Source organism: Capra hircus, chromosome 18, assembly GCF_001704415.2.
Source record: "Capra hircus breed San Clemente chromosome 18, ASM170441v1, whole genome shotgun sequence".
NCBI classification, from domain to species: Eukaryota; Metazoa; Chordata; class Mammalia; order Artiodactyla; family Bovidae; genus Capra; species Capra hircus.
This window is the reverse complement of record NC_030825.1, coordinates 63427217-63494417: the sequence shown is the minus strand read 5'-3', so window position 1 is coordinate 63494417 and position 67201 is coordinate 63427217. Positions and strand designations below refer to the sequence as shown.

The 67201-nt window shown below is 47.2% G+C and overlaps 1 protein-coding gene and 1 pseudogene across 1 annotated transcript; one reads left to right on the top strand and one right to left on the bottom strand.

The window, feature by feature from the left end:
- LOC102171003 (V-set and transmembrane domain-containing protein 1) lies at positions 39756-62098 on the top strand. Its single transcript, XM_005692929.3, has 8 exons — positions 39756-39982; positions 48709-48744; positions 51896-51934; positions 56771-56863; positions 56968-56995; positions 57142-57179; positions 57285-57316; positions 59997-62098. Exons 1-8 carry the CDS (start codon positions 39949-39951, stop codon positions 60114-60116), a joined length of 420 nt encoding a protein of 139 aa, XP_005692986.1. The 5' UTR covers positions 39756-39948; the 3' UTR covers positions 60117-62098.
- LOC106503155 lies at positions 42598-48527 on the bottom strand (annotated as a pseudogene).

Sequence of the window (67201 nt, the reverse complement as noted above, 5' to 3'; positions counted from 1 at the left end):
GAACCAATGACAAGGTCCTTGCAGAGTCACGTGGACGTGAGGGAGACCTGAGGATTCTGAGGAGGGAAACTCTGGCTTTAAAGGGGGCGTTTTCCAGATTAAACAAACCTGAGGCCATAAATAGAAAGGGCTGTGGAACTTCAACTCAGGAGAAAGCCCAGCCTCCAGATCCCATGCTGATGATCAGTGAGAACACACTTTGGGACAGTTTGGAAGAGTGAGGCCATGAAGGAAAATGCCCCCCGGGAGACAGTGAAGGGAGCCCGGGTGCTCTGTGAGTGTCCCTCCCCCGGCTATGACTGTCACTGTGAACTTGGGCTCTCCCACAGGGAACACAGAAAACGCTCCTGCCCTCTGCTCAGCTGCTCGCGTGGACCTTCTCAGTAATTGCCAGGAGTTGTCCCTAGTCCCCAGGCGTGGGTGAGGGTGACGAGCACTGGGGGTAAGATCTGGCCCTCCCTGGAGACGCCCCAGACTCTCCATGCAGACATGTCACCTCCCCTCCAGACGACATGATAATGGCTCCTCTGTGGGGAGAGCGGGCCCAGGGGCCCTGTCCCTATAACTGGGGCCCATCCCGACTGCCACTTCCCTGCACAGAGTGTGGCGCCGAGTGCAGGCAGGTGAGTGCAGTGTTCAGTCTTGGCAGGAAATGGGAGAACAGGCTCTCCAGAATGAGGAGCTCAGAGCTGGGCAGGTGGAAGGGGCGAATGTGCTGGGGTGTGTGTCTGAGTGGGACCAGAGCCGTGAGTTCACTGTACATCTCCCTCTGAGATTACTTGCACATCAGCATCTGATTCACTAGGAAGCCCATCAAAGTCAGTCTTGAATTTCTGGGACAGTGTTTGATCTCCAGCATTTCTTCCTAATTTAGAACTCCCCTCTCCTGCTCTCGTTGCCCAGCTGTTCCCACACACGTCTGCTTTATCCACTAGAGCCCTCAGCACAGTGATCGTCGCTGATTTTCGTTCCTGGTGTGACCAGTCCAACTTCCCTGCCATGTCTGTATCTGATGCTCGCTCTGTGTCTTCAGACTGTTTGTGTTTGGGGGGTCTTCTGTTTTTGACTTTCAATGCACCTAAGAGTTTTTTCTTGTTATCTGGACGCATTGTAGTGGGTAAAAAGAGTGCCTGTTAATAAACCTTTGGTGATGTGGTGGTGAGCTGTGGGGATGACCTCAGAGAGACGGCAGTGAGGGGTTCTGAAAAGAGATCTTTGTTCCCTGCCCAGGAATTGAACCTAAAGAGCCTGAATGAAAACCAGGAGTCCTACCTATCAGAACACCAGGAGCCTGGGGCTAGAAGCAAAGTGGCCTTAGTTCTTTCCCCCATTAGAAAGCAAGAATGTCTCAAGAAGGCAAAAACTGTTTAAAAAAAAAAAAACAGGTATAAAGTTCATTATTAGAGACACAGCAAAGCGTGTGGCGAGCACACGGAGAAGAATTTGTTTAAGACAGAAGTGGGGCAGAGATACACCTAGAGAGAGAAAGGGTGTGGGTGTCCTGAGTGAGGAGCACAGAAGAGGTGACGGAAACCCCTCATTTAGGACCATCCTTCCAGGTCTTTGTTTGAGCTTTAGCTTTAGTCCATCAGTCATGTCCAACTCTTTGTGACCCCATGCACTGCAGCCCGCCAGGCTCCTCGGTCCATGCAGTTCTCCAGGCAAGGATACAATGGAGTGGTTGCCATTTCCTTCTCCAAGGGATCTTCCCAACCCAGGGATCGAACCCAGGTCTCCTGCATTGCAGGCAGACCCTTTACCATCTGAGCCACCAGGAAGCCCGTGTATAACTATTACCACCATCTATTTCCAAAACTTCATCATCCCAGCAGACACTGGCTACTCATGAAACAACAACCTCTCTTCCCCTCAGTCAGTGGTAACCTCTGTTCTGCTTTCTGGTTTAACGAATTTGCCTACTCCAGGTAACTTTTATAAGTGGAATCATATACTATTTTTCCACCTGTGCCTGACTGGCTTCGTTAAGCATGTTTTCAAGGTCCATTTGTGTTGTAGCGTATATCAAGTATGCTACACATTTCCTTTTCACAGCTGAATACTATTCCTGTGCAATATAGGATGGCATTTTGCCTATCCACTCATCTACTGATGGACCTGGGGCTGTTTCCGCTTACTTGTTACTGTGAACGATGCTGCTGTGAATGGTGGTGTGCACAGACGCCATCTGTTTTCAGAAAGACAGTTTCATTGTGAACACAGCTATGCTCACCTGTTAACATACTGGCCATGGCTGCCTTCCCAGCTGCTTAAACACATGGAGTTGCAGTTGCATCTGGACCTACAAAACCTAAAATACCACTATCTATCCCTTTACAGAAAAAGTCTGCTGATCTTTGGTCTATACGATGGGATTTCACTCAGAGAAAGTGGGATTAAGCTATAGTGGACCTTTTCTCTTTGAAACAAGGAATGTTTTCTGAGATTACCAAATGATGATATTTACTAGGAAAAAGGACACTTGTCAGTGGGTCTTTAAAAACTCGCCAGAAACAAACCAACCAAACTTCTGTTGGTCTAAATCTAAATAATTGCTGTGGTTACTGTACAATTTCATAGTATATACTTAAAACATTGTCCTTGTTTACCTTTGGCCAATTACCTTGTCTCTTTCTTGACGCCTGACTGATCCCTGAACCCTCCCCGACATGCATGGGCAATGTTCTGCTAAGACGGACCCCACCGCAGAGGCCTGTGGGTGCATGTCCACCCTCCTCCCTTTTCGGCCCCTGGGAAGCCTTCGTGCTCTTGTACGGACAGGGAAGTCTTCTTGGCCTTAGGCCTGGGCACAGTTTCTCTTTACCCCAGCAGAACTCAGCCTCTGCCACTAGCTTTGTCCTTGGAGTGTGTGCGTGAGAATAAACCTTCCGATTTACTCCACTTGACGAACACCAGCTGTCCAGCCTGGGGGCCCCTCTATCTCCTTCCTCGGGGAAAGGGGAGGTTCCACCTGTAGGAGGTGCCTGTGAGCCTGTGCCTCTGGTGTGAACTCCTGTTTCTCCATGTTTTTCTGCCTCTTGGACAGGACAGCACAGCTAAAGTGGGTGGGAGCTGGGGATTTCCCTTCCCAGGTGAGTCCGGCTCTATGTGATTCCAGCTGGTTGGGCTCTAGTTAACTACCTTCCCAGGAAAGCAGATTTAGGTAAGAAGAACCCAGGGCTCTGGAGTATTTGAAAATGTTTGCTTTCCTCTCGTGGGAACGGAGGCAGAAGGGGATGGATTTCTCTCTGATATCAGCTGAGGCAAATATCACCAGACTCACAGGACTGTGGGATGAGTGGTCCTCCTGGAGATTCTAACTGTCAGACTCCTACACACGGAGGCCCCACCGATCCATCATTATGATGCAGGATTTCCTACCCAGGGCTTCTTCCCAAGGGCTTTCTGCTCAGGAATCTCTGCTCCAGCATGTCTTGATTCCTTCTCTTCCCCCGCTGTCTCTTCCCTAGTGGAGGCAGTGATTGCCCTGTCTCTCACCTCGCTTACTGATCTAAGAATTTTCCGTCTATTCGGTGTTTTCCCTGTTTTCAGGACAGAGAGGTGACTCCCAAGCTCCTCACATGAGGAGCTAGAAAGTGCAGGTCCACAACTGATTTTTTAAGTTATACTGTGTGTGGTAATTCTGATGAAATGTGAGTTTCAAGTGTGAATAACTGACTCTCCTGCAACTGTGTTTAAATTAGTTGTGCGGTCTTAAAGCTCGCCGGCATTGTGCGCTTTCCGTTTCTTTCTTAACACACGCTTACAATACGCAGGAATGTCTCTAAGGGGTTAGTGTATCTGCTAGTCTGTCTCCTGTCGCATTGTCCTACACTTAGGACAGATTTTGTAACATCTGTTATGCATCACACCATGTTACTGAACAAGTGATGTGGTTCTTAACTTCAAGGACCTTCCCTGCTGGTGGAGAATAAGGAAATGCCAAATCAATAGGATTAAATATAATCAGAGTGAAAAGTGTAACCGGTATCATGCATGTGTGCTCCAGGTTGAGCCCCTCCTGTGGAGCATGACCGTGTCTCCCTTCTCAGAAGAGGAGAAAGGAATTCTTTCCCAGTGTTGGTTCTGTGAGACGCCTCCTGATGTCGACACCAGCTCAGCCGCCTTTCCGCTCCGGGCCACTCTGACGTCCTCTCCATGTCTTTTCACAAAGATGCCCTGAGAGACGCAGGGGAGGCGGCTGTGAAAACCATCTTTCTGTTCCAGGTGGTGGTTGGCACTCTGGGCAATGCCATCCTTTTCTCCCGCAGCATCTCTCCAGTCTTGCAGGGCCACAAGCAGAGATCCACACTGATGGTTCTGCCACATTTGGCCCTGGCCAACCTCCTGGCTCTCCTCTCTCCTGGCATTCCCCACATAATGGCAGCTTTCGTGTCAAGGAAGCCCCTCTCCAGCCTCGGGTGTAAATTTGTGTATTACATACAGAGGGTGGCTCTCAGCACCGCCCTGTGCTCCACCTGCGTCCTGAGCACCTATCAGTCCTTCATGCTCACCCCCAGGAGGGTGGAGTGGGTGATGCTCAGACGAAGGGCCCCCAAGGTCACTGGTCCTTCCTGCTGCACCTGCTGGATGCTCAGTCTCTTAATGTACATCCCTGTTCCTCTGAAAATCACTGGTCCTCAGGACACACACAACTATACTGATTCCCAAGGCAATTGGTTCTGCTCAATCTCAGGTACTGTCACAAGTGTTGGCTACTTGTGGTTCATCTCTGATGCTGTGTTTCTTACCCTCATGGTCTGGTCCAGTGGCTCCATGGTGCTTTTCCTGCACAGGCACCGCCAGAGGGTGCAGTATATCCACACCCCCACTGGGCACCACAGAAGCCCCCCGGAGACCAGAGCCACGCACACCATCCTGATGCTGATGGTCACCTTCATCATTGTTTACATACTGAATTCCACTTTTTCTTTTTATCTGACTGTTCTTGTAGAGTTTCGTCTGTGGTTGATGCAGACTTCTGATGCCTTGGCCTCATGTTTTCCCACTGTTTCCCCCTTTCTGCTGCTCCTGAGGGATCCTAAAACTCCTAGGATCTGCTCTGGAGTCAATAGAAATGATGCTTAATGTGATAAATATCTAGTAGATGCCTTCAATAATAACTAATTCTCTTCTTTAAGTATTGAGTGGCTATTTTTATTAAAGTATAATAAGTGTGACATTATATCACTTCAGGACTTACAACATTATGATTGAATATTTGCACACGTTACAGGTGATGAGTTCAATAAGTCTAGTTAACATCTACCCACCTCCACACTGTACTGTACTGACGGAGCTTTTTTCTTGTGAAACTTTAAAGATTGATTCTCTTACCGCTTTTCGTCATGTGACACAGTATGCTTAACTACTGAACCATGTTGTACATTATATGTCCGTGACTTACTTACTTTATAACTAAAAGTTGGTACCATTGAAGTCAGCGCTGTGCTATGCTTAGCCGCTCAGTCATGTCCAACTCTGCGACCTCATGGGCTGCAGCTCGTCAGGCTCCTCTGTCCATGGGGATTCTTCAAGCAAGAATACTGGAGTGGGTTTCCATTTCCTCCTCCAGCGATGGAATATTACATAGCCTCAAAAAAGAATGAAATAATGCCGTTTGCAGCATGATGGATAGACCTCCAGAGCACCATGCTAACTGAGACACACTGCGCAGAGAAAGAAAAGTGCTGTGTGCCAGCTTCTGTGCGTGGAATCTGAAGAAGCTGAACTCAGGAACAGAGAGTGAGATGGTGGTTTCCAGGGGCCAGGAGGTCAGGGGAATGCGGAGATGCTGGTCCAAGGGCACTGAGTTCCAGTTAGAGAATGAGTAAGTTCTGAGGATCTGATGCGCCGCCTGGGGCCGGCCCCCAACAGTGCTGCACTATACACTCGCCATCTCCTAGAAAGTCAGTGAGAGGGTACATCTTCCCTGCTGTCACCACCGGCTGCGAGAAAAGTTAATTCTCTGAGGCGACGGAGGTGTCAACCTCCCTGTGGTAATAATTTCACAGTATATTCCTGTATCAGAGTACCATGCTATACACCTCACACTCACATACTTTCCATGTCAGTTTTCATCCATTGCTTGTCCTGTGTCCTCTGGGGTGGATTACCGCAGCCCACACTGAGCCTCCTGGGGGCCTAGCCAGCACCCAACCAGCCTCTGTAGGACTGGGTTGAATTAAGCAAGATGGCAGTGGGTTTCGTCCCCAAGTCACGTAGCAGAGTCGCCACTTTTCTATCTCGATTTACACAAACGTTATGATGGTCGACAACTTGTTACTGGGCTTCCCTGGTGGCTCAGTGGTAAAGAACCTGCCCAACAATGCAGGAGACACAGGTTCAATCCCTGGGCCGGGAAGATCCCCTGGAGAAGGAAACGGCAACCCACTCCAGTGTTCCTGCCTGGGAAATCCCATGGACAGAGGGGCTTGAGGGGCTACAGTCCATGTGGTCACAAAAGAGTCAAATGCAACTGACCAACTGGACAACAGAAACGTGAGTTAGTCATGATTCCTCCAGTAAAAACTGAACCCTAGGGCTTCTCCTATGCTTCCCCTCTTCTGTGCTTATAAATATCCCACCAACAGTGGGAAACCCGGGCCCTATCCACCTCAGTCTATGTATCCTCTGCTCAAAGGTGGCTTAGACGCTTATTAACCCAGTGCCTAACCACCCTGCCGATCTTTTGTCTATATTGTTGGATTAGCTGAAAAGGTCATTCGTGTTTTTCCATACATCTTCCGGAAAAAGCCAAACGGACTTTTAACCAACCCAAGACATAACTGAAGAGAAAAAATGAATACTTTCATGTAAGGAGAATAGCTACTGTGAACAGGAAGATTTTGTTCCAGTTATAGCCATTCGTTCTGTATATAAAAAGTTTCCCCTACTCAGGATCCAAGTAAGTTTCCCCAAGAAAATTCTGGTTTGGGGAAGAAGTGGAATCACAGAAGTAAAGTGAGCGAGCTATTTGCCCCTTTGCAGTAAATGTGAAGAAGATGCCTACCGTGTGGGCTCTGGGGTCCTTGACCTGAAAAGTCAGGACCCAACTCCCAAGGACAGGACCTTGGGAGATGACAGTTCATCATCCTAAATGGTGCCTTGAGAAGACTCTGAATTAGCCCTAAAAGAAGAATGAAGATGTGAACACAGTCCCAGTAGGAAGCAAAAGACAGCAAAAAAGAGCAACTTCTCGGTGGAAAGCCTGTCGGAAGCCCATGGGGATGTGTGGTTGACCCAGGGCCGGGGCGCTTTGGACCATCACGTGGGGTGGGTGTTGGCCCAGGGCCGGGGCGCTTTGGACCATCACATGGGGTGGGTGTTGGCCCAGGGCCGGGGTGTTTCAGACCATCAAGTGGGGTGGGTGTGGGGCAGTAGGAGCTCTGTATACCAGGAGGCGCTTGAGGCAAATCTCTTTAAATGTATGTTTATTTTTTTAATTATGAAAGTGTGATGACACATTTACAGGAGACCTGGAAAATACAGAACAAGGTTACATATAGTTCCACTATATATTACGATTATTTTTAAGTGGATAAATTAAGATTCTTTTATTTGGACTTTCAATATCAAAAATTAATAGAATGAATATACAAAGAAGTAGAAAGATAGAGTAGATCCAAAGAGCACTGTGAACCAACTCAACATAATTAAGATTTACATAATTTTCACACAGCAACAGGGTACAGATTCGATTCAAGTTTCCATAGACTGTAAACTAGGAGACACTGGAATATATCCTGGCACATAAAAGAAGGTGGCAAAATCTCATGGTCTAAAGGTACTTACATCATACAGAGTCTGTTCTCTTACCACTTGGAATTATGTTAGAAATCAATGTCAAAAGGTAAGGAAACAACCCACATATTTGCTGGGGGAAATTGAGGGCAGGAGGAGAAGGGGGTGACAGAGGATGAGGTGGTTGAATGGCATCAGTGGCTCAGCGGGCATGGGTTTGAGCAAATTCCAGGAGATGGTGAAGGACAGGAATGCCTGCTGTGCTGCAGTCCTGGGGTCACAGAGAGTCAGAGACGCCTGAGTGACGGACGACAGCACGTGTTTTCGAGGGCAGTGTGACACTCACCCAGAGAGATCTTCAGCTTGGCCATCAAAAGCCCCGTGAGGCAGATTTTTATGAAGCCTCAGCGAGTAGATGTTTTAGAGTCACGGGCTGTGCGGTCTCTGCCACACCTATTAAGGCCACCTTTGCAGGTAGACGCTGCCCACAGACATGTGAAAACAGGCGTAACTGCGTCCCTATGAAGCGCTCGAGTAACTGTCCCCATAAAAGGCATCGTCCTCCCGTGGAGGCCTGGGGGCATTAGGGATCCCCAGCATTTTGAGGTGGGAAAGAGGGCTTCAAAATGGGCTGCTTTCCAGATTAGAAAAAGAGCTCTGGCCGTACAGAGCAGGAACCATGGGGCGTGAAGTCACTGGAGCCAGACTCCTGACCGGGATGGAGCTCAGAGCTGTGACGAGATGACGCCGCCCCAGGAGCACGCCCAGGAGAAAGCGCAGGAAGGAAGTGACTGGTGCACCTTTAATGCCCGAGTATGCTTCCTCAGCGTTGGTTTCCCACAGAGGACACAGAAGTGTTTTCACCTGTGGTCTGGCTGTTGCGTTAGGATCTTTAATTGCTTAATCACCCGAGAGGGGGATGAGCAGCACTGGGGATAAAACCGGCTCCTCACGGGACACGCGCCACGCTCTCCGTGCAGACAGCGGGGCCGACAAAGCCGCTGCGGGGGTGGTGGCGTCTGTGGGGACAGCGGGTCTGGGGGCCCTGCCCCTGTAACTGTAGACTCACCAGCCCCTGGCCCACCCTGGCCGACAGGTCCCTGCCCAGAGCTCTGGAGCCAGGTCCCGGCAGGTGTGCGCTGCCTCGTGTTCAGTCTCAGGGCAGGAAACAGACAGGATAGAGGAAGTCTTGGGGAGAGAACCGTGGAGCTGTGTCTGGGCACTGACCTTGGGCAGGACACGTGCTGAGCCTGCCTCACCCTGCGTGTCCACACCGGGGCTCCGGCTGGACGAGGGGGCGGCTTAGGGAGCAGAGAGGGGGTTTTAAAGCTCAACATTCAGAAAACTAAGATCATGTCATCTGGTCCCATCACTTAGTGGCAAATAGATGGGGAAACAGTGGTAACAGTGGCAGACTATATTTTTTTGAGGGCCGAAATCACTTCTGATGGTGACTGGAGCCTGAAATTAAAAAATGTTTACGCCTTGGAAAGAAAGTTATGACCAATCTAGACAGCAAATAAAAAGCAGAGACATTACTTTGCCAACAAAGGTCTGTCTAGTCAAGGCTATGGTTTTTCCAGTGGTCATATATGGATTTGAGAGTTGGACTATAAAGAAAACTTAGCACCAAATAGTTGATGCTTTTGAACTGTGGTGTTGGAGAAGACTCTTGAGAGTCCCTTGGACTGCAAGGAGATCCAACCAGTCCATTCTAAAGGAAATCAGTCCTGAATGTTCACTGAAAGGACTGATGTTGAAGCTGAAACTCCAATACTTTGGCCACCTAATACGAAGAGCTCAATCATTTGAAAAGACCCTGATGCTGGGAAGGACTTGGGGGCAGGAGGAGAAAGGGATGACAGAGGATGAGATGGTTGGATGGCATCACCGACTTGATGGACGTGAGTTTGAGTAAGTTTCGAGAGTTGGCGATGGACAGGGAGGCCTGGTGTGCTGCAGTCCATGGGGTCGCAGAGTCGAACACAACTGAGCGACTGACCTGAACTGAACAGCATAGAGTTTTCAGTTGCCGTTGCCAAAAGTGGCCACGAGGCAGTAACATGTCTTCTTGCTCCATTGGTTTTTGGAATGTTTTTTTAATTTGGTAATTTTTCAATTTTCTATAGAAGTGGAGTTTATTTCTGATGGTGTGTTTATTTTAGGTGAACAAGAGCTTGACTGAATTATACATAGATGTTTATCTATTCTTCAGGGATTTTTTTCTATACGTTATCACGATGTGTTCAATAGACTTCCTGTGCTATTCAGTAGGTCTTTTAAAATTATCTCTGATATCAAGTAGTGTGTATATGTTAATTGTAATCTCTAACTGTATGTCTCCCTATAACTTAAAAAAAAATCATACACTGGTTTTCTAAGTCTGAAATTCAGTTACTCTTTAGAATTTAGTTCGTTTCTGTGAATTTATAGATTCCACCTGTAAGTGATATCTTTAACCATTTTCTTTCTCTCTCTGACTCCACTTAGTATGATCATCTTTTGGTCCAGCCATGCTGCTGCCAATGGTAATTTTTTTCTTTTTACCTTTTTTTTGATGGCCAAATATATTCCAGTGTATAGATGAACCAGTTACTGTTCATTTTTGTGATAGAAAATATCAATGGACATTTAGTTGAAGCCGTGTGTTGGCTATTGTGAACAGTGCCGCCCTAAAAATAGGGGTGTGCCGTGTTTCAAATCAGGATATTTTTCAGTTCTAGGCCAAGAAGTTCGATGGCCAGAAAGTGTGGCTTCTCTGTATTTAATGTTTTAAGGAACCTCTAGATGCTTCCCACGGTGGCTGACCCACCCGCTTCCCTCCCCGCCCACAGTGTAGGAGGATTCCCTGTTCCCCGCGGCCTTGGCAGCGTTTTATCTTCGAAGATCTTTTGGAGGATGGCCATTCTGAGTGGTGCAAGGTGACACCTCCATGTAGTTTTAACTTGCAGGGCAGTTCCTTAACAATTAGGAAGGGCTTCCCAGGTGGTGCAGTGGTAAAGAAAATCCGTCTGATAATGAGGAGTCGGAAAAGACCCGGGTTTGATCCCTGGGTTGGGACGATCCCTTGGAGGAGGAAATCGCAGCCCACTCCAGTATTCTTGCCTGGAACATCGCATGAACAGAGGAGCCTGGCAGGCTACCGTCCACGGGGTCACAAAGACTGGGACACAAATGAGCCACTGTGAACATGCACACCGCAATTAGTGACGCGGAGTATCTTTCCTCGGACTTTGTTTCTTACCTTGTGAGTACAATTTACGTCTTCAAATAGACTTCTTGAACATTGGCCCTGCGTTGAATTCTCTTCCGGTGATTTACCCCAGGGTAGAGGGCATTTTGTTGAGGGCTGGTGTTTTTTTTCCCTTACGTCCCTGAAGACTTCAGTTCAGTTTAGTCACTAAGTCATATCCGACTCTGCGACCTCATGGACTGCAGCATGCCAGGCCTCCCTGTTCATTATCAACACCCGGAGCCTGCTCAAACTCGTGTTCATCGACTCTGTGAAGCCAGCCAACCATTGTGAATATTAAATACCCATCAGCACAGGTTTTTCTGTTGTTACCAAAAGTGGCCATAAGGTGGCAGCATTTCTTCATGCTCCACTTTTTTTTTTTTTGGTTATTTAGTTTTTATTGTCTAATGGGATTAGATTTAGACTTCCCTGTGCTATTCAGTAGGTCCTTTTGGATTATCTACCAGATAACAGTGTATATATGTTAACCCTAACCTCTTAGTGTCTCCCTTCCCCTCCTTTTTTTTTTTTAATAATCAGAAGTTGCTTTTCTAAGTCTGTGAGTCTGTTTACAAATTAGCTCATTTGCATGAGTTTATAGCTTCCGCCTGTACGTGATGAATTCCTCTTTCCCTGACTTCACTCAGTATGTAAATCTCTCGGCCCACTGACGCTGACCATGGCATGTTTCGGCTGTTTTTGCTGGCTGAGTGTACTCCAGTGTCTCGAATGGACCAGTGACTCTTCATTTCTCTGTGGATGAACATTTTGGCTGATGCTGTCTTGGACGTTGTCAGTAGCGCTGCCCTGAAAAGAGGGGGTGGACCTGTGATTTTAAATCATGATTTCCTCCGGATCTCAGGCAAGGAGTGGGCTTGCCGGATCACGTGGGGACTGGACAAGTGCCGTTTTAAGGGCTCTCCACGCTGTTGTCCTTCTCTGCACCCACCCATTTACATCCGGCCCCAGCAGCACTGAATCTTTGCAGATCTTCGGCGTGATGGCCATTTTCAGTGGGATACCGCGGTGCAGTTCTGAACTGCGTTTTTCCTGTAATAGTGATGCTGAGCCAGTCTTCACGGGCTTTATGTCTATCTGGAGGCCTTCTTGGGAGAAGTTTCCATGCAGATCTTTGACTCCCTTGCCTATTCGGTTGTTTGCTCTCTTTAAATTGAGCTGAAAGAGCAGTTTGCATATTTTGGAGATGGCTTCCTTGTGGACACCCGTATTTGCACTCTCTCCCCTGTGCTGGTGGCTTTCTTTTTCTTGTGCATGCATGTTGCGGAGGGCTTAGGGGCCAGTCGGGTGTGAAGAAAGAGACAAGGTAATTGGCAAAGGAAACAGCCGGCAGGACGGTCCTGCCTGAGGGATTTCCACCTCCTCCTGTGCTCCTCATTCAGGACGCTCACAGCCTTTCTCCCTGGGCGTATCTCTGCCCCGCTTCTGTCTTAAACAAACTCTCCTCTGCGTGCTTGCCCACGTGCTATGCCGTGTCTCCAAAAGTGAACTCCGTACCTGTTTTAACAGGTTTCTGTTTCTTTGAAACACTCATCGTTTCAGCGGGGTCACTTGGCTTCTCGCCCCTGCTGGTCCGGCGGCGAGGACTCCTGGTTCTCATCCGGCTCTGCAGGTCCAGTGCCTGACAGGGAACCACGACTGTCTTCAGGACCGCTCACTGCTCTCTCTCTCCGAGATCACGGTCATCGTTTTCGTCACCGAGGCTGGAAAAGGCAATTTTGATCATATTTTATGGCAGAATAATCCTGCCTTTCGTGTCTGTACCCCATCTTTATGCATCGTCTCTCCTTCGCACGCAGGTTGCAGCTCTGACTTGTCTAAACTTCCCGGTGCAGTGATCCACGGCGCGCAGTTGTCGCCTAATGTCAGCTTTCCTAGACCTCTGCACAGGCATGGAGCAGATGAAGTCATAATACTTCCTATGTCTGTATTTTTAAAAATGTGTTTATATTTTGCTTCTGTTTGGCAATATTGTATCAGTTTCTGAATTACCTACAGTCCACACTTAATTTATATTCGGCAGAGCGGATTTCCTATTACGAGGCCTCACTGAGGACGCGAGCGAGGCCTAGTGAAGACCAGATTCATGCCTTATGAGGACGAGAGTCACAGCTTAGAGAAAGAATATTCAGGCCGCACGTGGACGAGAGTCAGTCCTCGGTGTGGACCACAGTGAGACTGCAGTGTGCGCGGAGTCGGAACTTACGTGTGGACTGGAGTCAGGCTTCAGTGTGTGGAGTCAGGTTTACTATGGACCAGAATCAGGCCTGAGGCAGGACCACTGTCGGCCTCAGTGTGGCCCAGAGCCAGGCGTTAGTGTGCAGAGTCAGGCCTCAGCGTGGCCCAGGGCCAGGCGTTAGTGTGCAGAGTCAGGCCTCAGCATGGCCTGGAGTCAGGCCTGAATGTGGACCAGAGTCAGGCCTAAGTGTGACCAGAGTCGGGCCTGAGTGTGACCAGAGTCGGGCGTGAGTGTGACCAGAATCGGGCCTGAGTGTGACCAGAGTCAGGTGTGAGTGTGGACAAGAGTCAGGCCTGAGTGTGGACCAGAGTCAGGCCTGAGTGTGACCAGAGTCGGGCCTGATTGTGACCCAGAGTCGGGCCTGAGTGTGAACGGAGTCGGGCCTGAGTGTGACCAGAGTCAGGCCTGAGTGTGGACCGGAGTCGGGCCTGAGTGTGACCCGGAGTCGGGCCTGAGTGTGACCCGGAGTCGGGCCTGAGTGTGACCAGAGTCAGGTGTGAGTGTGGACAAGAGTCAGGCCTGAGTGTGGACCAGAGTCGGGCCAGAGTGTGGACCGGAGTCGGGCCTGAGCGTGACCGGAGTCGGGCCTGAGTGTGGACTGGAGTCGGGCCTGAGTGTGACCAGAGTCGGGCCTGAGTGTGGACCAGAGTCGGGCGTGAGTGTGGACCAGAGTTGGGCCTGAGTGTGACCAGAGTCAGGTGTGAGTGTGGACCAGAGTCGGGCCTGAGTGTGGACCAGAGTTGGGCCTGAGTGTGACCAGAGTCGGGCCTGAGTGTGGACCAGAGTCGGGCCTGAGTGTGACCAGAGTCGGGCCTGAGTGTGGACCAGAGTCGGGCCTGAGTGTGACCGGAGTCGGGCCTGAGTGTGAACGGAGTCGGGCCTGAGTGTGACCGGAGTCAGGTGTGAGTGTGGACAAGAGTCAGGCCTGAGTGTGGACCAGAGTCAGGCCTGAGTGTGACCGGAGTCGGGCCTGAGTGTGGACCAGTCAGGCCTGAGTGTGACCAGAGTCGGGCCTGAGTGTGGACTGAGTCAGGCTTGAGTGTGGACCGGAGTCGGGCCTGAGTGTGGACCGAGTCAGGCCTGAGCGTGGACCGGAGTCGGCCCTGAGTGTGACCGGAGTCGGCCCTGAGTGTGAACGGAGTCGGGCCTGAGTGTGGACTGGAGTCGGGCCTGAGTGTGGACCGGAGTCGGGCCTGAGTGTGACCAGAGTCAGCCCTGAGTGTGGACTGGAGTCGGGCCTGAGTGTGGACCAGTCGGGCCTGAGTGTGGACCAGAGTCGGGCCTGAGTGTGACCGGAGTCGGGCCTAAGTCAGGACCAAACTCTGGGTCTGATCCCCCCACAGAGCCCCCTGGGGCGTGTCCACACTCGCTATGGGGTGGGGTCCCCTCCCTTTTCGGCCTCCAAGGAGCCTTCCTGCCCTTGCACAGGGGAGTCATTTTTGACCTTAGTCACTGGCGCCTTATCTCTTGACTCCAGCAGGGCTCAGCTGCTACCGTTAGCTTTGTCCTTGAGTGTCTGGGGGACAACAAAGCTTCAGCTTCACTCCACTTGACAAACACCAGCTTCCAGCCCAGAGTCCCCTCCGTCTCCTTCCTCAAATCCCTCTGAGAGACAAGAACCCCAAACGCCTTCCCTGGGAGGCTGAGGGCAAAGGTCAGTCTCCTGTAGCTTCTTCAGGCTGGCGTGGGGCTGTAGACGCCACCCAGCTGGGGCCAGGAGCTCTCACCCTGTCTCATTCAGGGGCCCCAGGGTGATTTCTGTTGTTATTCCTGCAGGATCTCTTCTGAGGACTGCCTGGAATCTCCGCATCACGGGCATCTTGATGTGAAACTGTAGTAATCTGAAAGAGACAGATTTCACAAGTAGGTTTGAAAAGGCAGCGGCCAAAGACCAGTAGAAGCATTACTGTGACCAGGGGCCCAAGCAGGAGTGAGAACCAGGGTACAGTTTTTAGCAAGCCTGATCCTGGTCTGGTAGAGTCAGAGCTGGTGCTACCCTGTCCAAAGGAGTGGGAACTTTTGCCGCGGTCTCACATATTTCCGGTGCCGTTTTTATTAGCTCAGAATGACTGAGGAAGCTGTGACAGCCCACTCAACTGCAGAAGTAGCTGGAGACGTGACAACCTGAACACTATAATGGATCTCATTTATTTCCAGAAGAATAAGATTGAATTCCAGTCTGCACCTGGTACTTTAAGGAGACTTGCAGGCGTATAGCCAGTTATCTAGTTTAATCTAAGTCGGTTTTAACCTTTGATGTATTATTAACACATATACCAAAGCATCTTTCCAACGTTCCTTTTCTGCAAACCTTTTGTCCCCTTCTAGATCTGTATTAATTTGTTCTGTTTTCCCCCCGCTTATAAATAACCAACTGTAGAACAGATTATCATTACTTTTTACAACAAAAACACCTCCAATCTTTTATACCTTCTTTCGCTGACAACATGTATCTTTACTTGCTTTATGCACGGGAATCTTTTCCTTGTCACTTTAGTAGCTTTGATTCCAGATTATAATTTTTAATGTTAAAAAACCTTAACACCTAATTAAAACCAAGAAGAAAGCAATCGTGAACTGTGTCAGATTGTCATTCTCTGACTAGCAAACTCAGGAACAAATTTTAGAACCTCTAAAAACATGTATTTTTCCAAAGTACAATTTTTTTTTCTCAATGTAACACAAGGCTTGTGTCTAGTGAGCCCAAACATCTTCAGGTTTTTTTTCTTTGTATTTAGAATTGTTTGATTTGTAAGTGCTTACTTTTCTTTAAGCCAGTTAAATACAGCCCATTTACAAATTAACCTCAACGATGTTATCCAAAGACAAAGACCCACATGGAGGCACACACAGATCCAGGCAGACAGAGATCCCGTGTTGTTTTCAGTCAGTTGCATCGGACTCTCTGCGGCCCCATGGACCGTAGCCCACAAGGCCCCTCTGTCCACGGGATTCTCTAGGCAAGAATACTGGAGTGGGTTGCCATTTCCTTCTCCAGGGGATCTCACAGTTTTCCACTAAAGATTTATTATAAAATGTCTCTTTGCCCCTTTTCTTTTTCTTGGCTTGAATTTCTACTAAATTACCCAAGTTGAAGTCTCAGGTAAAGTGGGCTGTGTATCTCCCAGTCAAGATAAGCGCTAACTTCAGGCTTTTTTCCTGGCATATTTTTACTTTCTCAGGGTCAGAATTCTGGGGAAAAAAAAAAAAAAATTTCAACAAGCCAGCTTTTGCTAACTGCACACGAAAAAGGAACTGGTTTTGCGATTTCAAAAAAAGTTTCATTTCACCCATTTTCTCTGGAGTCTAAAGGCTATCACGGCCATCCAGTGGCAAAAAGCGTCACCTCTCCTGGCTGTGGTCATTGCTTCGCAGCTGACATACAGCCCAGACGGCGCTCAGATTGGCCCCAACCGGAGGGGCAGACCGCTGACAAGGCGCTGTCCCGGCAGGGACTGCCTCTGGGAGCCGGGCTCTCAGTCTGATCAGGAAGGGCCACGCAGGCAGAGGGGACGCTCGGTTCTTTTCTGCTTTCTTCCCGCCCCGCCCCCCACCCCAAGAGGAGTCAGGAGTCAGAAGGGGGTTCTTCAGAAAGTTAAGAGGGTTTTCTGATCACAGGAGCCACAGACCAGGAGTATGATCAAAGTGGAATAAAGTCCTGAACATATTGGAGCCTCAGCCCATTTTCCTGTGTTAATAAAGAAGCCCAGTTTTAGGCGTTTTCCCCCCACCCCCTGATCCACCCATTTAAATAAAGGCCAGACACTGTCACAGTAAAAGAAAAAGAAAAAAGTTTCCAGTTCTTAAGGACGCACTCCAGAGGTGTCTCTTTTGGCTCAGAAAGGGATCCCCCCATGTTGAGTGACCTCAACCGAGGACTGAGTGTGCTCCTAGAAATGTCCCTCAGAGCCCTGGACACATTCAGGAGGCGCCTGGAGGGAATCCGTAGGGCCCCCTGAACTCTGATTTCATGCTTGATGGGGCTTTGCGTGTCCTTTCCTCCCCCACCGACTTCTTTTTTTTTTTTCCCCCACCGACTTCTAACCGGAGGCCTCTGGTCATGCTTGGTACCCCCCGCAAGGCGTCTTCTTTCCAACCCCGGCGAGGATACGCGGGCCGATACAGAGCAGTCGGCAGGTGTAAGCTTCCCAGACAGCAGATAATGCCTGGGACGCAGACCGTTCAGAAGGGGCCGTCACAGTTTAAGGGCCGCGGTGGCCTGGCGTGGGGGAAACTCCTGGAGGAGCTGGAGTGGGCTGCGGTGGAACATGCCAGGGGTCAGGACCCCAGGGCTGCACCTGAGCTGCTGACAATGCGCTTGCCGCAGAGAGGCTGCAGTTAGCCCTCCCTCGGAGGTGTAGAAGATCAGGTAGAGAAGGAACCTTTTCTGCCAGTGATGTGGGAAAGGAAATCCCAGACTCGTGGTAGAGAGAGTGAACGTCAGGAGCCTGCAGCCAGCGGTCTGGGGGAGACCTGCAGGGGAGACTCCGGACCAAAGGATCTTGGAGGGAGAGCAGTGAGCCGTCCTGAAGACACATCTGGGCAGCCTGGATAAAAACCAGGAGTCCCGCAGTCAGACCACCAGGGGCCAGAGGCTAGAAGCAAAGTGGCCCTGGCTCTTGCTCACGTTTGGAAGCAAGAATGTTTCAAGTATGCAAAAGCCGTAAAAAACAAAACGACAGGTGCATTTATTATTAGAGACAAACACCAGCGAGGAGGGGTGCAGGCATCCCCTGAAGCGGGAGGGGCACAGTGGGAGGTGATGAGAGTCCCTCACGGCGGCCCGTCCTGGGTCTCTACGCCCGGCACCATCTGTCTCTCTCTCCACATCTGACCAGTCCAGGACCTGCCCCCCAACATGCATGCGAAACGTTTCGCTAAGATGGATCCCCCTGCAGAGGCCTGTGGGGGCAACTCCACACTTATTATGGGGTGCGGCCCCACCCTTTTTTCCCCCCAGGAGGCCTTCCTGCTCTTGTGCAGGCAAGGAAGCCTTGACCTCAGGAGCGTGAACCGAATCTCTTTACTCCAGCTGAGTTCAGCTTCTGCCACTAGCTTTGTCCTTGGAATGTGTGGGTGAGAACAAAGCTTCAATTTTACTCCACTTGACAAACACCAGCTTCCAGCCTGGGGCTCCCTCTATCTCCTACCCAAAGTAAGTCAGAGCGAGGAAGACAAATATATTAATATATCACTAACAGGTGGAATCTACGAATTCATGCAAATGAACTAACTTGCAAGCAGAAACAGACTCATAGACATAGAAAACCAACTTATTATGTGTAAAAAAGGGAGGAAAGATGCACTAAAAAGTTGGGATTAACACATGCACACTACCATATATCAAATAGGTAATCGAACAGGACCTACTGGACAGCACAGGAAGTGGACTGAACACCTGTGATAATCTACATGGGGAAAATCCCCCCACACAGAATAGACACATGTCTATGTATAACTGAAGCAAGTTCCTGTACACCAAGACCAAACACGACATGGGAAATCAGCTCTCAGTTCAGTTCAGTCGCTCAGTCGTGTCCGACTCTTTGCGAATCGCAAAGAATCGCATGAATTCTCGCGAATCGCAAAGAATCACAAGAACCCCATGAATCGCAGCACGCCAGGCCTCCCTGTCCGTCACCAACTCCCAGAGTTCACTCAGACTCACGTCCATCGAGTCAGTGATGCCATCTAGCCATCTCATCCTCTGTCGTCCTCTTCTCCTCCTGCCCCCAATCCCTCCCAGCATCAGAGTCTTTTCCAATGAGTCAATTCTTCGCATGAGGTGGCCAAAGTACTGGAGTTTCAGCTTTAGCATCATTCCTTCCAAAGAAATCCCAGGGCTGATCTCCTTCAGAACAGAAAATAAAAATTAAATAACCAAAAAAGAAAAAAGAGTGGAGCATGAATAAATACTGCCACCTTGTGGTCACTTTTGGTAACAACAACTGAAAAGCCTGTGCGGATGGGCACCCTTCACCAGGCCTGCAGGGACTTGAGGGAAAAACACCCGGTTCTCAACAAATGTCCTCGGGCAGGTCCTGGAAGAATTCAAAACAGGGCAGACGGTCAAGAAGCCCACCCGGAGAGGTAAGTTTTACTCACACTCTTTAAAAATCGGAGAAGGCAATGGCACCCCACTCCAGTACTCTTGCCTGGAAAATCCCATGGATGGAGGAGCCTGGTAGGCTGCAGTCCATGGGGTCACTAAGAGTCGGAACTTTCACTTTTCACTTTCATGCATTGGAGAAGGAAATGACAACCCACTCCAGTGTTCTTGCCTGGAGAATCCCAGGGACGGTGGAGCCTGGTGGGCTGCCGTCTCTGGGGTTGCACAGAGTGAGACACGACTGAAGTGACTTAGCAGCTTTAAAACTAACCACATGAAAAGATTTTATATCTCTCAATCTTACAGAAATGCAAATAAAAAATACGAGGTATCACCTCACTCTGATCAGATTGGCCTTTGACAAAAAGTCTACGAACAATAAACACTGGAGAGGGTGTGAAGAAAAATAAACCCTCCTGCACTGATGCCGGCAAGGTAAATTGCTAACAGCCAGGAGAGAGGACAGGGAGGAGGTTCCTGAAAAGAGAATGAAATTATGTCAGTCCCCAACTCCATGCAGAAAAATATACTCCAGAACAATCAAAGATCTAAATGGAGGACAGATGCTGTAAACCTCTTGAGAAAAATACAGGCAGAACACGCTTTGATATAAATCACAGCCAGATCGTCTTGGAGTCACTCTTAGAAAGATAAAAAACTAAATTAAACAAATGGGACCTCATTAACCTTAAAAGCATTTGAGCAGGAGGGTTAACCACAAATGAAAGAAAAACAACCCTCAGAATGTGGGGGGAAAGAGTGTTTTCAAATGGAGATACAAGGAATTCACCTCCAAAACAGACAAATAGGGCTCATGCCGCTCAATATAAAAAAATCAAACAACCTAATAGAAAAATGGGCCAAAGATCTAAGTGGACATTTGTCCAGAGAAGGCATCCAGGTGGCTATAAAGCACCTGAAAAGATGTTCAGCATCCCTAATCACTAGAGAAATACAAATCAGAGGTTCAGTGAGGGATCACTTCAGGCTAGGTCAGCCTGGCCTTCTCAAAAATTTGACAATAAATGCAGGAGGGGTGTGGGGAGAAAGGAACCCTCCTAGCCTGGGTGGGAATGTAAATCAGTGCGTCCACGGCTTTCAGACATTCAACAGTCAACAAAGTACCACGTGACCCAGCCATCCCACGTCTGGGCGTGGATCCTGAGAACACCAAATTTTCAAAAGTTGCTGCACACCAACCATCATGGCAGCACTGGGTAAATCGGCAAGATACCAAAGCAACCTCAGTGTAGAATGACAGGTGAGTGATTAAAGAAGCCGGGGCACAGATGCACAATGCGGTACTATCCAGACACGAAAGGATGAAGGAAAGCCATTTCCAGTCACAGGGAAGAGCCAGAGATGATCACACCGGTGAAGTGAGTGGAGTGCCACGTGTATCACCTGTTATCACTTCTGGGTGGAATCCAGACATGCATATAACGAACTTCTTTACAAAACACAAACAGCTTCATAGACTCGGTAAAGACAGTCACGGTTACCAGAAAATGAACCGTGGGGTGCAAGGAGAAATTAGCAGGTTGAGAATAACACATACACACTACTATTTATAAATGAGTCCACAAGGACCCACTGGGAGCACGAGGGAGCCTAGCCAACAATCTGTAATAAACTCTCTGGGAAAGAAACCAAAAAGAACACACACACATATATATATATCTACATATAAATGAACTAAGTTGCTGTACGCATTTACGCGAGAGTTGGACTGTGAAGAAAGCTGAGCGCCGAAGAATTGATGCTTTTGAACTGTGGTGTTGGAGAAGACTCTTGAGAGTCCCTTGGACTGCAAGGAGATCCAACCAGTCCATCCTAAAGGAGATCAGTCCTGGGTGTTCATTGGAAGGACTGATGCTGAAGCTGAAACTCCAGTACTTCGGCCACCTCATGCGAAGAGTTGACTCATTGGAAAAGACACTGATGCTGGGAGGGATTGGGGGCAGGAGGAGAAGGGGACGACAGAGGATGAGATGGCTAGATGGCATCACCAACTCGATGCACATGAGTCTGAGTGAAATCCGGGAGTTGGTGGTGGACAAGGAGGCCTGGCGTGCTATGATTCATGGGGTCGCAAAGAGTCGGACACGACTGAGCGACTGAACTGAACTGAACACATTTTTGAAAAAAACCCACAATGCAAATCACCTATACACGCAATTCAAAATAAACTATCAAAAAAAGGTGAAGGCAAAGAGCCGCTGACGCTGTGCCCCTCGGGCCTGGGGGACCTGGGCTGGCGTCACGGCCCTGGGGCCTGAGCAGGCTTGGGTCCCCCGGCGGGACTGTCCTGGGGCTGAGGGCGCTGGGCAGGCTGTGCCCGCAGTGAGCACCCCCGGACCTGGCCTTCCTGTTCCCGGCTGCCTGAGCCCACCGTCTCCAGACCCAGGGGTCTCTCCTGCAGCAGAGCCAACCCTAGCGCCCCCAAAGGACGGTGGGGTCTCTGGGCTGGAGGCGCTTCACAAAGTCCCCCGGGCTCCGTGCGTCCTGGGGGTGGGTCCCCACCTCCAGCCTCCTTCCTCTCCACCTGAGGAGGACAGCTCCCTCTGCAGAGCGGTGTGCCAATCGCTGGGCTTGGCCAGGGGGATAAAGGCTAAGGGGGGAAGAAGGAGACACTAGCCCTGGGTGTATCCATCTAATACAACCCAGAACAGGACGCGCCCTGAGGCTCTGGTTGCCCAGGTAACCGGAGTTGGGCGGGGAGAAATGCTGCCGCCCTGTGGCCATTCTCTGTAACAACCCCTTGAAAACCGGTGCTGATGGGCCCAATATTCACTAGGACCGCGGGGCTGGAAAGGACACCTGCCCTCAAGAAGTGCCCCAGGGTAAATCGCCGGAAAAGAATTCACATCAGGGCTGACTTCCACGAAGCCAACTTCAAGAGGTTAATTGGACTCACATGGTAGGAGGTAAAAAGCCCGTGGAAAGATGCTGAACGTCAGTAATTATTAAAGAAATGAAAATTAAAACTAGGTTGAGGTATCATCTTACTCAGCTTAGAAAGGCCATTCTCAAGAGATTTTCAAAGATTAAATGCTCCCAAGGGCGAGGGGAACAGGGAACCCTCCTACACCATGGGCGAGGTTGTAAATGGGTGGCTGTAGCCAGGAAGGAAAATATCTGGAGGCTCCTTAAAACACAAAATAAGGGCTTCCCTGGTGGTGCAGAGGTTAAAGCATCTACCTGCAATGTGGGAAACCTGGGTTCGATCCCTGGGTCAGGAAGATCCCCTGGAGAAGGGAATGGCAACCCACTCCAGTATTCTTGCCTGGAGAATCCCATGGACGGAGGAGCTTGGTGGGCTACAGTCCACCGGTCGCAAAGAGTCGTACACGACTGAGCGACTTCACTTCACTTTCTTTCATTTAAAACACAAAATAGAGAGTTACCACTTTTCGGGCAACCCCACTCCTTGCTTTTATCTGGGAAAAGTCCTAATTCAAAAGGGCACGTGCACCCCTATTTTCAGGGCAGCACTCTTCACAACAGCCAGGACAGCATTAACCAAAATATCTATGGATAAATGACTAACTGGCTCATTTGTACACTGGAATACACTCACAAATTAAAAAAAAAAAAAGAGAGAGAGAGAGAGAGAGAAGGGAAACTACCATGGGCAGCAGCGTGGACGGACTGAGAGATTATTTTACTAAGTGAGGTGCCAGACAAATATCTTAAAATATCACTAAAATGTGGAAGCCAGAAATTCATGCAAATGAAATAACTTGCAAATAAAACAGACTCGGTTAAAAAACCCCAACTCATGATTATTTTTTAAAATGTTGTAGGGAGCGATACACTAAGAGGTTGGGATTAAAATGTATGAATTATAGATAATCTGAAAGGACCGACTGTGAGCACAGGACGTCTGCTGAACACAGTGATAACCTATATGGGAAAAGACTCCAGAGAAAATAGATGCATGTCTGTGTATAACTGAATCAAGTTCCTGTTCACCTAAAACAAGCCCAACTTCAGATATCAAATCTGCTTCAACAGAAAATATAGATTAAGTTACAAGAGAAAAAAAAACCTGGAGCACGAGGAAATGCTGCCGCCTTGTGGCCGCGTTTGGTACAACAACGGAAAAACCTGTCCTGCTGCTGCTGCTAAGTCGCTTCAGTCGTGTCCGACTCTGTGCGACCCCATAGACGGCAGCGCACCAGGCTCCCCCGACCCTGGGATTCTCCAGGCTAGAACCCTGGAGCGGGTTGCCATTTCCTTTTCCAATGCATGAAAGTGAAAAGTGAAAGTGAAGTCGCTCAGTTGTGTCCATGGAGTTTTCCAGGCAAGAGTACTGGAGTGGGGTGCCATTGTCTTCTCCACACCTGTCCTGATGGGCACGTCATATTCACCAGGTCTGTGAGGACATCAGGAGGAAACAGCCGTCCTCCGCAGACGTCCTGGGTCGGTCTGGAGGAAATCCAAAGCAGGGCAGGCCGCCAAGAGGCCACTCCCGAGGGGTCAGTTTTACAGTTGTTGTTTTTTTTTTTTAAATCATATGGAAACCTTTCAACCTGGAGTAATTTTAGAGAAATGTGAATCAAAACTACAGCTAGGGATGAGCTCACACTGGTCAGAATGACTTTTGTCAAAAACTCCACAAACAGTAAATGGTGGCGTTTGGGAGAAAAAGCAATTCTCTTACTCTAATACTCGCGAGGGAAACTGTTAACAGCCAGAACAGGGGGCAGCCTGGAGGTTCCTGAAGCAAGCGAAAAGTGAACCTGATTATGTTCCTCCCTAACCCCATACAGAAAAAACACTCCAAGCTGATTAAAGAGCTAAATGGAGGGACGGATACTCTAAACTTGAGGAACATACGGGCAGAATAGATTTTGAAATAAACCACAACAAGTTCCTCTTGGTTTCACTCAGAATAATAAAAAATAAAACACAACTCCACAAAAGTAACCTCATTAACCTCAAAAGCTTTTGCATGGCAAGGGAAGCTCTAAACAAAAGAAAAAGACAACCCTCAAAATGGGAAAAAATGGTTACAATCCAATTTAAAAACAATTTATTCATCTCCAAAACACGCGAACAGTTCATTCAGCTCGATATCAAAAACAATCAACTCAAGAGAAAAACAGGCCAAAGATCTAAATAGACCTTTGTCTTGAGAGGGCGTCCAGATGGCCAGGAAGCACATGAAAAGATGCTCAGCATCAGTTAGAGAAATGCCAATCAAAGCTGCAACGAGGCATCAACTCACACGGCTCAGAATAGGCATCCTCCAGAAGATCTACGCAACGCTGCCGAGGCCGAGGGGACCAGGGACTCCTCCCACTCTGGTTCAGTTCGGTTCAGTTCAGTCGCTCAGTCGTGTCCAACTCTTTGCGACCCCATGAATCGCAGCACGCCAGGCCTCCCTGTCCATCACCAACTCCCGGAGTTTACCCAAACTCAGGTTCATCAAGTCGGTGATGCCATCCAGCCATCTCATCCTCTGTCGTCCCCTTCTCCTCCTGTCCTCAATCCCTCCCAGCATCAGAGTCTTTTCCAGTGAGTCAACTCTGCATGAGGTGGCCAAAGTACTGGAGCTTCAGCTTTAGCATCATTCCTTCCAAAGAACACCCAGGGCTGATCTCCTTCAGAATGGACTGGTTGGATCTCCTTGCAGTCCAAGGGACTCTCAAGAGTCTTCTCCAACACCACAGTTCAAAAGCATCAATTCTTCTGTGCTCAGGCTTCTTCACAGTCCAACTCGCATCCATACATGACCACAGGAAAAACCATAGCCTTGACTAGACAGACCTTAGTCAGCAAAGTAACGTCTCTGCTTTTGAATATGCTGTCTAGGTTGGTCATAAATTTTCTGCCAAGGAGTAAGCGTCTTTTAATTTCATGGCTGCAATCACCATCTGCAGTGATTTTGGAGCCCCCCAAAAAATAAAGTCTGACACTGTTTCCACTGTTTCCCCATCTATTTCCCATGAAGTGATGGGACCGGATGCCATAAGCTTCATTTTCTGAATGTTGAGCTTTAGGCCAACTTTTTCGCTCTCCTCTTTCACTTTCATAAAGAGGCTTTTTAGTTCCTCTTCACTTTCTGCCATAAGGGTGGTGTCATGTGCATATCTGAGGTTATTGATATTTCTCCTGGCAATCTTGATTCCAGCTTGTGTTTCTTCCAGTCCAGCGTTTCTCATGATGTCCTCTGCATATAAGTTAAATAAGCAGGGTGACAATATACAGCCTTGACGTACTCCTTTTCCTATTTGGAACCAGTCTGTTGTTCCATGTCCAGTTCTAACTGTTGCTTCCTGACCTGCATACAGATTTCTCAAGAGGCAGGTCAGGTGGTCTGGTCCATCTTTTTCAGAATTTTCCACAGTTTCTTGTGATCCACACAGTCAAAGGCTTTGGCATAGTCAATAAAGCAGAAATAGATGTTTTTCTGGAACTCTCTTGCTTTTTCCATGATCCAGCAGAGGTTGGCAATTTGATCTCTGGTTCCTCTGCTTTTTCTAAAACCAGCTTGAACGTCAGGGAGTTCACGGTTCACCTATTGCTGAAGCCTGGCTTGGAGAATTTTGAGCATTACTTTACTAGCATGTGAGATGAGTGCAATTGTGCGGGAGTTTGAGCATTCTTTGGCATTGCCTTTCTTTGGGATTGGAGTGAAAACTGACCTTTTCCAGTCCTGTGGCCACTGCTGAGTTTTCCAAATTTGCTGGCATATTGAGTGCAGCACTTTCACAGCATCATCTTTCAGGATTTGAAACAGCTCAATTGGAATTCATCACCTCCACTAGCTTTGTTCGTACTGATGCTTTCTAAGGCCCACTTGACTTCACATTCCAAGATGTCTGGTTCTAGATTAGTGATCACATCATCATGATTATCTGGGTCGTGAAGATCTTTTTTGTACAGTTCTTCTGTGTATTCTTGCCACCTCTTCTTAATATCTTCTGCTTCTGTTAGGTCCAGACCATTTCTGTCCTTTATTGAGCCCATCTCTGCATGAAATGTTCCCTTGGTATCTCTAATTTTCTTGAAAAGATCTCTAGTCTTTCCCAATCTGTTGTTTTCCTCTATTTCTTTGCATTGATCGCTGAACAAGGCTTTCTTATCTCTTCTTGCTATTCTTTGGAACTCTGCATTTAGATGCCTATATCTTTCCTTTTCTCCTTTGCTTTTCACCTCTCTTCTCTTCACAGCTATTTGTAAGGCCTCCCCAGACAGCCATTTTGCTTTTTTGCATTTTTTTCCCATGGGGATGGTCTTGACAGAACGTGGTCCACTGGAGAAGCGAATGGCAAACCACTTCAGTATTCTTGCCTTGAGAACCCCATGAACAGTATGAAAAAGCAAAATGATAGGATACTGAAAGAGGCACTCCCCCAGTCAGTAGGTGCCCAATATGCTACTGGAGATCAGTGGAGAAATAACTCCAGAAAGAATGAAGGGATGGAGCCAAAGCAAAAACAATACCCAGCTGTGGATGTGACGTGATAGAAGCAAGGTCCGATGCTGTAAAGAGCAATATTGCATAGGATCCTGGAATGTCAGGTCCATGAATCAAGGCAAATCGGAAGTGGTCAAACAAGAGATGGCAAGGGTGAACGTCGACGTTCTAGGAATCAGCGAACTAAAATGGACTGGAATGGGTGAATTTAACTCAGATGACCATTATATCTACTACTGCGGGCAGGAATCCCTTAGAAGAAATGGAGTAGCCATCATGGTCAACAAGAGAGTCCGAAATGCAGTACTTGGAGGCAGTCTCAAAAACGACAGAATGATCTCTGTTCGTCTCCAAGGCAAACCATTCAATATCACAGTAATCCAAGTCTATGCCCCAACCAGTAACGCCGAAGAAGCTGAAGTTGAACGGCTCTATGAAGGCCTACAAGACCTTTTAGAACTAACACCCAAAAAGGATGTCCTTTTCATTATAGGGGACTGGAATGCAACAGTAGGAAGTCAAGAAACACCTGGAATAACAAGGCAAATTTGGCCTTGGAATGTGGAATGAAGCAGGGCAAAGACTAATGGTTTTGCCAAGAAAATGCACTGGTCATAGCAAACACCCTCTTCCAACAACACAAGAGAAGACTCTACACATGGACATCACCAGATGGTCAACACCAAAATCAGATTGATTATATTCTATGCAGCCAAAGATGGAGAAGCTCTATACAGTCAGCAAAAACAAGACCAGGAGCTGACTGTGGCTCAGATCATGAACTCCTTATTGCCAAATTCAGACTTAAATTGAAGAAAGCAGGGAAAACCACTAGACCATTCAGGTATGACCTAAATCAAATCCCTTAGGATTATACAGTGGAAGTGAGAAATAGATGTAAGGGCCTAGATCTGATAGAGTGCCTGATGAACTATGGAGTGAAGTTCGTGACATTGTGCAGGAGACAGAGATCCATACCATCCCCATGGAAAAGGAAACCAACTCTACTCCCACAGAAAAGAAAAATTAAATTAGCCAAAACAAAGCAATCAGCACAGTGGCGCATGAAGAAATGCTGCCGCCTTGTGGCCGCTTTTGGTAACAACAACAGAAAAACCCATGGGGAGGGGCACTTGATCTTCACCAGGCCCGAGGGGCTGTAAGGAAAACAAATCAGTCCTCAACAAATGTCCTTGGTAGGTTCGGGAAAAATAATTCGAAACAGGGCAGATGATGAAGAGGCCAGTCTTGAGAGTTCAGTTTTACTCGCACTGTGTGTAAAAACATCACACGAAAAGCTTGTGATGTGAACATTTCATCATCATGAAATGTTATAGAAATGCAAACCAAAGCTACGGCAAGGTGAATCAGTTCACACCAGTCACAATGGCCTTTGTCAAAAAGTCTACAAACAATAAAGGCTGGAGAGGGTGTGGAGAAATGCGACCCTCCTGCACTGATGCTGGCAATGTAAGTTGTGAACAGCCACGATGGAGGCCGGGATGGAGGTTCCTTAAACAGTGAAAAGTGAAAGAATTTACATCTCTCCCTAACCGCTTACAGAAGAAACTCCAAATCAATTAAAGAGTCAAATAGAGGCACGATGCCTCTAAACCAGTTGAAAATATGTGCAGAACTAGCTTTGACACAAACCACAGCAAGTTCTTTTGGGTTCTATGCTCAGAATAATTCAAAACAAAAGAAAACGGAAAAGAAAAGCACCTCATTTACCTGAAAAGCTTTTGCAGAGAAAGGGCAACCGGAAAGGAAAGAAAAAGACAACCCTCAGAGTGGAAAAATGTTTGCAACCGAAGTTAAAGAGAGGAATTCATCTCCAAACATGCAAACTGCTCACATAGCTCAAGGTCAGAAAAACAGTCAACCCAGTAGAAAAACGGGCCAAGATCTAAATGGACACTTGTCCAAGGAAGGCATGCAGATGACCAAAACGCACAGGAAAAGATGCTGAGCGTCGCTACTAGAGAAATGCTGATCTAATCCACAATGAGGCATCGCCGCACACCGGTCAGAGTGGCCTGTGTCAGAACTCTACAAACAGTAAATCCTGGAGAGGGCGTGGGGAGGCGGGACCCCTCCGACCCTGATGCTGGCAATGTCAGTTGTTAACAGCCAGGTAGAGGTTCCTTAAACAACTGCAAAGGGAATGAAATTATGTCTCTCCGAAACCGCTGACAGAAAGAGAAAACGCCACATCAATTAAAGAGCTAAATGGAAGGACAATTACTCTAAACTTCTTGAGGAAAACATACGCAGAACACGATTTGATAAAAATTGCAGCAAGGTCATTTTAGATCAGTTCTTACAATCACAAAAAATGAAATAAAACTCAACAAAAGGGACCTCATTAACCTCAAAAGCTTTTCAACAGCATAGAAAACCCTAAAGGAAAGAAAAAGACAAACATCAAAATGAGAAAAAAAAAGGTTTGCAACCGAATTTTAAAACAAGGAATTCCTCTCCTTGCACATGCAAACAGCTTATGCTACTCAATATGGAAAAAAACAATCAACCCAATGGAAAATCAGGCCAAAGATCTAAATGGATATTTGTCCAAAGAGGGCGTGCAGATGGCCGTGAAACACATGAAAAGATGCTCAGCCTCACTGTTAGAGAAACGCCACTCAAAGCTAGAGCGAGGTGTCAGCTCAGACCTCAGAGAATGACCATCCTCCATAAGAGTAAATCCTGCTGAGGGTGAGGGGAACAGGGAGATCGCCTACACTGTGGGCGGGGAGGGAAATGGGTGGGTGCAGCCACGAAGGCAAACGGTATAGACAGTCCTTAAATCACTAAATATAAATTTTCCTCCTGCACCAGCAAGCCCGGGACCCCTTGCCTGAGATCCAGAGAAAATCGTAATTTAAAATACTTGCTCTCCTATTTTCAGGGCAGCGCTACTGACAACATTCAAGACAGAGTCTCAGCTAAAATATCCATCAGCAGAGAAATGAAAAACTGCCTTGGAAGCAGTGTGGATGGACGGAGAGAGTCATCATATGCAGTGAAGTCACGCAGAGAGGGAGGGAGAAATACACTATCACTTCCAGGTGAAATATATAAGCTCATAAAATTGAAGCAATTTACAAACAGAAACAAACTCACAGTTAGAAAACCAACTTATGATTACCGAAAAAAGAAAATGAGGGGAAAGAAGACATTAAGAGGTTCAGTTCAGTCGCTCAGTCATGTTCGACTCTTTGTGACCCCATGAATCACAGCACGCCAGGCCTCCCTGTCCATCACCAACTCCCGGAGTTCACTCAAACTCATGTACATCGAGTTGGTGATGCCATCCAGCCATCTCATCCTCTGTCGTCCCTTCTCCTCCTGCCCCCAGTCCCTGCCAGCATCAGAGTCTTTTCCAATGAGTCAACTCTTCACATGAGGTGGCCAGAGTACTGGAGTTTCAACTTTAGCATCATTCCTTCCAAAGAACACCCAGGGCTGATCTCCTTCAGAATGGACTGGTTGGAACTCCTCGCAGTCCAAGGGACTCTCAAGAGTCTTCTCCAACACTGCACTTCAAAAGCATCAATTCTTCGGCGCTCAGCCTTCTTCACAGTCTGATTCTCACATCCATACGTGACCACTGGAAAAACCATAGCCTTGACTAGACGGACCTTAGTCAGCAAAGTAATGTCTCTGCTTTTCAATATGCTGTCTAAGTTGGTCATAACTTTCCTTCCAAGGAGTAAGCGTCTTTTAATTTCATGGCTGCAGTCACCATCTGCAGTGATTTTGGAGCCCAAAAAAATAAAGTCTGACACTGTTTCCACTCTTTCCCCATCTATTTGCCATGAAGTGATGGGACCAGATGCCATGATCTTCGTTTTCTGAATGTTGAGCTTTAAGCCAACTTTTTCACTCTCCTCTTTCACTTTCATAAAGAGGCTTTTCAGCGCCTCTTCACTTTCTGCCATAAGGGTGGTGTCATCTGCATATCTGAGGTTGTTGATATTTCTCCCGGCAATCTTGATTCCAGCTTGTGCTTCTTCCAGCCTAGCGTTTCTCACGATGTACTCTGCATATAAGTTAAATAAGCAGGGTGACAATATACAGCCTTGATGTCCTCCTTTTCCTATTTGGAACCAGTGTGTTGTTCCATGTCCAGTTCCAACTGTTGCTTCCTGACCTGCATACAGGTGTCTTAAGAGGCAGGTCAGGTGGTCTGGTATTCCCATCTTTTTCAGAATTTTCCACAGTTTATTGTGAGCCACACAGTCAAAGGCTTTGGCATAGTCAATAAAGCAGAAATAGATGTTTTTCTGGAACTCTTTTGCTTTTTCCATGATCCAGTGGATGTTGGCCATTTGATCTCTGGTTCCTCTGCCTTTTCTAAAACTAGCTTGAACATCTGGAATTTCACAGTTCATGTACTGCTGAAGTCTGGCTTGGAGAATTTTGAGCATTACTTTACTAGCGGGTGAGATGAGTGCAATTGTGCGGTAGTTTGAGCATTCTTTGGCATTGCCTTTCTTTGGGATTGGAATGAAAACTGACCTTTTCCAGTCCTGTGGCCACTGCTGAGTTTTCCAAATTTGCTGGCATATTGAGTGCAGCACTTTCACAGCATCATCTGTCAGGATTTGAAACAGCTCAACTGGAATTCCATCACCTCCACTAGCTTTGTTCGTAGTGATGCTTTCTAAGGCCCACTTGACTTCACATTCCAGGATGTCTGGCTCTAGGTGAGTGATCACACCATCGTGATTCTCTGGTTAAGAGGTTAGGATGAACATATACAGGATACTTACTATCAGGTAATCCAAAAGGACCTACTGAACAGCATAGGGAAGTCTGAACACACTGACAGAGCCTATGCGGGAAAGTTCCTGAGAAAGAATAGATATGTCCATGTGTAACTGAGTCAAATTCCTGTAAACCTAAAACACAGAACAGACGTCAACACTACTTCAAAGGAAAATAAAAACTAACATACCAAAAAAAAAAAAAAAAAAGCCTGGCGCATGAAGAAATGCCGCCACCTTGTGGTCGCCTGTGGTAACTACAACTGAATACGGTTCGCCAGGCAGGAGGATTTAAGGAAAACACACGGGTCCTACACAAACGTCCTGGGGTAGGCCCTGGAAAAAGATTAAGAACAGGGCAGACAGTCAAGAGGTCACTCTGGAGAGGTCAGTTCTACTCAGAGTGCTTTTAGAAAAAAATAAGGGAAAAGTTTCAACCTTCTGAATTCTTAAGAGAAATGCAAATCAAAATAACAATGAGGTAAGTTAAAAAGTCTACAAACAGTAAATCCTGGAGAGGCTGTGCAGAAAAGGGAACCCTCCTACAATGATGCTGGCAACGTAACCTGTGAACAGCCCCCATGGAGTACAAGGTGGAGGTTCCTTCAGTTCAGTTCAGTCGCTCAGTTCTTTGCGACCCCATGGACTGCAGCACGCCAGGCCTCCCTCTCCATCACCGACTCCCAGAGTTTACTCAGACTCATGTCCATCGAGTTGGTGAGGCCATCCAACCATCTCATCCTCTGCCACCTCCCTCTCCTCCTGCCTTCAATCTTTCCCTTGGTCCTTAAGGAAACAGAGAATGAAATTATGACAACTCCCTAACCCCATACAGAGAAAAGAATTCAGAATCAATTAAAGATCTAAATGGTAGGATGATTAGCCTAAACCTCTTGAGGGAAATATAAGCAGAAACCCCTTCGATATAAATTGCAGCACGTTCTTTTTGCACCCACCACCGAGAGTAATGAAAAATAAAACAAAAGTCAACAAAAGGGACCTCACTGACCTTTGAAGCAGTTGCAGAATAAAAAATAGTTACCAAACAAGACCCACATGGACTTCATCTCCAGAACAGGCAAACTGGTGAATATCAAATAAACAAACAACCCAATAGAAAAACGAGCCAAAAGTCTCAATGGACATTGCGCCCAAGAAGGCATGCAGATAGCCGTACAGCTCATGAAAAGATGCTCAGCATCACTAATTATTAAAGAAATGGAAATCGAAAGTACAAGGAGGTATCAGCTCATAACGGTCAGAAAGGCCTTTGGCAAAAAGTCTTAATAAAGGCTGAGGAGGTTGTGGAGAAACGGGAGCCCTCCTACACTCATGCTGGGGACGTACGTTGTTAACAGCCACGTTGGAGGCCGGGGTGGAGGTTCCTTAAACAAGTGAAAAGTGAATGAAATTACATCTCTCCCTAACCGCTTACAGAACCTCCAAAACAATTAAAGAGCTAAATGGAGGGACGATTCGTCTAAACCTCTTGAGGAAAATATATACAGAACAAGCTTTGACATACATCACAAGTGCTTTTTGGAGCAACTCTGACAATAACGGAAAATAAAACAAAGTCAACAAAAGCGACCTCATTAATCTCAAAAGCTTTTCAACAGCACAGAAAACCTTAAAGGAAAGAAAAAGACAAACCTCGAAATGGGGGGGGGGGCGGTGGGGGGAGAAAGAAAGGTTTGCGCTGAATTTAAAAAGAAGGAATTCCTCGCGAAAGCATGCAAATTGCTCGTGCAGCTCAATATAAAAAAACAAACAACCCGACAGAAAAATGGGCCAAAGGTCTAAATACACACTGCTTCAAAGAGAGCAGACAGAAAACCATGGAGCACTTTAAAAGATGCCCAGCATCACTAACTATTAGAGAAATGCAAATCAACACTAAACAAGGAACCAGCTCCCACTGGCCAGAATGGCCATCCTCCAAAAGATCCTCAAAGATGAAATGCTGCCAAGGGCAAGGGGAACAGAGACTCTTCCTGCTCTGTGGGAGGGAAATGGGTGGGTGCAGCCACAAAGGAACACGAAACGCAGGTTCCTTAAAACACTAACATAGAGAAACCACACGATCCAGCAAGCCCACTCCTTGCCTTACATCTGGAGAAAATCATCATTTAAAATGCTACATGCACCTCTTTTTTCTCAGGGTAGCACTATTGACAGCGTCCAAGGCAGAGCACCCACCAAAATGTCCATCAACAGAGAAATGAAGAGTAACTGGTCCATTTAGTCACTGAAATCCACCCAGGCTCAAAAAGAAGGAAAAACGCCATTGTCAGGAGCATGGATCAGGAGATTTATCCCACTGAGTGAAGTTTGGTCAGAGGGAAAGAGAAATACTACATCACTCACTGCCAACTGCCAAGTCGCTTCAGTCGTGTCCGACTCTGTGCGACCCCATAGACAGCAGCCCACCAGGCTCCCCCGTCCCTGGGATTCTCCAGGCAAGAACACTGGAGTGGGTTGCCATCACTCACAGGTGGGACCTATTATTTCATACAAAGAAACTAATTGATAAAGAGAAACAGACCCAGTCTTAGAACGCCAATTTATGAATATGAAAAAAAAAAAAAGGTAGGGGAAGGGAGACATTAAGAGTTTGAGATTAACGCATATGCACTATTTATTATCAGATAGATAATCCAAAAGGCCCTACTGAATAGCACCGGGAAGTCTACTGAACACAGCAAAATAACCTAAACGGGAAAAGACCTTGAAAAAGAATAGACATACATCTATGAGTAACTGAATCAAGTTTCTATGAAACGAACACAAGGACGGAAATCAACTTTACTCCAATAGAAAATAAAAATTAGATTTGTCAAAAAAAAAAAAAAAAAACCCGCCCAGTGGTGCATGAAGAAATCCTGCCACCTGGTGGCCATGTTTGGTAACTACAATCGAAAAACCTGTGCTGATGGACACTTAACGCTTTCCTTCCTGGTGGCTCAGAGGTTAAAACTCTATTAGTCTCTGCCCTGTTTCCTTCCGCATTCCAAGGCCAAATTTGCCAGTTACCCCAGGTGTTTCTTGACTTCCTACTTTTGCAATCTAGCCCCTATAATGAAAAGGACATCTTTTGGGGGTGTTAGTTCTAAAAGGTCTTTTAGGTCTTCATAGAACCGTTCAGCTTCTTCAGCGTTACTGGTTGGGGCATAGACTCGGATCACTGTGATACTGAATGGTTTGCCTTGGAGATGAACAGAGGTCATTCTGTCGTTTTTGAGATTGCCTCCAAGTACTGCATTTCAGACTCTTTTGTTGACCACGATGGCTACTCCATTTCTTCTGAGGGATTCCTGCCCGCAGTAGTAGATATAATGGTCGTCTGAGTTAAATTCACCCATTCCAGTCCATTTTAGTTTGCTGATTCCTAGAATGTCGACGTTCACCCTTGCCATCTCTTGTTTGACTACTTCCAATTTGCCTTGATTCATGGACCTAACATTTCAGGTTCCTATGCAATATTGCTCTTTACAGCATTGGATCTTGCTTCCATCACCAGTCACATCCACAACTGGGTATTGTTTTTGCTTTGGCTCCATCCTTTCATTCTTTCTGGAGTTACTTCTCCAATGATCTCCAGTAGCATATTGGGCACCTACTGACCTGGGGAGTTCCTCTTTCAGTATCCTATCATTTTGCCTTTTCCTACTGTTCATGGGGTTCTCAAGGCAAGAATACTGAAGTGGCTTGCCATTCCCTTCTCCAGTGGACCACATTCTGTCTGACCTCTCCACCATGACCCATCCGTCTTGGGTGGCCCCACGGGCATGGCTTAATTTCATTGAGTTAGACAAGGCTGTGGTCCATGTGATTAGATTGACTAGTTTTCTGTGAGTGTGGTTTGTGTGTCTGCCCTCTGATGCCTCCCGCAACACCTACCATCGAACTTGGGTTTCTCTTACCATGGGGTATCCCTCCACGACTGCTCCAGCAAAGTACAGCCACTGCTCCTTACCTTGGATGAGGGGTATCTCCTCACAGCCGCCCCCCTGACCTTGAATGTGGAGTAGCTCCTCTCAGCCCTCCTGTGCCCGCGCAGCCACTGCTCCTTGGACGTGGGGTTGCTCCTCTCGGCCACCGCCCTGATGTCGGATGTGGGGTAGCTCCTCTCGGCCGCTGCCCCTGATCTTGGGCGAGGGGTAGCTCCTCTCGGCCACGCTTCTGCGCGGTCCGTCACAGCCAGAGCAAACACCCTCTTCCAGCAACATAAGAGAAGACTCTACACATGGACATCACCAGATGGTCAACACCGAAATCAGATTGATTATATTCTTTGCAGCCAAAGATGGAGAAGCTCTATACAGTCAACAAAAACAAGACCAGGAGCTGACTGTGGCTCAGATCCTGAGTTCCTTATTGCCAAATTCAGACTTAAATTGAAGAAAGTAGGGGAAACCACTAGACCATTCAGGTATGACCTCAATCAAATCCCTTATGATTATACAGTGGAAGTGAGAAATAGATGTAAGGGCCTAGATCTGATAGATAGAGTGCCTGATGAACTATGGAATGAGGTTCGTGACATTGTACAGGAGACAGGGATCAAGACCATCCCCATAGAAAAGAAATGCAAAAAAGCAAAATGACTGTCTGGGGAGGCCTTACAAATAGCTGTGAAAAGAAGAGAGGTGAAAAGCAAAGGAGAAAAGAAAGATATAAGCATCTGAATGCAGAGTTCCAGAGAATAGCAAGGAGAGATGAGAAAGCCTTCCTCAGTGATCAATGCAAAGAAATAGAGGAAAACAACGGAATGGGAAAGACTCAAGATCTCTTCAAGAAAATTAGAGATACCAAGGGAACATTTCATGCAAAGATGGGCTCGATAAAGGACAGAAATGGTCTGGACCTAACAGAACCAGAAGATATTAAGAAGAGGTGGCAAGAATACACAGAAGAACTGTACAAAAAAAGATCTTCATGACCAAGATAATCACAATGGTGTGATCACTCACCTAGAGCCAGACATCCTGGAATGTGAAGTCAAGTGGGCCTTAGAAAGCATCACTATGAACAAAGCTAGTGGAGGTGATGGAATTCCAGTTGAGCTGTTTCAAATCTTGAAAGATGATGCTGTGAAAGTGCTGCACTCAATATGCCAGCAAATTTGGAAAACTCAGCAGTGGCCACAGGACTGGAAAAGGTCAGTTTTCATTTCAATCCCAAAGAAAGGCACTGCTAAAGAATGCTCAAACTACTGCACAATTGCACTCATCTCACGCACTAGTAAAGTAATGCTCAAAATTCTCCAAGCCAGGCTTCAACAATACATGAACCGTGAACTTCCTGATGTTCAAGCTGGTTTTAGAAAAGGCAGAGGAACCAGAGATCAAATGGCCAACATCCGCTGGATCATGGAAAAAGCAAAAGAGTTCCAGAAAAACATCTATTTCTGCTTTATTGACTATGCCAAAGCCTTTGACTGTGTGGCTCACAATAAACTGTGGAAAATTCTGAAAAAGATGGGAATACCAGACCACCTGACCTGCCTCTTAAGACACCTGTATGCAGGTCAGGAAGCAACAGTTAGAACTGGACATGGAACAACAGACTGGTTCCAAATAGGAAAAGGAGTACATCAAGACTGTATATTGTCACCCTGCTTATTTAACTCATATGCAGAGTACATTGTGAGAAACGCTAGGCTGGAAGAAGCACAAGCTGGAATCAAGATGGCCGGGAGAAATATCAATAACCTCAGATACGCAGATGACACCACCCTTATGGCAGAAAGTGAAGAAGAACTAAAAAGCCTCTTTATGAAAGTGAAAGAGGAGAGTGAAAAAGTTGGCTTAAAGCTCAACATTCAGAAAACGAAGATCATGGCATCTGGTCCCATCACTTCATGGCAAATAGATGGGGAAAGAGTGGAAACAGTGTCAGACTTTATTTTTTTGGGCTCCAAAATCACTGCAGATGGTGACTGCAGCCATGAAATTAAAAGACGCTTACTCCTTGGAAGGAAAGTTATGACCAACCTAGATAGCATATTCCAAAGCAGAGACATTACTTTGCCAACAAAGGTCTGTCTAATCAAGACTATGGTTTTTCCTGTGGTCATGTATGGATGTGAGAGTTGGACTGTGAAGAAGGCTGAGCGCCGAAGAACTGATGCTTTTGAAGTGCAGTGTTGGAGAAGACTCTTGAGAGTCCCTTGGACTACAAGGAGATCCAACCAGTCCATTCTGAAGGAGATCAACCCTGGGATTTCTTTGGAAGGAATGATGCTAAAGCTGAAGCTCCAGTACTTTGGCCACCTCATGCGAAGAGTTGACTCACTGGAAAAGACTCTGATGCTGGGAGGGATTGGGGGCAGGACAAGAAGGAGAAGACAAAGGATGAGATGGCTGGATGGCATCACCGACTCGATGGATGTGAGTTTGGGTGAACTCCAGGAGTTGGTGATGGACAAGGAGGTCTGGCACGCTGTGATTCATGGGGTCACAAAGAGTTGGTCACGACTGAGTGACTGAACTGAACTGTGGAACGTAAAAATTAAATCTCAGTGTTCGAAGATGGTATGATAATGTATAAACTAATAAAACAACCAAAAATAAAAAATAAATCATGTTGGGGAAACAACTTATAACTATGTTGTGGGGAAATATTCATGGGCATGAAACACTTTAAATTGTATAGGTCAGTGACCAAATAAGATAGCAGTTTTATATATATATATATATATATATATATATATATATATAAATATGGGCTTCCCAGGTGGCTCAGTGGTAAAGAACCTGCCTGCAGTGCAGGAGATGCCGGAGATATGTGTTCGATCCCTGAGTCGGGAAGATCCCCGGGAGGAGGGCACAGCAACCCCCTCCAGTATTCCTGCCTGGAGAATCCCATGGACAGAGGAGCCTGGCGGGCTGCAGCCTGTGGGGTCACAAAGAGTCGGACATGACTATAATAGATAAGCAATAGGATATACTGTAGAGCATAGGGGATATAGCCATTATCTTGTCACTACATTTTTTAAAGATTTATTCATTTGTTCGTTTTTGGCTGTGCTGGGTCTCCGTTGCTGCCTGGCGTTTCTCTAGCTGCGGAGAGCGGGGGCTCCTCGCTAGCGACGGTGGGCGGGCTTCTCTCATTGTGCACCACAGGCTCCAGGGTGCACAGGCTTCAGTACTTGTGGTCCAAGGGCTCAGTAGCTGTGGTACACAGGCACGTGGCGTCTTCCCAGACCAGGGACTGAACCCACGTCCTTGCATTGGCAGGTGGATTCTTTACCACTGAGCCACCAAGGAAGCCCTATCTTGTAGAAACTTTAAGAAAATCTATTTAGACGGCTGGGTCTTTATTGCAGTACGTGGGCATCTCTAATTGCGGCACACGGATTCTCCAGTTGAGGCCAGCAGGCTTGGTTGCCCCATGTGGGATCTTAATTCCCTTACCAGGGATGGGACCTATGTACCCTGCATTGAAAGGCAGATTCTTTACCACTGGAAGCCCCAGTAGTAAGTTTTAATAGAGTATAGGAAAGGAAAGGAAAGTCGCTCAGTTGTGTCCGACTCTTTGTGACCCCATGGACTGTAGCCTACCAGGCTTCTCAGTCCATGGGATTTTCCAGGCAAGAGTACTGGAGTGGGCTGCCATTTCCTTCTCTACCGAATCACTATGTGGTACACCTGAAACTAATATAAGGCATTTATACTTCAATTTAAAAGTTAAAGCTATTTAAAAGACAAGTTTTTTTTTTTTTTAAAGCTCTTTAGTTTGTTGGGGTAGAGCCGATTAACAATGTTGTGATAGTTTCAGGTGAACAGTGAAGGGACTCAGCTGTACATATACAGGTATCCATTCTCTCCCAAGTTCCCATATAACACTGAGCAGAGCTCGCTGTGCTCTACAGTAGGACCTCATTGGTTATCCATTTAAAATACAGCAGTGTGTGTGTGCTCATCCCAAATTCCCTAACTATCCCTTCCCCTCATCCTCTCCCCAGCCCCCCACCACCGTAAGTTCATTCTCTAAGCCTGTGAATCTCTTTCTGTTTTGTAAATTCATTTCTATCTTTTCTTTTTAGAGTCCACTTGGAAAGGATCTCACAGGGTATTCTTCCTTCTCTGAAAAGACAAACTATTTTAAAGGAAAACGTCTTGGGCCGGACTTCAGGCAGGATAGGAGGGATCTCAGGGTGGGCGGAGCCAGACACACTAGATTTACGAGGAGGATGCTGTCATTGGTGGCTTCTGGCTTCCTGAGTCAGCTGTGAGAAGGAAACTGTACACCAGATGGTGGAGGAGCCAAGGGCCAGGGCAAAACCTCTGGCCACACATCCCGGGGACCGAGAGGGCAAGGGGGGGCCTGTGATTGTCCAGTCCCAAGTCTTCCTTTGAACTGCAGAACTGAAGGCGGGATCTTGGTCCGGACAGAAGGGACACCATGATCACGGAATTCCTGTCCCTGCTTTGCCTCGGTGAGTCTCCAGGGCTGGGACAGATGGGTTTGAGGGTGAGAATATTCACCGGGTAGTGGAGGTTACCATGGGGAACGTGGCAGGCACAGAAATGATGGCTTCCGTTTACTGGGTACAAGCGACCTGCCAGAGTTCTGTGGGCTGTGGTATCTGCATGCCCTGGTTTTGGTGCCTGCACATAAGGGATGAGGAAGCAGAGACACGTGGTAACAGCCTCAGCGTACTTGGCTCAATAATGCACAGCTCAAGTGGGACCTCCATGTCTGTATCATCTACATACCACCATCTTGCCTTGAATGTCCCATTGGCGTATGGGAGGCAGGGTCTACAGGGTGTGAAAGTCTGTGAGTTTGGTTATGAACAAGGGGTGCAGAAAAGACATGTTATTACTGAGTCCAAGCTTATACTTCTCACTGCATGATGGGCCAGTAACTTGAAAGACGAGTTGCTGGAGAAAAAAATAGCACCAGCGGACCAAGAAGACGGTGGACTAATGTCCCAAAGAACCATCTTGCCGAGGGTCTGGATGCTCCTTACATAAAACAAAGAGGGGGAAGTGAGAAGGTGAAATAAAAACGGCAACAAATTGTTGCAAATATTGCATACTTCTGGCCAGAATCCAGAAGGGATGTGCTAATTTCTTCTTTCCTGCAGCCATTCGCAGGTGGGCCTGGTCAGGATATTTCCCGTGAGCTTAAGCAAAGGTATTCTAGCTCAAGTCTCAGGCATGACAAGCAGGGTTCATGGGGAAGAGCCAGTATGTATGCTTTCAGTGTGCAGGCAACATCCCTTTAGTGCTTAACTTGCAGCAAAAACAACACAATACAAAGGTTTAAGTAAAGGAAACAGATCCGATATGCAGTCAGATTTGTTTTTCCCTATGACACCAAGGTGGGGCTTCGCTGGTGCCTCAGATGGTAAAGAACCCACCTGCAATGCAGGAGACTCGGATTCGATCCCTGGGTTGGGAAGATCCCCTGGAGAAGAGAATGGCCACCCTTTCTAGTATTCTTGCCTGGAGAATCCCATGGACAGAGGAGCCTGGCGGGCTATAGTCCATGGGGTCACAAAGAGTCAGGCACAACTGAGCAAATTACACTTCACTTCATGATACAAAGGCAGGGAGCAGTGGATAAGAACATTTCCTGACCACCCGTATCCTGAGCTTGATTTTAAGCTGATGTTCAACTTGAACATAAGGTGATCAAGCAGACCTCAGCTTGTAGGAAGCCCTAGACAATAATCTTGGCCTGGTCTCTCCAGACTTTGGAAAGGCAGCCCCACCCGACTGAGTCCCCAGTTCCTCCTTTGTGAGTGGAGCCGGATTCAGGAGGGGGGCAGCGTGGAGGACCTCAGGGCTTGCCGTCCGCCGCCCTCACACCCCCGGGTTCCTTCCTCCTTCTTCTGGGCTGAGCCCTTCCCTTTGAGGTCACTCTCATCCCACACACACACACACACACACACACACACACACACACACACACACACACACACACACACACACACACACACACACACACGTGAGCATGAGAGGCGGCTGCCGGTCACCATACCCCAAACCTCCAGTTGCAGGACAGAATAAATGGGGCAGTCAAGAGACGGACCTCATCCTCTCTACACTTATTTCCTTGGGCTGCCGAAACAGTTCAGTTCAGTCGCTCAGTCATGTCCGACTCTTTGCGACTCCATGAATCGCAGCACGCCAGGCCTCCCTGTCCATCACCCTCTCCCAGAGTTCACTCAGACTCACGTCCATCGAGTCCGTGATGCCATCCAGCCATCTCATCCTCTGTCGTCCCCTTCTCCTCCTGCCCCCAATCCCTCCCAGCATCAGAGTCTTTTCCAGTGAGTCAATTCTTCGCATGAGGTGGCCAAAGTACTGGAGTTTCAGCTTTAGCATCAGTCCTTCCAAAGAACACCCAGGGCTGATCTCCTTCAGAATGGACTGGTTGGATCTCCTTGTAGTCCAAGGGACTCTCAAGAGTCTTCTCCAACACCGCAGTTCAAAAGCATCAATTCTTCGGCACTCAGCCTTCTTCACAGTCCAACTCTCACATCCATACATGACCACTGGAAAAACCATAGCCTTGACTAGAGGGACCTTAGTAGGCAAAGTAATGTCTCTGCTTTTGAATATGCTATCTAGGCTGGTCATAACTTTTCTTCCAAGGAGTAAGCATCTTTTAATTTTATGGCGGCAGTCACCATCTGCAGTGATTTTGGAGGCCCAAAAAATAAAGTCTGACACTGTTTCCACTGTTTCCCCATCTATTTCCCATGAAGTGATGGAACAGACAACAGCAAATCAGGTGGCTTAAGACATCTATTCTCCACCATTCTGGAGGCCAAAGGTTCAAAACCAGGGTGTTGGCAGGGCTGATTCCTCCTCAGGGCTCCGAGGGAGGGTCTGTTCCACACCTCCCTCCTCGACTCTGGCTGGGAGATGACTCGGAATCCTTAGCACCCCTCGGCTTGTAGATCCTCACATAGTCACATGGCCACCTTCCCTCTGCATGTTCTGTCTCCAGGTCACTTCCCAACCTCTTATTATTATTATTTTTTAATGATTAATAGATTCGTTTAAACAACAGTACGTACAGTCATCATTGCCAGAATTAATATGAGATGTTAAATGTTCGATCCAACTTTCCTTCCTGGATCAGTTTTTCTTTCCTATCTCTGTCAGTTTTGAAAACATAAAACCAGAGGCGCAGGGGTCCAATCCCAAGCAGAGCTCCTGAGAGCAGGCTCTGGGCGTGGGCCTGAAGCTGGGATAGACATTTCCTGACCTTGCTCAGGTCCAATGAACCAAGGCAGGATCCTCAATAACCCCTTGGCGGCAAGGGTCATTGCACTGAAGCTGGTACTCTAATTTAAACTGGGATCTTATGGCCAACAGGCTGGCTTGTGCCTTCTGGGTTTTGAGAGATATATCCTATTCAGCTGGGTCGAGGGTAATAGGTAGGGTGGCCAGGCTCATGGCTTGTACTTGGGGAACAGCGTCTTGGCAACCCGGCGCACAACAGTGCCTGTCCTTCCAACTTCCTATGAGGACATGAGTCATATTGGGTTAGGGTTTCAGCCGACTCCTGTAGGACCTTGTGTAAAGTGTCAGCTGAAAAAAAAAATTGCACAACATAAAAGCTGAGAGTTGTGTTTTATTCAATGCATACTCTTAGGACTTCCAGGCCCAGAGACAGCATCACAAGTAATTCTGAAAGAACTGCTTCAAGGAGGCGAGGGAGGGGCCGGGATGGATAGGAATTTTGCAACGAAGGACAGGTGGTCTGAACGTCGAAACACTACTACTAATCAAAGAAAACCAGATATCTCAGACTAAGGAATTTAGTGCTTTTCTGTGTATGGGAAGACACAAGAGCCTGCGCTCACTGAAATCACTCCTGGATGCACACCTCAGCTGTCCGGGGCCAGCATCCCATGTTTCCCCATCCTGAGCTCCCTCGGGGCTCGCCGTGGGCAGTGGCTGCAGGCTGCTGGCTGCTGGATGGCAGGTGTTCTCTGCTTCCTGCGTTGCCTCGGAGCTCACCAGCTCACTGTGTGCAATCACTGATGGTGGTGACACCATTTGTTTACTGACGTGGCAGGCAGTGTTTTACTTCTCAGACGTCAGCGAGGACTCTGCACCCAGTTCCGATGTGTGTGAATATGGAGGGGGTGGTTCTTCACACCACCAAGCCGCTGACCCAGCTGTTTGTCCTGCAATTCACCTCCATCGTGACATGAACTACCTGGAGATACCGTCAGACCCCACAGATTAAGGGCTCCATCCTAGAAGATGACCTCCCTCCCACTTCAGGGGCCAGTCGTGAGCCCTGGTGGTCACCTGTGTTTCTGTCCGACTGGCTACAGATGAAAGGTTCTGACGAACCCCTCCTTGGGTCCATCAATTTCCTAGAACTCAAATTTGTGAGAACATGGAACTCAGAGAAACATTTTATTCACTAGATTACTGATTTATTATAGAAGAATTTGGGCTTCCTGGGTAGCTCAGCAGGTAAAGAATCTGCCTCCAGTGCAGGAGACCCCAGTTCGATTCCTGGGTCAGGAAGCGCCGGGGTCCAGCCCCCGCAGGATCCAGGGAAACCCGAAGGAGGAACAGCGTCAGTGATTGATTTAGAGAGCGATAAGGAAAGAATGTTGAAGATAAGAAAACAAAGGAGAGAAAGAGGCTGATATTCCTTGGTTTACATAGAGAACCAATAAAACTTCAAGACAAGAAGTTTGCCCTGTTCACAGAGGCCACAGGTGCCCTCCCGGTCTCCCGAGGGAGTGAAGACTCAGAACGTCTTCCCGTTCAGGTCTTAGAAACCCGGGCAGATAAGTGAACGCAGGGAGCATCTATGCTCCAAGGGATCAGCCTGAAAAAAAGAGGGAGAGGGAGAGAGAGAGAGAGAAAAAAAAAAAGATAGAGAGAAGAAAAAACACAGGGTGACCAAGCTGCTTCGGTGAGCGAGGCCCAAAAGCTTTATTTTTCAAAAGGTACTTTTATACCTTGCCTTATACATAGAGGGAAATGAAAGATGCAAGGTCATACAGAGTCAGCCCAAACATTCCAGCAGTTTTGCCCTTATCGAAACCAGGATTTTTCTGCATACCTTTTCCACAAATGATGTTGTGTACAGTATCTTCTGGCCTTGGAGGCCTGTGAACATTTTATGACCCTCTTTTGATAAAGGCTGCTTAACCAGAAAACTTATTTTCCCTCAAAGTGTTTTTTCTTTATATTTCTAATCTATGTCAGCCTCAGAAAATGCCAAACAGAGTTGCATTTTTCACAGAGCAAAGGTGCAGTGAGTTACAAGAAAGAACCAATTAGCTCAAAAGTCTGATATGGTTAAATTCAAGGCTACACGTGTTTTTCTTGCATTCTCACTATGTTAACTAATGCACTCCCAGGAGCACAGTGGATAAGAGATATGGGAACTTAGCAACAAGCATTGGCCCAATAATGAAATCCTAATCAGCACTAGCACTACTCTAATAACTTTTAACTCTTTCAAAGACTCTATGTTTTAGGCTTTCGGTGCCTCTCACAGTTGGGAGGCTGTAAATAATCACATGTGTGGCTGTCAGAGTCTGGATATACCTGCCAAGCAAGCTAGAATGCTAACAGAGGGGGTTTGATTTGAAATATTCCTCTCATGTCCAGGAGACTTATTAGCTATAGCCCTAAGCTGATTTTCTCCAGAGAAAGGTGGTCAGGGTTAGCCCCCTGTTAATTTCAGAGGAGTTGGTGAAAGTCATGAAATAGTAAAACAGACAGATTTTGGTTTGGGGTAGATGCTCGAGAAAGCCTAGGGAGCCCGTTGAGTTCTGAAGCCTTGCTTGACAGTTCTCTTCCACATGACCTTGTCATGGGTGGGATCTCCTGTGGTGGCTCCCGGCAAGGAAGTTCCCCTGGAGAAGGGTTAGGCTACTCACTCCAGTGTTCTTGGGCTTCCCTGGTGGCTCAGATGGTAAAGAATCCACCTGCAGTGTGGGAGACCTGGGTTTGATCCCTGGGTTGGGAAGATGCCCCGGAGGGGCATGGCAACTCACTCCAGTATTCTTGCCTAGAGAATCTCAAGGACAGAGGAGCCTGGTGGGCTACAGTCCATGGGGTCACAAAGAGCTGGACACAAATGAATGACTAGGCACAGTACATAGAAGGATTTAAGTCAGGAACAGCCAAATGGAAGAGGTGCACAGAGCCAAGGATGAGGAAAAGGGCTTCTGAGCACATCACGCTCGAAAAGCCTCCACGTGTCCAACATGGAAGCTCTCTGAACCCATCCTTTTGAGTTTCTATGGAGGCTTCACTACATAGATGAGAAATGGGATATTTCCTGCCATATCAGTAGACAACGGATGCTGCAGCCATCAGTGACTGAAGACACTTGAGGGTGAGCCCCGAGGGAACTCAGGAGGGAAAGAACACTTGCCACCCAGCAGCCATCAGACTGCAGCCACTCCCCACGGTGAGCCCCGAGGGAACTCAGGGATGAGAAAACAGGGATATGGCTGCAGACAGCTGAGGTCCATATCAAAGGGACGACTGCTGTGAGTCCAGACGCTTGCATCTTCCCTTACTGAGAAAAGCTCTAAATTCTTTAACTGGAGACATCTGATTTTCTTTTTTTAACAGTAACGTTTTGTTCTGACCTCCTGCCCTTTGTTGCAAAACTCATGTATATCCTTCCCACACCACAGCCCCCAGCAGTTCTCTCAAGGTTACTTGAGATGCTGCCTCCTGGGCTTGAAGTCCTAAGAATATCTGATGAACAAAACGTAACTCTCAACTTTTAGGTTGAGCGTATTTCTTTAGTCGACATAGGCGTGACTGATTGAATCACTGGCAATTGGTAATCCCCAGCCCTTCTTCCCTTCCTGGAGGTCGGGGTTGGGGGTGGGATTGGGGGTAGGGGGTGGGTAGGACTGACAGTTCCAACCCTTTAATCACTTGGTTGTTTCCCTGGCAACCGGCAACCATCCTTAGGTTACCTAGAGACTTTTCCAGAAGTTATTTTAACATAACAAAAGACACTTTTACCTCTCACAACACTCAGGGAATTTCAAGAGTTTGGGGAGCTCTGTACCTGGACAGGGACAAAGACCCAATGTCACAACATTAAAGTAATTTTCCCTCTTCTCTGGGGAACTATAGATTCTAGTGCCACTCTCCTCCTCCCTTTCTAGCTTGGAAGTTGAGCAGCTCTCCACGTGGTGTATTTCAAGTCCATTGCTGCTGTTTGAGCTCAGTCATGTCTGACTCTTTGCAACCCTGTAGACTGCAGCCTTCCAGGTTCCTCTGTCCGTGAGATTCTCCAGGCAAGGATACAAGAGCAGGTTGCTATTTCATTCTCCAGAGCCCATACTAAATGTTAAATGGATGATGCCTGGCTGAGTCAGGCAGAGAGGGTAGCTGGATGGTGAATGTCAGTTGTTGTAAAGGGCCCGCTAGATAATATAAGTGGGTACATGGCTGACATATGTGAAGAGTCCGTCAAATTCTCACTGATTGGCAGTTATTCACTGCAATTATTTCCAGATAAATATGCTTACTTGTGTTGCCTACAGCTCCCTACCTCAGATTCTAGTAAGACCTTCAAGGCGCTATCCTTTTATCTTTTGCTTTTTCAAGCTACCCTACACGCCAGTGTGTCTCTTCTCCTTAGCGGCATAAGAGTGGTTAGTTTTCTCAGAATAAACCCAAATCTTCCTTTCGAGTTCCTGACAGACATGTTTTCCATTTAGCAGTGGGCAGAAATAGGTAAAAACTGCAACACCTTTTCCCATTAATACGAATGTTATCAGATAACTCAGGTTCATATCCTTTTAAAGCAAAGATAAAGAGAAGACAAGGGATACTCTCAGGGGCAAATTCAAGCTGAATACAAACTCTCTCCTCTTTAAGACCTGCCAACAATAATTTAGAATAATGCAAACTAATATAATTTCAAAATCAAATGGAACACTGGTAGGAAATATACCACATGAACCTGAAACAGCTCATAGTTACTGAAATTAAAAGATATTTTATATTAAAAAGAAACATACCATAGGCCTTAATGGGGACATGTCAAAGGGTTTGATTTTTAGTTAGCAATAATCTATTAATATTGCTTTACTAGTTGAGATAAATGACTCATAGTAATGTAAGATTTTAATAATCAGGGGACTGGATGAAGTATATTTGGGAAGAAAATTTATTACACTTGTAACCACACTTACAGTTCTCCACTGCAGCCAGTTCTTTGCCTATGTCAGCTGTGGTCCTTTATTAAGAAAGATAGGACTTTCTTGGTGGCCCAGTGGCTAAGCCTCCGTGGTCCCAGTCCAGGGGGCCCGGGTTTGATCCCTGGTCATGGAATTAGATCCCATATGCTGCAACTACGACCTAGCACAGCCAAATAAACAAATAGAAAATAAATAGATATTTTTTTAAAAAAGAAAGAGAAATTCTGAGGATCTAATGACCAGCATGGTGACGATAGTTAATAACATTGAAATCGGCTCAGAGAATGGATCTTAAACATTCTCTCCACCCCCCCACCCCCCGCACACACACACAAGTAACCATGTGAGCTGACTTATTTGTTAATTAGCTTCATGGTGGTGGTCATTGCACAATACATACGTGTATCCAGTCATCACATGTACACATTAATACAATCTTATTTGTCAAAAACAGAGAACCCCTCCGTCAATTTTCACCTACTCCTCAGTAGGGTTTCATGATGAAAAGTGAATCTAAGGCAATCGTGAGCTTATTTAAAAACAAAGAAAGAAAGGAAGAATGGGAATCACCACTGGAGCAGGAGACTGGCTGATAACGGAGCTGAGATGACTTTGGACTAAAAGCAGAGGAGAGAGGGACTAAAAAGAGGCCGCGAGACCTGCGGACGCCCCCTACCCCCGACCACCCGGAAACCAGGTCCCTGCTGCAGCTGTCGCCGCCAGAGCGAACGCGGGCTCCGCCCACCGCCAGGCTCCCCCGTCCCTGCTGGCTGGTGAAGCCTGGGGGCTCGGGTTTTGCGCCCACCATTGAGCGGAAACAAGGGCCAGATCCCGAGTCAGTCTCATGTCCAGATGTGTATCTGCAATCTAGATACCTAACTGAATCACTCTTCTGTATGCTGAAAACTAACACAACAAATCAACCATGCTTCAGTCAAAAAGAAAAAGACAAGCATACAATTCATCTCTCATGAGTGTTTCTCTTCCAGGGCTTTGTCTGGGCAATGAAGACGAGGAAAATAACGGTGAGTCATCTCCCACCTAGACTCTGTTCCCGCACCCCGAGTTTCATGACCTTTTTCCCTTTCATCCTCTGAATTCTAGGAGGGTTTTGGTGGTCACCAAGATGAAGGGTCTAACTCCAAATTCTTTCCAGGGAAACTTCCCAAACCCCTCCTCCATGCCTTGCCCAGCTCAGAGGTTGCACGTGGCAGCAACGTGACCCTCATGTGCCACTATGATGCCCGGAATGGGACATTCATGCTGGGGAAGTCACAGGGTACAATAAAGGGCAGAGCTCAGCAGGAAGGTGGCTGAATTCCTCCTCACTCACCTGGAGCCTGGGCTTTCCTGGTGGCTCAGATGGTAAAGAAGCCGCCTTCCAAGGCAGAAGATGCAGGTCCGATACCTGGGTCAGGAAGAGCCCCTGGAGGAGGGCATGGCAACCCGCTCCAGTGTTCTTGCCTGGAGAACCCCATGGGCAGAGAAGCCTGGCGGGCTGCAGTCCATGGGGCCACAAGGAGTCAGACATGACTAAGCTGCTAACCCGCCTAAGGTGGCCACGGGCTCCTCGACAGGTGGTCTGGGCATATTTTCTCTCTGACCTTCACCTCGGACAATCCCCCTCTTTATTTCTCAAACAGGTTAGTCTTGTTTGGCAAACATAGCACAGAGCTCCCTCCAGCCATAAGATCCCTGGGTGCAGTCAGAGAGCCAGCGCCTTTGTACAGGTCGCGTCACTGACCCCAGGCACCTCACTGTAAAATGGACCCAAGAAACCTGCTGCTGAGAAGCTGCCTTCCCCATCCCAGAGCATAACTGCAAATTGTGCTTTGCTATCCCCTGGAGGAGGAAGTGGCAGCCCACTCCAGTATTCTTGCCTGGGAAATCCCACAGACAGAGGAGCCTGGCAGGCTACAGTCCACGGGGTTGCAAAGAGCTTGACACGACCGAAGTGACTTCTCACGTCGTGACTGAACACCACCATCACCGATGGAGTACAGAAAGGGGTTTGCGTGCAGATTAACTGGTGGTCCTCTGGGGGAAGGAGGGGGCCCTGTAACAGGTGACTTCACTGGTGCTGAGCTAAAAATTCCCGACTGACTATTCAAGACATTTATGGGCATGGGGTTCAAAGCTTCAGTTAGACTAGGTATTGAGCCCTAGCACAGTCTACACAAATGATTCCATGTTGAGCCTGTGATTTTTTTTTAATAGTCAATCAATTGATTTTTGTCTGTGCTGGGTCTTTGCTGCTGCACATGGGCTTTCCCCAGTTGGGGTGAACGGGGGCTATCCTTGGCTGCGGTGTGCGGGCTTCTCATCGCAGGGGCCTCTCTTGTTGCAGAGTATGGGCTGAACATGTGAGAGCGTCAGTGGTTGCAGCTCATGGGCTCAGCAGTTGTGACCCTCGGGGTTAGCTGCTCCACAGCACGTGGAGTCTTCCTGGACCAGGGATCGAACCCGTGTCCCCTGCATTGGCAGGCGGATTCTTACCCACTGCGCCACCAGGGAGGTCTGCCATTCCTTATGTTTGTACCAAAAACTAAAATTTGGCATGCATTCGTGAGCAAAAGTGCCTCGTGGGAGCTGTGGGATCCACCACCAGACACCAAAGGGCCAGGAGGAGCCTCACCCGCCTGGGCGTTGGATAGTGGGCAGACAGGCCTCAGTACCAGCCGTGGAACCGCAGGAGACTGTGACCTGATTCCAGCCCCTCTTGGCTGTCGTCTGGGAGAACGCGGACACGGTGGTATCTACAGACGGGAGAACGTTTGTGGACGTTTACAAACCAAGGCTGAAGTATGGAGGAGTGGGAAACTGGAACAGATCAACCTCCTGACAAGTAAAAGCCCGGGTCCGGTTGGCTTCACTGGTGAATCCCACTGAACATTTAAGGCAGAAATAACACCAGTCTTTCCCAGCCTCGTCCTAAAAAGTGCAGAGGAAGGAACACTCCTGTGCTCATTTTACAAGGCCAGCATCCCCTTTATGTCAGAGCCAGATAAGGACACTGAAAGAAAACTATAGACCTATATCCCTGATGAATACCGATGTGAAAGTTCTCAACAAAACGTTGGCAAATCAATTTTAACACTGCATTAAAAGACTCACACACCATGATCAAGCGAGATGTCTCCTTTGTACCCAGTGATGGTTCACTGTACAAGTCGAAAAGTGTGATACACACATTAATAGGAGGAAAGATAAAAGTCATATGTCCATCTTATATGTAAACAATTTTGATAAAATAGACCATTTCAATATAAAGACTCTCAATAAATTGGGTGTAGAAGGAACATACTTCAACACAACAAAGGCCGATATGACAAGCCCACAGATAAGGTCATACTTAATGGTGAAAAGTTGAAAGCTTTTCCTCTGATATCAGGAGTAAGACAGGATGCCCACCTCTTCAATTCAACATAATACTGGAAGTCCTCTTTGGAACAACTGGGCAAGACAGAAAAATAAAATAAAAAAGGCATTCAAATTGAAAAGGAAGACGTAAAACTGCCTTCCTTTGCAGATATGATCTTATCTACAGAAAATTAGCAAAAATAAATACTTTAGCTACCTGATGCGAAGAGCCAATTCATTATAAAAGACCCTGATGCTGGGACAGATTGAAGGCAAAAAGAGAAGGGGACGACAGAGGATGAGCTGTTTAGATGGCATCACCGACTCAATGGACATGAATCTGACCAAACTGAGATAGGGGAGCCTGGCGTGTTGCAGTCCACGGGGTCACCAAGAGTCGGACATGACTTAGCAGCTGAACAACAACAGTATATCAAACGAAAAAGCTTCCGCACAGCAAAACAAGCCATCGCCAACATGAAACGGCAATCTACCAGATGGGAGAGAGTACCTGTAAAACGTTGGTGCTCTTTCCTGGGATATGATTGGAAGGTGGGGAATTAGTAGTGTCATTCATAAATATTTTTGTTATTAAAATAATGCCAAGCTCCAGCAGGATTAAGAAGACTAACCTAGTGCTCTGGCCTGGGTTTGGGGACCCAGTGAGCACGTGGAGAACGGGAAAAAAATAAAATAAAACATTCTCCTCTCTGCTTCTCAAAGAGGGCACAAGTCTGTAAATAGGATATGAGGGTTTATCTCCCCAAGGTTCTCATACAAACACTGTGATTCCTTTTCTCCTTTCCCATTTTCTAGGGAACCAAAAGGAAAGCAAACCCACCCCTGAGAAGACAGGTAATATAATCAGAAGGGACTTCTTTCCCCCAATTATATCCACCTCTGAAAACACCGGTGAATAAAACAGCACAAGGTACATCGTCTGCTGTTTTACATGATGAAAAGCTATGGTAGAGCTTCGGGAAGAACGGGGGTGAGTCGGTATGACTGGTTTGGGGAATGGGACCAGGACCTGCGGAGCCTATACTTTGGGACGATGTATGATCAAAGACTTGCTAAAACTTTCAAGTTCTCAAAGAACAGTGAATATTATTTTTTTTTTTCTGATACTGGTTTTCTGTGAAGAATTGACTAAGATTCTACCCTCAGAAATTCTCATAAAAACTAGGGCTTTCTGAAGGTTTAGACTGAAACGGGCTTACCCATCCAGGATTCATTTTTGCTGTGTCAGGCAGCTTGGGGGATTTTAATCCCCTGACCTGGGCTTCCCAGGTGGCTCAGTGGTAAAGAACGCACCTGCCAATGTAGGAGTCTCAGATTCAGTCTCTGGGTCGGGAAGGTCCCCTGGAGGAGGAAATGGCAACCCACTCCGGTATTCTTTTCCTGGGAAATTCCGTGGACAGAGAAGCCTAGTGGGCTACAGTCCTCGGGGTTGCAAAGAGTCGGACGCAACTTGGTGCTCAGTCGAGCACAAACACAGGATTCCCTGACCAGGGGCCGAACCCAGGCCTCTGGCAGTGGAAGCTGCAAGTCCTAACCACAGGACAAACAGGGAATTTACCTAGATGCTTAACCATTTTTTCTTTCAGCAACTCATAACCTTCCTGTAATCTGCTCCAAAGGATCAAAATTGTTCAAGGTCATCATTAGAGTCTGTGCAAGTATAATAGAAACAATTTTTAAAAAGGCATCCTTGGAAATTCTCTGGTGGCCCAGGGGTTGGGACCCCACACTTCCATTGCAGGGGGCACTGGTTCCATCCCATGCGTGTGGCATGGCCAAAAAAAAGAGAGAGATTTCCTGCATCCTGTCCTTGAAAAATACGTATTTGTCTTCGAAACATTTTTATTCAGTATTAGCAGGCTGATGACTGCTACTCTGGCTCTGTGAACACAATGCATGCCACGGCTTCTTAGGGAGATGTGAAATCTGATAAGAGTCGGAGAGGTTGGAAGTGCCAGAAACGGGAGATGGAAAGTCGAAGCGTTCGTGTTTTTAGCTCTTCCGTCATTTCTTTTCTTTTTTAGTTGGTATATTATTCACATCCCATAAGATCACCCTTTTAAAGTATACAAGGCAGAGGCGTCTGGCACATTCACAGGGCTGTCCCATCACCACTATGCTGGTTCCCCAGATGAAGTTCCATTAAGCAGCCAGTCTTTGCTCCCTGCTCTCCCGACACGCCCTGCCGAACTGTTTGCTGACTCTATGGTTTCGCCTGTTGTGGACGTTTCATGTAAAACGCAGCCCCACACTGAGGTCTGGAGACTGGCTTCTTTCACTTAGCACAGTGTCTTCAGGTTTCACCTATGTTGCAACACGTATCAGTACTTCCATTCTTTCCATGGCTGAATAACGTTCCATCATATGGACAGACCACGTTTTGTTTATCCATTCATCAGCTGATGGACGTTTGGGTGGTTTGTACCTTTGGCTATTGTGAGTAATGCTGCCGTGAATATAGGTGTACGTATATCTGAGCCTCTGCTTTCCGTCAGGTATTTGAAAGGAGAAAGTCTTAGTCACTCGGTCATGTTGACTCTTAGCGACCTTATGGACTGTAGCCCGCTGTGGGATTCTGTCCATGGGATTCCCCAGGCAAGAGTACTGGAGTGGGTTGTCATTTCCCACTCCAGGGGATCTTCCCGACCCAGGGGTTGACCCTGGGTCTCCTGCACTGCAGGCAGATTCTTCACCATCTGGGCCACCAGGGAAGCCCCTAGTCAGGTATCTACTACGCAGGAGTAAAACCGCTGGGACACAGGGCAAGTTTGTGTCTGACTTTTTGAGCAACTGCCAAACTGTTTTCCAGTGTGACTGCACCCATTTCACCTGCCCGTCAGTAATTTATGTAGGCTCCAGTGTCTCCACATCCTTGCCAACACTTGTTTTCCTTTTATTTTTCTATAGCCAACATGGTGGGCGTGTATATCATTTCCTGTTTTTCGGCCACAACAAGCGGCACTGTGACCTTAGCTCTCCAATCAGGAGAGCCCTGCACTGGGAGCCCTGAGTCTCAACCACTGGCCCACCTGAGAAGTCCCTGTATATTGTTTCTTAAAATGCACTCTCAGAGCTCACATTTACACCACCGCAATGCTAAACAGAGTAAGACGTCTTTAAGCACAGACATGCTATCTCTGGAGAAGGAAATGGCAACCCGCTCCAGTATTCCTGCCGGGGAAATCCTGTGGACAGAGGATCCTGGTGGGCTACAGTCCATGGGCGTTGCAAGAGTCAGACACAACTTAGCGGCTAAACAGCAACAACAAGAGGCTGTCTCCAGCCTACATACACGCACCTCCAGGCTACTAGAAAGGAACCCTCTACTCTAATCCTGGGCAGAGACTACGATGGCGTTCATGCCCTAACTTTGCCACAAGGCCAGGCTTCCTTTCTGGGACTTCATGCCCTGGGTCAAGCTGTATCCCGCTGCTCAGTCAGATGCCTTAGATCAGTACCACAGACCTTCTGCAAGCTAATTTTGGCAATGTGTAAATAGTCGATGTGAAATTTGGCCAGGATATGTGGCCATCTCAGGGCAAACCCAGTTCAGCAGGCAGTGGGCAATCTCGCAATCATTTACTTCTCATTTCTAGCGAACTGCACCATGAGATAAACTGTAGGGTCATCAAGGGGAGGGTTGAGAGCATAAGGCAAGGCTGATGTTCCTTCGCTGCCATCCAGGAACGGGTGTTTCTGCCCCACTTTTCCAAGTCCATGGGGATGCGCGGCTCCCACAAATGTCAGCTGTTGGAAAAGGGGTGTCCCCGGGCCCCTTAGATTCCCAAGGCATTTTCTGGACAGTACCCCACCACCACTACCAACAAAGACAGCAATGTGCTCACATTGGAAAGGGGGAGAAACCATGATTGAGCACGCCTAAGAATGGCAAAGAATCTGGGGGACCGCGGGCGGAGGAGCGCTGACAGCATCTGTTACAGAGGGAGGTGGGTGGGGGCTGGGGTGCCGTGTGAGAGATTGATCCCGATCCCTGCAACCTCCTCAGCCTGCACCGTGAGTCAGAGTCTACACTGAGCGCTTCCGAGTCAGGGTTTTTCATCATCACTGCTCTCTTCAAGGGAACGCTCCTCACCTCGCTTTCCCACACCTCCTTCCCCTCCCCACCAGTTTCATGAAGCTGTCACTGACACGTAAAGCGGTAAGATACTTAAAGTGTACAACGGGATGATTTGATACAGGATAGGGGCTTCCCTGGTAGCTCAGTGGTAAAGAATCCGCCTGCAGTGCAGGAGACCTGGGTTCGATCCCTGGGTTGGGAAGATCCCCTGGAGAAGGGAAAGGCTGCCCACTCCAGTACTCTGGCCTGGAGAATTCCACAGACTGTATAGTCCATGGGGTCGCAAAGAGTCAGGCACAACTGAGCGACTTGCTCTGAAACGGAAACTTTCACCGCATGTCATGTATTTGCTTTTTGTGTGTGTGTGAGAACGCTTAAGATCTACTCTCTTAGTAAATTTCATTATACACTACAGTGCCACCAACTATGGTTCACGCTGTCCGTTAGATCCTCAGACCTCAGTCATCTGAAACTTGTTTGTGCTCTTTGACCAACTTCTCCCCAGGTACCCCACCCCCAAGCCTCTAGCAATCACTGTTTTACTCTCTGTTTTTACGAGCTTATTTTTGTTTTTTAAAACATTAATTTATTTGGCTGCACCAGATCTTACCTGCAGCTTGTGGGATCTGGTTCCCTGACCGGGGATTGAGCTCAGACCCCCGGCATCGGGAGTGCATGGGTATATATATGACCCCTTCTCGATCTGTTCATCTATCGATGGACACCGAGGTTGCTTCCTTACCTTGAGAAAATGATTCTTGGACTTTGATCCGTCTGTTGCTGGACTTGTCTTCACTTCCATAGCATCACAGTTAGTCTGGGTAAATGTGTTTCTCACCAGATTATGACTTCCCTGGAAAAGGTTCAGAATGTCACTTCTCTTGAACGTCCACACCTGGGGTCAGCACAGAGCTACCCCGACCTCGGGGCAGACTGGCCAGAAAGGTTAGACATAGCAGCATCCAAAGCCCATCCTGGCCATGTGACTCTGGGGAACTCAGTTTAATTCCAGGTACTTGGTTTATGTATGAATGAAATGTTGATGGCAAACGTACCTTGTGTACTTATCGTCAAGATGAGAAAGAACAGGGAATTCCGTGGTGGTCCAGCGTCAGGACCCCAGGCTTTCATGTTAAAGGCCTGAGTTCAGTCCCTAGTTGGGGAACCAAGCTCCTGCAAGCTTCATGGCAAAAAAAAAAAAAAAAAAAAATTTAATACAAAAAAAAAGTTTTAATGAGAAAACACTTACGAGTGCTAATGGCTCCTAGTTAATAAGTATTATTCCTGGGGAGGAAACGTTTACTGGGTGTTTGCCATCTGCCAGGCACTGTGCTAGCCCTCTCTGTAGGCACCGACCCACTCCTTCTCTCGACCGACCAGTAAAGCAGCCACAGTTGCTGTCCTCGCTTTGATCAGGAAAACAAAGCTCAGGGAGATGGCACAAGTTCCCTCAAGTGATTGGACAGCCCAGCTGGGGAGTGGCAGCTCCGAGTCTTGAAGCCAGGCTGTCTGGCTCCGGGCAGCTCTTCTGTGAAGCTCTCAGTGCGCTCCTGGAGCCAGCCTGACTCCTGGCCCCGTCCTTCTCCCCCCAGACACCAGGACCGTCTTCGGGGCCACCTTCAGCTGCCTCTTGCTCTTTCTCCTCTTCCTCGCCGTCTTCTTCATCTACAGGTGCACTCAGCAAGGTGAGCTCAGAGCACCACGGGTTTCACACTCTGAGGAAGGGGACTAACGTGAGGATTCTTTAGGGCGATACATTTCTCCTTGTTTTTTTTTTTTTTTTTAATAGATTCATCAGAGGAAGAATCCATCAGGAGGTAGATACACTTGCAGACCTCACGCCCTGCGATAACTCCCACTCCACTGCACATCAGCGACTCTTAGGCCCCGCCCCGCCTCTGTCAGCCCTATCCCCTCCTCTAGACCTCCAGATCCCATACTCTAACACGTTTCTCTTTCGCAGAACCTGCCATTCCAAAGTGCACAAGCAGAGGGATGCAGGTAAGTGATCCGGGGTGAAACCACGAGGAGCCTCGGGATGGAAAGGCTGCAATCTGACTCTTGCCGTCTGAGAACTGAGTTTTGTCTCCTTGTACTCACATGCAGATGTACCCATGCTGGAAAGGATTTCTGAATCGGTGAGTTCTCCCCTATGGAATAACCCAAGAGCTCACGTACCACCAGAGGCTGGTCTGTCTGCCTCTTGGCTTAGCTCAAACGCTGGTTATATTCATGCGGCCATTTGATATTGAGTTTAAAAACATCTGAGGAACCCATTAAAAGAGAGTAGATAGGCGGTTAAGCTGGCGGGGTGGGCAGGCAGGGGACCTGGGAAGATGACATTTAAGGGACAAACTGGCGATTTGTAGGTGAATAAGTTCTGGGAATCTAATGCACAGCTTGGGGATTATAGTCAGCAACACTGTATCATATACGTCAAAGATGCTAGGAGGTAGGTCATAATTGTTCGCATCATGACAAAGAAATGATAATTACGTGACAGGATGGAGGTGGTACCAAGGGGTACACTATATCAGTGTATCACATCACCATGCTGCTGCTGCTGCTAAGGCACCTCAGTCGTGTCCAACTCTGTGCGACCCCATGGACGGCAGCCCACCAGGCTCCCCCGTCCCTGGGATTCTCCAGGCAAGAACACTGGGGTGGGTCGTCATTGCCTTTTCCACATGAACATGAGTACTCCTTAAAGTTGCATAGGGTTATATATCAGTTACATCTCAAACAAACAAACAAAAAAACAGGTGCTTTGAATTTCACAGTAGCTGGATTCCAGCTCCCAGTGGCTACTATTTATTACCATGTGGTCTGAGACAAATCACAAAACCCCCATGAGAGGGGATACATGTATATGTACAACTGATTCACTTCACTGTGTACCTGAAACACACACTGTAAGCCACCTATACTCCAATAGGAATTCAGCAAACAAGACACAAGCCCGCATAATTTGGACCTTTCCTTCCCTGGTGGCTGGGATGGTAGAGAATCTGCCTGCAATGCAGGAGACCCGGGTTCAGTCCCTGGGTCAGGAAGATGTCCTGGCAAAGGGAAAGGCAACCCACTCCTCTCCACAGACAGAGGGGCCTGGTGAGCTACAGCCCATGGGGTCACAGAGAGTCGGACATGGCTGAGCGACTAACACTTCTTCACTTCTTTCCTCCTATATCTAAGGGGAATCCAAATCCCCAGTTAAAAGGCTGTGAGAGTCTAATGATGTCATAAACGTAGAGGGTTTATTGGTGTTTGTGGCAAATTTTAAGTGTCAAATGGGTGGCATGAAAGCATCATTTAACAAATATTAATCAATGTACACTCATCAATTTCTTCTGTTTAAAATACTGCCTGTTGGGTGCATACTCAGTCAGTCAGGCATGTCCAGCTCTTTGTGACCCCATGGACAGTAGCCCACCAGGTTCCTCTCTCCATGGGATTTTCCAGGCAAAGAATGCTGGAGGGGGTCGTCATTTCCTCCTCCAGGGGATCTTCCAGACCCTGGGATCGAACTGGCATCTCCTGTCTCACCTGCATTACAGGTGGATTCTTTACTGCCGAGCCACTGGGAAGCCCCTAAAATACTGCTTATTTGTGATTTAATATTAATGAGCATTATAACATCTAAGAGCAATAGCAAGTAAAATTCATACCTTTTCCCACAGGGCACAGAGGTTCACTGGCTCATTCTTGAAGCCAAACCAAGTTAAATAAGAGCATTAGCAGGGAATTCCTCCGTGGTCCAGTGGTTAAGACTTGGTGCTTCCACTGTCGAGGGCCTAGGTTCAATACCTGGTCAGACAAGTAAGATTCTGCAAGCTACTGGCCAAAAAAGAAAGCATTAGTAAAAGATTTAAACATTGTTGCATTTAAAGCGATATTTAGGTACGTTGCATTCGTTTAGATACATAGAAATATTAAGTTATGGAAAGGCATAGTTTATCACAAAATAAATGCCAGTGATTAAATCTGGGCTATTTTAAGTGTTGGCTTAATGACCTTGATTAGCACATTGTTGATAATTATAATATTATGATAATGTCATGTTGTGATGGGATACCTCCATACAATAGAATATTATTCAGCAGTAAAAGAAAGAAGTTACAGATATAGGTGAGAAGTGACTGCACCTCAAAAACAGTTTGCGAGGTGAAAAAAGTCAGATACAAAAAACTATATATAAAATTGTTCTATTTACATAAAATTTCCAGGAAAGGCAAATTAGTAGCTGGGGTGGGGGTGGAGGGCAGAGAGAGCAAGGGTTAACTGCAAACAAGCCCAGGGAACTTTTGAGGGGCGACGGATAGTCTCCCACTGTACAGTGGGGATGGTTGCATTGTTCTACAAATTCACTAAAAGTCATAGAACTGTACACTTATCCCAGGGGAATTTTATGGTATATACATTATATATCAGCAAAAATACTTTTTAAAATACAATACTATGTCATCAGTAGGTATGCATATAGGAGGGCAATTCTTATTCTGAAAACCATACCGTTTGCAACTGATTTTTAATAAGCACAAGTTACCACTGATTGCTGGTATCCTGTTATGAGAGTCGAAAGCACAGCCATCCTAGAACGTGCTGTCCAACAGAGCTTCCCGCAATGAGGGCAACAGTCTATAGCTGTACTGTCCCAGACATGTCACAGCCTCCGGCTGCATCTGAAATGCATCTGGTGAGACTGAGGACCTCACTTTGAATTTAGTTGACATTTGTCTGAAGTCGAATGGCCACGTGTGGCTCGTGGCTACCCTACCGCACAGCTCAGCTCTACAAGCCTTGTCTCTCTTCTCCCCAAAGCCTGAAGAGCCCGAGGGGGTGACCTACGCCCAGCTAAACACCACCGCACTGTCCAGGGCAGCTTCTGCCCCCGCCGAGGAGACCCCGAGTTCTTGTGACTACACGACGGTGAAGGTGTAGGACTGAGAGAAGAGCTTTTCTCTGGGAAGAGAGTATGGATTACCATGGCCGGGATGACCGGACTTGGGAAAATCCAGGTGACTCTGTGTCCTTGGCTCATTTACTCATAATAATAGAATTGCTTTTCTCTTCTTGCTTCCCCTCCTCTCAAAAATTACAGGGTGAGTTTTCACAAGACTTGGACTGCGCCTTTAGTATGAAAGTGTTAATCGCTCAGTCGTGTTGACTCTTTGTGACCCCATGGACCGTAGCCCTCCAGGATCCTCTGTCCATGGGATTTCCCAGGCAAGAATACTGGAGTAGGTTGCCATTTCCTACCCCAAGGGAACCTTCCAGACCCAGGGGATTGATCCTGGGTCTCCTGCATTGCAGGCGGATTCTTTACCCTCTGAGCCACCGGGGAGGGTTTGAATGAAATCATAGGCTAAGAATACGTACTGTATGTATAGGCTGGTGGGACTGGGAATATTCACTTAGGGAGTTAAGGACGACATCATGCAAACAGAAAATGTTACTCAGAGAAGACTACGTGACCCCGCAGACACAGGGATTTCACAAAAGGAGCAGAAAAATTATAGGCCGTGAAGGGAGACACTCGTGAATTAACAAAAAGCGTCCCTAAGTAGCACACACCTAGGAAAGCAGCTGAAAGTATTTGGTTCCCGATTCTTTCAAGCCTCTAGTCTCAAGCCCAGTTTCCTCTCTGATAAGAATGAAAGTGTTTCCTTACCGCCATCATATTTCTGTTTTTATTCTTATTATTAAAATCAAAGGCTGCAATAAGGTTAGACTTACAGAATCTGTGTGGATTCTGTCGCTTGGCACCCATAACTTAGTTAACTCATGTGAACACAGCATTTTAAGGATGTTTTTCTGAATGTGGACTTTTTTGTGTAGGTGGTAGTGGTACCGAATGACCGCTTCGGTATAAGCACGGGTATCTGAGCTTTGCTTCCAAATTTACGTCACTCAGTCAGGTTTGCAAGTCATTTTAAAATATATGAATGGATGAAAGTATAAATACTTGGAATGTGTATATAAATATCCTTCACTCAGTAGCAGACACTGGGATACCTTTTTTCCTTTTTTTCGGACGTGCCTGTAGCTTGCAGGATCTTAGCCCCCCTACCAGGGATTGAACCCAGGCCCTCAGCAGGGAAAGCCTGGAGTCCTAACCATTGGACTGCCAGGGAATTCCCTAGATAACTTTTTTTTAAATTTTTTATTAAGAAATATTTCTGTCATAAAGAAAAACATCCCAAAATATAAGTGGAAATAAGCACACTGACCTTATTTTCAAACCACGAACACTTTGCTGTGTTTTTATCCTACCCCTCCCAGTCTATTTCCCTCCCTCTTTTTCTGGACAACATTACTCAGAGTAGTGTATATTATACTGATGGGTTTTCTCATACTTTTGCTCCTCAAGCATCTATCCACAGTCAATATTTTATATTTCATTGTTATTACATTCTACAAACATAGGGAATCATCATTACAATTCTGTCACCTTTTTTTATTGCCATCAACATTATGCTTTCGAAATTCATCCAGGTGATTTTTGAAGATTTCTTTCCTTGTTTGCTGCACAGAATTCAGTTGTTAACCATACCATGGAATATTACTCAGCCCCCCAAAAGAATGAAGCGCTGGTACATGCCATGACCTGAATGAAGCTTGGAAACATTATGCTAAGACCCAGAAAGCTGTGCACCATAGCATTTTATTTATATGAAACACCCAGAAAGGACAGATCCTGAGAAGGTGGATTAATGGCTGCTGATAACGGTTGCCATTAACTGGGGAGAAGGAGAAACGGGGAGTGACTAGAAACGGGTATGGGTATCTTCTTGGGTTGATGACAGTGTGGTGGAATTAGTCAGTGGTGATGGTTGCTCAGCCTTGTGAATAAAGACCGCTGAACTGCACACCCTAGAAGCATAGATTTTATGGTATGTGATTCCATGTCAATAAAAGAAAATGTGAAAAGCACTTGGCTGTGTGTACAAGCCATGGTTCTCTTTGTTCTTTCCTGGACTGCTAGATATTTGGGTTGTTTTCCTGCTTTGCTGTTGGCAAAATGCTGCAGTTAAACATCTTTGGAACCTGCCTTCTCGCTCACATGTGTGATCTATCGAGGTTTATATTTAGGAGTAAAATCTGTCTTCTGTGACGTCCACAACTTTCATCCCACTGGAAAAGGCAAATTGATAACTAAGGTGGTTCCCCCATTTATCCTTCCACCAAGGATGTATAAGCTTCCAATTCCTTGAGTCATTACCAGTTCGCGCACACACACACACACACACACACACACACAGATAACTTTGTAATTTTTGCTGATTAAAATATGTGAACTGGTAACCTATACTTTGGCCACCTGATGCAAAGAACTGATTCATTGGAAAAGATCCTGATGCTGGGAAAGATTGAGGGCAGGAGGAGAAGGGGACGACAACAGATGAGATGGCTGGATGGCATCACCGCCTCAATGAACATGAGTTTGAGCGAGCTCTGGGAGGCGGTGAAGGACAGGGAAGCCTGGCGTGCTGCACTCCATGGGGTCACAGAGAGTCAGACACGACTGAGCGACGGAACAACAGCACACCTATGTTAAGCTGCTTCTATTAAGATACCTCATTGTTGCTTTAATTTGCATTTTCCTGATTATGAATGAGGAATATTGACCATTTGGGGTTTCTCTGCTGTGAATTGATGATATCTAGCCATTATTCACTTTTCTATTGAACAGCTGGTATTAATATTTTCCTCACTGACTTAAAGGGCATAATTACACAGTTGGCGCACCTGAAATACTCTCCTTTAAATCTGACTCATATTTTCATTCTTCTTTGTATTTTTTAATATTAGTTACTCAGTAATTCATCTTTTTATTTATATTTTGAGAGGCTTCTTTGCGTCTGGAAGCTTCATTAGAGAATATCCTCTCTTACGGTGGTGGTGGTGTAGTCACTAAGTTGTGTCCGACTCTCACGACTGCATAGACGGTAGCCCACCAGGCCCCTCTGTCTGTGGGATTTCCCAGGCAAGAATACTGGAGCGGGTTGCCATTTCCTTTTCCAATACTCTCTTACATGTTCTTCTAAATTTAAATGTTCAAAAGCTTGTTTCTCATGTTTAATCCATCTGAAATTAACTTTTGCCAAGGACTGGGGTAAAGGTCTAAGTTTTCCGTCTGGATAATCAACTGTCCCAGTATGCCTTATTATTTTTCATTTATTTTAGATTTTTGGATGCACTGCATAGCACGTAGGATCTTAGCTCCCCCACCAGGAACCAAACGAGCTCAACCGGCAGTGAAAGTGCAGAGTCTTAACCCCTGGACCGCTAGGGAAATCCCCCAGGATCCTTTACTAAAAGGAGGGGCGTGGCCCCCAGGAGCCCTTATTGAAAGGTTTACTCCTTTTTGTTCCAGCTGTGCTTTCAATTTGATGAAATATGACCATTTCTGTTCCATCTGCACCACCTTCCATTGCCAGCATAGCTCAGATGCTTGGATGGAAATGACAAAATGGAAAACCTTTAAAATGGAAAGACTTTAAAACAATAAAGAGAGGAGGAAGGAAGGAGAAAAGGAGGGCAGGAAGGAAAGAGGGAGGGAAGAAACTGAGTCACGTAACCAAACTAAGGGAAAGACAGCTAGAGATATCCTCAGACAACTAGATGCACATACCCAAATGCTATTTTTTTCCCTTACGTCTCTCATCTATTCTATTTCTGTGTTATCATTATTATTCATACCAGCTGTCCCTATGCGTCTGGAATTGATAGTGATGAGTCTAGGCTCACAGCCTTGCAGACTTTCAGCCAAAGAGGTAAGGGCTGGCGGTGGGGGCGGGGAAAGGGCTCCTACTTACTGGATCAATTTAGAAAAAGATATTACTGGCTATCTTTGGAAGAGGCTAGAAACACAACTTTAAAAAATTTTAAATGCCAAAGAGAGAAAGCAAGCATTTCTCCTGCCTTTCATTTATAACCTGTACCTCAGGAAAACCAAACAGATGAAGAAGCCGAGATCCTGCTCCTGCAGTCACTACAGCTAATACATAAAGGAGAAACCCCCCAAGCCTTATCTTTGGTTAGTGCACGGCCAGGTATCAGGAATAATAACAGAGGATGCAGTTAGCATCTTTCTGTCCAGAAACGGTAGCTATGTGATAGGCAGAATATCCAGAGATGGAGCAGAAGGGATATCAGATGGTCAGAGTCAAAGGGATGTGTCTTTTTCAGATAACCACTGATGCCACCGGTGGCTCTGGTTTAAAGTTGCCACTGTTGGAGATGTAAGAAACATGGGTTCAATCCCCGGGGGGGAAGATCCCCTGGAAGAGGGCACAGCAACCCACTCCAGTGTTCTTGCCTGGAGAATCCCAAGGACAGAGGAGCCTGGCGGGCTATGGTCTATAGGGTGACAAAGAGTTGGACACGACTCAAGCAACTTAGGACTTCCCTGGCGGCTCAGACGGTAAAGCGTCTGTCTACAATGCAAGAGACCTAGGTTCCATCCCTGGGTTGGGAAGATTCCCTGGAGAAGGAAATGGCAACCCACTCCAGTACTTCTTGCCTTGAAAATGCCATGGACGGAGGAGCTTGGTGCAGGCTACTGTCCATGGGGTTGCAAAGAGTCAGGCACGACTGAGCGACTTCACTTTTTCTTTTTTCACAGGCAGCTTAGCAAGCACACACGCACCTATCTCTAATAATTAACTGAAATACAAATGGATTAGAAAGTACTGAACTTTAATCACCCTACAGTATTTTGATGTTATTGTTGTTTAGTGGCTAAGTCATGTCCGACTCTCTGTGACCCCATGGACTGCAGCACGCCAGGCTTCCCTGTCCTTCACTGTCTCCCAGAGTTTGCTCAGACTCACATCCATGAGTCAGTGATGCCATCTGTCTATAGCATCCCCTGTTGTCCCCTTCTCCTTTTGCCCTCCATTTCCCCCAGCATCAGGGTCTTTTCCAACGAGTTGGTTCTTTGCATCAGGTGGACCAAGTGTTAGAGCTTCAGCATCAGTCAGATTACAACATTTGATGTTATAATTGTCGCCATATAAAAATAACAACAGCGGGCATAACAATAAGGCTTGCCAAAGGGTTTCATTAAGAAAAATTCAAACACAGGGCTTTCATAAATTACAAATAGAAGACTTTTTCTGTATGGACTTGCCCTGTTCACTATATCCAAACTATGACTTTGCTTTTGAAAAGGAAATAAATAAAAAGCTCGTTGCCACATTGGTTTACGTTCTCTGTAAGACAGAAGGGAGAAACATAAAAAATAGAGCTTTCCAAACACACTCTTCTATACAGACCTCCACCGAGAGAGCCACACAGAGCCTCTACACATACACAACCACACACCAGAGCACACTGTCACGGGCTGAATTTTGTCTACCCCCTGAACCCACATCTGTAAGTCCCAAGGCCCCCGTAGCTCAGATGTGGCCTTACTTGCAGAGGGGTCACTGCACATCAATAAGAGGATGAGGTCATCCTGGAGTAGAGTGAGCCTTCAACCTGTATGACCATGTCCTCGTCAAAGGGGAACCCGGGACACTTACGCACCCCGGGAGAGACCGCCATGTGACGATGAAGGCAGAGGTCGCGGGGATGTGTCTAGGAGCCAAGAAACGCCAACGCTTCCCCCCGGGACCCACCAGACGGCGAGAGAGAGGCGCGTAGAACACGAGGAACCAACCCTGCCCACATCTTGACTTCGGACTTCTGTCCTCAGAACTGTGAGAGAACAGACGTCTGTCGTTCCAGCCTCCCCACTCTGCGGCATTTTGCTAAAGCAGCCGGAATACAGGGAAGACAGATGAAGACAGGGAAGCGGGGAGGCTGCGGAGGCTAGGGGATGCGGATGCTCCCAGCATATGCTCCACAGTCCCATGGAGCCCACAAAGCACAGAGACCTATGATTAAGAACTTCCCCATCGGACTCCCTCGGTGGTCCAGGGGTTAAGAACCGACTTTGCAATGCAGGCGACGCCGGTTCGATCCCGGGTGTGGGAACTAAGATCCCGCATGCTAACGAAGCAGCTAAGCCCTCGAGGTGCAGCTCCTGAGCCCGCATGCCACAGCTGGAGAGTTCGTGTGCCAGAACAGAAGATCCTGCTTGACTCGGCGAGGATCCCACAGGCCACAGCTCAGACCCAACACAGCCAAACAGATAAATACACGTGCAGTTCAGTTCAGGCGCTCAGTCGTGTCCGACTCTTTGCAACTCCATGAACTGCCTCAAGCCAGGGTTCCCTGTCCTTCATCAGCTCCTGCAACTTGCTCAAACTCATGTCCATTGAGTCAGTGATGCCATCCATCCATCTCATCCTCTGTCATCCCCTTCTCCTCCTGCCTTCAATCTTTCCCAGCATCAGGGTCTTTTCCAATGAGTCAGTTCTTCACATCAGGTGGCCAAAGTATTGGAGCTTCAGCTTCAGCATCAGTCCTTCCAGTGAATATTCTGGGTTGGTTTCCTTTAGGATTGACTAGTATATATATTAAAAAAAAAAAAAAAAGGGCAGCATAAGAAGAAGAACTTCACGATGGCCGGGACTTCGCTAGTGGTCCAGTGGCTAAGACTCCATGCTCCCAATGCAGGGGGTCAGGGTTTGACCTCTGGTCAGAGAACAAGGACCCAGGTTCGATCCCAGGGTTGGAAAGATCCCCTGGAGGAGGGCATGGCAACCCACTCCAGTATTCTTGCCTGGGAAATCCCATGGACAGAGGAGCCAGGTGAGCTACAGTCTATGGGGTCACAGAGAGTCAGACACGACTGATCGACTAACACTTTCAGGGAACTAAATCCCACATGCTGTAGCCAAGACCTGGTACAGCCAAATAAATAAATATTTAAAATATTAAAAAAAAAAAAAAGAACACACACACAAAAATAAAATCAAAATAGAACACGATTGTGACTGCAGAGTGTCAGGACCCAAGCGCCGGTCACCTTCTGAATGCGAGGTCCCCTTTGCCCTGAAAGTTGGCCTTGTGAGCATCTCAGCTTCAACCTCCATCGATGGTTCATCTGAAGAACTCACTCGGCTCCCCTCCCC

Bases quoted from the DNA above. Each gene is read 5' to 3' on its own strand.
- LOC102171003 (XM_005692929.3), top strand. From the start codon at position 39,949: ATGATCACGGAATTCCTGTCCCTGCTTTGCCTCG. The intron at 51,935-56,770 runs GTAATATAATCA...TTCTCCCCCCAG, and splicing joins ACCCACCCCTGAGAAGACAG to ACACCAGGACCGTCTTCGGG. The intron at 57,317-59,996 runs GTGAGTTCTCCC...TTCTCCCCAAAG, and splicing joins TGGAAAGGATTTCTGAATCG to CCTGAAGAGCCCGAGGGGGT.